The sequence below is a fragment of the Helianthus annuus genome, chromosome 5 (genome assembly GCF_002127325.2).
Source record: "Helianthus annuus cultivar XRQ/B chromosome 5, HanXRQr2.0-SUNRISE, whole genome shotgun sequence".
In the NCBI taxonomy this organism is placed as follows: domain Eukaryota; kingdom Viridiplantae; phylum Streptophyta; class Magnoliopsida; order Asterales; family Asteraceae; genus Helianthus; species Helianthus annuus.
In genome coordinates, this window is record NC_035437.2 from 171,596,586 (window position 1) to 171,661,197 (window position 64,612).

A 64,612-nucleotide genomic window follows, 5' to 3' on the forward strand; every position below is an offset into this window, starting at 1 on the left:
CTATTTGAAATAGCTTCTTAAAAACTTGAAATAATTTGACTTGAGTTAATCGATTGAATACATGAGCTCGCCCGAGTAATAGAACATACCAAAATTATATACAATAAGATTAGACAAAGTAATAAGATCGAAAGCCTAAAACCTGATTCCTCATCCTGCTGTTGAACCTAGGAAAGACAATTCTTGACACAACCTAAATATAACCGGCTGACATAATTGTTTTATAATAAAAATGTCATCCCAAGCATAACATGTTTAAAAATGGGTTTACACGAACTCGACCGTTTAATAAAATGGGTTGTGTTGTTAACTTGTTTAAGGATTTTTGAAAAATTTATTTTTTGTTTTTAGAAAAGATTAATTAAAAAAGTGTTAGAATTTTCGTTTGATTTTCCCCCTTTTATTGAACCGCCAGCGAATACGATACAAGTCTGGCCACCCGGGCAAACCCATTGGCGAAAGGCCACCCACGCCCTACGTACGTAGACAACACTAGTGACCGGACCCGCCCACCATTCCAGGGGAAACCCACCGCCCGAATGCTAACTGTGGTAAAACCCCTGACCCACCTAATACAAATTGCAAGCAAATTGTAGCAAGTGGGACTCGAACCTATGACATCCACAACATTAACTTTCAAAAGTGAAACTAATTTTCCGTCTTCAATTTTTTTAACACTTTTTAACTTCCAAAAACCTAATTTATTAGTTCTAACTATCTTTTCTTTGACCCTTTCAATTCACGTCTAATTCTTCTTCTTATTTTTTATTTGAAGGTGTACCATTAACGTCTATTATCTCAGGTTAAACATATAAAACCAAGTTTGTTAATTGGGAATGAGAGATAAAGAAACCAAAAAGAGTTAAATGTACCGTTAACGTCTATTATCTCAAGTTAAACATACAAAACCAAATTTGTTAATTGGGAATGAAAGATGAAACCAAAAAGAGTTAATTGTCATTTTAGTCCCTATAGTTTGAACCATTCTGTCAATTTAGATCAACGGTTTTATTTTTCGTCTGTGGGTCCAAAAATGTTTCATCGTTGCCATTTTAGCAACTTCATCCCTTTTTTCTGTTAACAAGAAAGGCAATTCAGTAAGTTTACATGTAAAACTGTGAACAAGAAAGAAAATTCAGCCATATAAAATGACCAAATTGTCTTTTTCGTTAACAAAATAATGGATGAAGTTAACCTAGTGGACTAAAATGGCAACGATGAAACCTTTTTGGATATATGAGCGAAAAATGAAACATTTGGATTAAACTGGCAAAATAACCAAAACCTATTATCAGTTCGAAAAGCTATTATCCGATTTTAGAACTCAACAATCCAAACAACCTAAATCCACTTCAGTTGAATTTAAACATGCATGCATGCATATGGAAGTCATGACAATAAATGTAGAAAAATAGTCAACAAAACTCAAACCTAACTAACAAAAGTCAACAAAATCCGAGTCCTGTCATTCCTCAAAAATAAATAAAAGAAATACAACTCTATTATTAGGAAACATGATTTTAAGCAGCAGCACCCTTCCCTTTCTTCTTCTGGAGCTTCTTCATGTAGAATTCAAGCTCTTTCCCTTCCAATATGTATCTGAATTGAAATTCGGCATTTATATGTTAAAATTCCAACACATAATAAAACATATAAAATAAACTAAAATTTGAAAACAAAGTCATGTACCCGTCAGCACGACCACACTGGCCAGGACGTGAGGAGATGGCAGCTAAAAGACGACCACTAGAGAATTGTTCTTCGACATGAGGGTCCAGTTTGCGCTCCTCTTGACGTTTTTCCAGTTTCCTCACAACATGGTTACTCTTTTTGGCCTCTTCTGTTGCACCTTCCGCTTCCTGTTACATGATCAAAATAAAAATAAATAAACAAAATAAGCGACATCAAGCATCCTCTATTACGTATAATGATGGTAACAAAACATGGAGGATCTAACTAATTAAAATATACTAAAATATTAATTTCATATATACCCAACCAAAACTAAAAATATTATATAAACCCTTACAAGTTGCAAAGTAGTTAAAATATCAAATATACCCAATTTATTAAAAACAATCTACAAAGTAGTTAACATATCAAATATACCCAATTTATTGAAAATAATCTAATGAAAGATCATTTTACACTTGTTTTTTTAACTTCATATTTTTATATAAAACATTTCTAGCTTAAATTTATTTTTTACCCATAAACAATAGTATACACCATATATTATATTTAAGCTATATAAATTAAGCTAGAAATGAGTAAATACAATAATTGAAGTTAATTATCATATATGAGATTTCAAAGTTTTAGAAAAATAAGGGTAGAATTGTCATTTATTAAATAGTTTTTAATGAGTTGATTATATAAATAGGTAGAGGATCCTGTAAAAAGTGCTCAAAGTGTGAGAAGTGTATTATAACACTATATATAATACTATATAACACCATATAAACACCGTATAACAATATGTAACACCATATAATACCATATAACACTATGTAACACTATATATCATTATATAACAAATATAACACTATAGGTTGTCTGATAGCATGTCTATGATAGATGTATAGTGTTATATTTGTTATATAATGTTATATAGTGTTACATAGTGTTATATGGTATTATATGGTGTTACATATTGTTATACGGTGTTTATATGGTGTTATATAGTGTTATAATACACTTCTCATACTTTAGGCCCTTTTTACACTATCCTTACCCTATATAAATATACGATATTTATAATTGTGCATGAGTATATATGATATTGCCCCTATGTTAAAAACAACATACCTCTCCCTCTTTTTTGGTTGTAGCAGCAACTGTTTTCTTCTTGCGGCCGATCTCAACACCGTAGTGTTGAAGATACCATTGCTTGAAAGGTGCGGCGTCAACCTGAACGATTGCACTCTTGACAAGTGTCTGAGTTCTGACCAACTCATTGTTCGATGCATTGTAAACCACATCCAAAATACGGGTCTTGCGTGTTACAGCCTCACTTCCCCATGAGTAGTTACCGGTATCCAACCTTAAAGCCCGCCACTTGACATTACCACCACGAACCCTTACCCTCCTAACAGTCTTGTTGCTGGAGATCTTAGTGTTTGCTGGCTGCCTTCCAAGCTCATACCTTAAATAGTCAAAATATGTAACTATTAATACTGTAGTCTAAAAAATCATTATACGTGTATTAAAAAGAATTACAAATTAATAGAAATCAACCAACCAAATCCTCAGTAAAAATCGTACACTGTCTGCGTTAACAATGCAAGATCACCGTAAAGACAAAAAAAAAAGCTTGAGCCTTTTTATGACTGATATATAACTTTAATACATGTAATGCTAAATTCTCACGCTAAGTAGTTAATCCGGTAAAATATCGGATATCGGTCAAAGACCGATATTTGAGATATCGGTTATCGGGGTGGGATATCGGTAATTTTAATATCATGCTAAATTTATATATATAGCAATTTAACACTAACAATTGTAACAAGTAAGAACTGACTAAGACTTAATACACTAATAGCAACGATAAGAAGAAAAATGAACGGTAGAAATAAGAAAAATGGTACTGATATCGGGAAAATCAGTGATTTATCGATCGAATATCGGTCCTATATTGGACAATATCGCTGATATTATCGATACCGATATTCTGACCAATATTTTGTACCGCTATGGCGCGATCTCGGCAGGGGACCAATAACCGATATATCACTGATAATATCGGTTGATATATCGGGATATTAACTACACAGTTCTCACAACTAACCTTATTACTTATCCATGCTCCTAATTTCATGACAATAAGAAAAGCAGGCTACCAAAATCAATGAATTTCTCTATATCTAAAATTTATCATTTAATTCCTTACATGCTTGCCAATGAAACAATTTTAACATGATGTCAAAACATCATGTAAAACAAGTATTGTTAAGTAAAACATTATACCATAATATTTTTAAAAGTATGGTCTAATTCACTTCAACAGGCTGAAAACATCATGTAAAATGTTGTAACAGCTATAAACAAAGAGTTAAGTTCACGTACAAAGTGTCTTATCGTACAAAACATACGAAAGGCATGAAAAAGCCAAAAAAACGCGGTGGCATTTTCGTAATTATTTACTCGTAGAGTAATTATCAAAATTACTCTACAAATGATCTTATAGGGTAATTTTGATCGTGCAGAGTAATTTTGTAAAATGTTCTTGTAGAGTAATTTTGATCTTGTAGAGTAATTTTGTAGAGTATCATAATTACTCTACAATTGATCTTGTTTGGTAATTTTGATCTTGTAAGGTAATTTTGTAGAGTATCATAATTACTATACAAATGATTTTGTAGAGTAATTTTGAATTGTATGTGTTTGATAAACTTGCAGAGTAATTTCGATACACTTGTAGAGTAATTTTGATAATTACGCTACAAGATCAAAATTACTCTACAAGAACATATTACAAAATTACTCTACAATATCAAAATTCACCTACAAGATCATTTGTAGGGTAATTTTGATAATTACTCTACGAGTAAATAATTACGAAAATGACACCGCGTTTTTTCAGCAAAACCTTCAGTTCGTACGTTTTGTACGTTAAAGTTATTTGTATTTGATCTTTTGTCATAAACAAATTGTACACAAGAGAGTCAAAAGTGAAGCTACTAAACTAAAAGTGAACTAAATGAATTTTATGCACAAACTATCTGATAACTGATGTCAAATTTACATACTGTCATACTCTAGGTTTTCAATACAGATGGAAAACAAACAATAAAAAAGATCTAACAAGCCACTAAAACTGAAAACAGATGAACAAATTATAAAAAACTAAAAGAGCAAATAAACAAAACTAGAAAGCAGATCAAACAATCAAAATGTTTAAACAAACAACAAGAAGCATAGAATCAATAATGAATTGAAAGTGAGAATTATAATTACTTTCGCTTCTTTCTCCAGGCCTTCTTCTTGCCACCAGTGGCACGCCTCTTGTGCATACTGTCACGACTAATCCCTGCATTGAATCAATCATCATCATATCATCACCGTTACATTTGGAATACAAATCTATGAATGAATGTATGAACGAAAGGAGTAATCGTACCCATGGTTGCAGATGTTACGCCGCTCCTCTAAACTCTAACTTCGGAGATGAAATTAGGGTTTCGAAATGGCTTAAAAGGTGATGCGGATTGATTGCTACAGGTTAAAGAACCTGGGCCTCTATCAGCCCATAACATAATATTATGGCTCCACTAATTGCCCACATGTTTCATGTCCAAAGTAATGGGGCCTAACTAGGGTCTAGGGATGTAATAGGCTCAGACTCGGCTCGTTTATGTTTTTATGAAGGTTGAACTCGAGCTTGGCTCGATTTGAACATACTTATTTGAGCTCGAGCTCAGCCCGTGAGTACAATCTAAAGCTCGAGCTATTTTGAGAACAACCTCAAATGAGCTAAAAGCTCGGATTAAGCTCGCTTCAATATCTCGTAAATGAGCCCAAGCTCGGCTCAAGCTCGGTTCTCCAATGTTATCATCATTATTATTATATTATAAAAGCTAAAATTTTGTTTGGGGTCATTTAGGCTCGTGAGCCTTTACGAGTTTTTTATTGCAGACTCGATAACTAAACGAGCTCTATTTCAGGCTCGGCTTGTTCGAGCTTTTAACCGAGCCGATCACGAGTAGCTCTTAAGCATTTAGGCTTGTTTACACCTGTGGACCTAACTAGTGGGTGGATCGTGCGTGTTTTGCTGGGTGTGTAGATGCGGCGAAAAAAAGTAAGGCTCAACTTCGACCACTTATACATTAGTAATCTTCTCGTGAAAAAAACAATACATTGAAACGACGTAAAAAATAAGCAAGTCACATGGTTAAATAAGCATGTTTAAATGTAAACTTATGTTCAATTATAATAAGTAAAAAGAAAAAAAGAAAAGGGGGAAAAGGAAATTAAAAAAGACCTAAACATACTTAAAAGAATTGATTGATTTCAGAACAAAAAATTCAGTACAAAAAATATAGCATAAAAAATCTAGTATAAAAAATTCAGCACAAAAAAAAAATTCAGAAAAAAAGATTTAAGACAAAAAAAAATTCAGCACAAAAATGTAGTAAAAAAATCTAACAAAAAAATGTCATACAATATAGAAATACAACACATTTTTGTCGGTTTTTTTAGTCGTCATATTTTATATAACAATATGGTACTCAAATTAAAGATAAAAAGACACTCGGTGAAATGTTTAGGAAAAAATAATGTTGTATAAAAAAGTTATGAACATTTAAAAAATGTGGGCGAAATATGTATGTGACTTGCATGTGTAGAGGGAAAGTCTCAATAAATAGGATTTTTCTAAGATACCCTTACACTTCTATTTTTTCATACATTTTCATTGTAAGACTCCTCTCAATTTAATTATATTTATATGCAAAAATACGCATTTTTATAGATAAAAATGCTACCATTCAAAACTTTGAAGTGTTAACGTTAAAACAAACTAAGTTGTCTAGTTACATCACCATAGTAGTTTTAAACAACAACTAAACAGTCATTATTCGCGGAAGCTTCAAAAATATCGTGTTCGGTTCATAACTTATGCTTGATCGCCATCCGGAATGCCACCTACATCACCTAATATCAAAACCAACAATAAGGTTAGTTTTGATGAACAATTAATCAGTTTAAACAAGTCCGAATTGCAAAAACGAACAAAATAAACAAAAATCCCAACTCTGCAGTCTATCGCGGGGAGCGACAGACTTAGTATAAGCCCTCGCGGGCCGCCAGAAGTCGTGGCGGGGCGCGACAGATTAAAAGGATTTCGTCGCGGGGCGCGACAGCCCCTTTTTCACAGAATGTTTCAAGCTTTTTGAACTGCAATCGCCCAGCTCCAATTTTTATCAAATCCTAACTTAAAACCGCCATAACTTTTGTTTCGCAACTCCGTTTTACATGATTCTTTTTCCTACGCGTCCGTAATAAAAATACGGATCCATTTATCCTATTTACTCGCATCGAAACCCGGTTTATGAACGAATAGTTCATAATTCCATATTTCGATTATTCGACCCGTTTGTTACATGGCATATTTTACACCATTCAATCTTATTGATTTCTAAACTTAATTACCCATCCCCCGGGCTTGTCAACTTTGGCGTATCATTACCATTCCTTCTGATCTTCAGACAACTCTTCCGCAGCAATGAGATCCATGGTTTTACGCACGCAATAGAAATCATGCTTGTTTTCAATATTTCAAGCATGCCACTTTATGCAAAATTTTACAAGTTAATTTCTAATTGTTTGACCCAACATCAAGGGTTCCTTAAATCAAACTTAGTGTATCCATTACTTGGCTTACACACTCTATCACTAGCACATTATGTGACTTTCAAGTCTCTACATACATCATCGTTTTAAAAACATAGTTTTGATCTGTTTGGTTGTCGAGTGAGGACCTTCACTTCATTGACAACCAAGCTTGTTCCAAACATTGTTTTATCCCATTTTCTATGATATACCAAACGATTCTAACCGTTCTTTTAAAACCCGTATTACTTAATCCAGTCATACTTTAACCATCTAATTTGATTCGTTTGGTTTGCCGAGTGAACTTCGTCACTTCTCTGGCTTATCAACATACACTAATTATTCAAATTGACCCGTTTGATATATCGAGTGGACTTCGTCACTTCAATGACACGTCAAACGCTCTTATTACACTACGATATTATTAACAAGCTATAACTAAACATTTTGTACAAATTGACGAAACTAATAGTTACGTACCTTCAAAGCGCTCCTTTCAAACGTGTATAGCCACCGGCTTGTCCGCTTGACGACCCGGTTTCCTTGCCTAAAGAGTTCAATTCACAAACCGTTTTAGAACCCTTTTTATAAGTCTTAACGCATAATTTGCCATATAAATCAAACATGCGTTTTTGTCCGATTTTCAACATTTATTTTTCACTTAGGCATTTTAACAAACACCTAATGGGTATAATTTTACATAGAGTAAACTGCAATTTTAGCCCCTGGGGTTTAGGCCAATTGACACTCTTACCCCCTCTAACGAAATATTTGCAATTTTACCCCCCGACGTTTGGTGTTATGTCGCAAGTTTACCCCCCGGCGTCAATTTTGTTCATAGATCTGTTAGCTATAACTTGAAATGACTATAATGCCCTTTCATATTACCCCATGTGTTTTGTTCTACTCTGTAATATTACCCCCTGCCACCATTGCCACCACCATTCACCACCACAACCACCACTGCCACCTCCAGCCACCACCCTCACCCACCTCCAGAACTGCAATTATTTCGTTAGGGGGTAAAATTGCAATTATTTCGTTGGGGGGGTAAGAGTGCCAATTAGTTCGTAACTTGTTATTTTTGCCAAATATGAACATACATTTTAATTCCATTATGTCAAGCATGCATACTATCATCCGAATCATCTCATAGAAATCAAGTAACACCACTTTTGGTAGTCATAATGTTTGTGTTCATTCTATTTCTACAAAACCCATATAACCTATAAATGGATTATCATGAACTTCATAATTTAAACACAATTTCAGCAAGTTATTGACTAGGATTTACTTCTAGACATGTTTTCATTACTAATCTCATCTAAACATCAATTAATCAAGCTCAGATTTCGATTTGGGTTAGATTTACCACTTCAATTTGTTGATTTTATGCTTGTTAGGGTTTGAGCTAGAGAGCTTCTTGGCTCCTATGATTATGTCGATCAGAACACACACTCAAGGTGTGTGTTTTGTGTTTGGAGTTTTATTAAATTAAAACTTGTTTCAAAATTGTCTCCTTTGGTCCCTATACTTTCCAAGTTGCATAGAGTGTTATACCAACCAATTCTTTATTACTACAAGACAACTAACTAGGTTATCTATTCCTAATTAGTTTATTTTGTTTATTACTAACAATAAATTTTTAAATATCAAAATTTGTATTTTCAGGGTATTACATTCATCTTAACCAATGATTTGAAAAATGAATGGTTAAGATTAGTTTTCATCTTACTTAGGCAAAATAAACTTTTTATGATGATAACTATCACATGTTAAATCCCAGTGATGGGGAAGTGGTAACCAGGTGAGGATATCCATAGGTTGTAAAACACATCAGTTTTATGGTTCGCGGGTTAAATCGATAAACCTAAACACAATTTATATACTTATTTGTGTTTTCGGACATTTAACTCTAACTCCCTAGATCGTGTAGGCCAAACACATGTTATCTAAACAGGTTTGTAGTCTTAAATGTATTAAACAAGTCATAAAATGAGCTAACGAATGGATTAAACGGTCATAAACAGGTTTGCCGGTTGACCTCATCAATATAGTTATATTTGATTATTTTCAGACTTTCAGTTATAGGGCTGTTCACGAGCCGAGCCGAACCGAGCGGACCTTTGCTCATGCTTGGCTCGTTTACAAACCAAACCGAGCGGAGCGGCTCATTTAAAACCGAGCCTCAAATCAAGCGAGCGTGTTTCGAGCAGTAAATATTCCGAGCGAGCGTCGAGCGAAGTTCGAGCAATTTGGACAACCATGTTACCCGATTTAAATTTGCTAAAAGAGATAGTGACAATGTTTGGTCTCAAGTTTTTATGTCTTTAAAAACATACACATTTCATGGTATAATATTTTTCTTATGAATAACAATGTTGTGGCCGACGAGGCGATGATCATATTGCACGAACAATTACGTTGAGAGCAGGAGACGATCGACTTATGGTAACGACAGGAAACATTGAGGCGATAAGCAGTCTGTCGTTTATCGGTTTAGGGTTTAACTTTTAGAGTTGATATTAATTTTTTTATTGGCATGGTTGGTCTAGTACGTATAGACGTAGTTGTAAATTTGTATATAGTGAACTAATATTTGTATATAGTGAACCAAAATCTAATATAGTGGTATATATAAAACTATAAATTTAATTTATATTTAAGTATATCTGTATGTGTAATGTGTGTATATATACAGGTGTGTGTGTGTATATGTATAATTTATATTTGTGTATATGTATGTGTATATACATGTTTATATATGTATGTGTATATGTATATGTATATGTATATGTATATGTATATGTATATGTATATGTATACTAATTAAAATAAATAATTCGAGCCGAACCGAGCCGAGCGGACCTTTGCTCATGCTTGGCTCGTTTACAAACCGAACCGAGCAGAGCGGCTCGTTTACAACCGAGCGTCAAATCGAACGAGCATTTTCCGAGCAATTTTCGAACGAGCGTCGAGCGAGCGACGAGCGGCGAGCGATTTGAACAGCCCTATTCAGTTATAGTTTTAAACGTCTACCCAACCCAACAATGCTAGTTAATTAAACATGTTAAACGTGTCAAATATGACCCGTTCATTATATCCCGCACTCCGAGGAACACAAACAAACTTGCAAAGCCCTACAGAAAGTGTTGACAGAAGAGAACATGATTCACCTTTAAAAACAAAAGCTTGTTATGCCATTCATAATAAGTATTTTAATTTTTCAACAAGAAAATCATAAAAACGAGCCTCATAACCAACGTGTCACTGCAGATTTACAAGAGACAGTGCACGCAGAAACTTCTCGAAAGTTCCGAAACGAAGAGCTATAACCTCAGTCGTTAATTAAGAGCGACGGCTGACTTTTTTGCAGCTTTGGTCAATGGTTTTGCAGAAAAAAGAAAATGAGTCCTTGAGTTCACTTGGAAGAGGAAAGCTCAATGGAGGAAGTATTCCATGGTCTTGTTGGCCTCTTCTGGGCCTGGAAGAAAACGAATGGGCCATTGCGGGCTGCCGCTTGTTAAGACCTTCGATTATGAACGAAAACGCACCAAATGTCACACAGCTCTGCAGAAGAGCTTGCGGTGTACCTGGTGAGAAAAAAGTAAATAGTTATTAAAATAAAATATTAGTAAGAAATAAATAAATACGACAGATTAAAACGATGGACTTCAAGAGAATGATTACATTGTGAACATGTTAAACGGGTTGGCGTGTTGTAATAAATGGGTTTGACGGGTTCACAGCTTAACTGGTCGACAGTTTTATTAGTGGTTAGATATGACAAGTTGACAACCCAAAACGGGTTGTAAACTTGTAACAAATGGGTTAAACGGGTTGACGGTCCGCGGTCGACTTGCTTAGTTAAACATGGTCAAACTAGTCAACTATATATTTACAGGTTGAATATTACAACCCAAAACCAAATACTTCTCCTGCAACCTGTTTTCTTACATCTGATTATCTGATTCTGATTATTCGATATCACATAATCACTTACAAATCTGTGCCAAACAACCCCAACTAGCGGTGTTCAGGATTCGTTTCGAATTCGAAAAAAAATCGATTATCAAGAATTTGATTCAGTTCAAGTCCAGTAAATCGAATACGCATTGTATACGAATTTATGATTTTAAATTCGATTCGATTCGAAAATCAAATTAAAGTTATACATGTTTATTTATTATTCTTATATAATACAAATATAACTTTTATTGGGCTATAGTATAAATTAATCTCTAAATTTATTCTAAGTATTAAAATAGCCCATTACCAAACTCATTACCAAGCCCATAAGTTAAACGAATTTATCCGAATTCGATTCTGGATTTTAATTCGAATGCAAATTCGACTGGAATTGGCTGGTTCTTAATCGAATTCGAATTCAAGCAAAAAAAAAAAAAAAAAATTCAAAAAATTCGATTCAAGCAATTCGAAAATTCGCTATTCGATTCAATTAACACCCCTAACCCCACCCACCCACGCACACTAACATGTCATATCTATATTATTCTGAACTACAAACTTCAAAAGATGAAACTTGTAGGCTACGTAGTTAATATCCCGATATATCAGTGACATATCGGTTATCGGTCCCCTGCCGAGATAGCGGTACATAATATTGGTCAGAATATAGATACCGATAATATCAGCGATATTGACCGATATTTGATCGATAAATCACCGATTTTCCCGATATCAGTACCATTCTTCTTATTTCTACCGTTCATTTTTCTCCTTATTGCTGCTATTAGTGTTTTAAGTCTTAATTGTTAGTTGTTATTGTTAAATGTTAGTCTTTTAAGTCTTAGTCAGTTCTTACTTGTTACAATTGTTAGTGTTAAATTGCTATATATATATATATTTAGCATGTTATTAAAATTACCGATATCCCACCGCGATAACCGATATCTCAAATATCGGTCTTTGACCGATATCCGATATTTTACCGATATCCGATATTTTACCGCATTAACTACTTAGCTTGTAGGTACCTGGAAAACTTAAAGCAAGACCAGTACAGCATCCAGCTACACCTGCATTAATGACTGTAGAAACAAAGTTAAATTAGTACGATTCATCTTGTCGTGATTCAGGGTCTGAGATTAAAAAGGTTGTACCATCATCTTTCCCTCGAATGCTCTTTAAGAAACATACAACCAGACTATGGACTCCAGATAGAATTGCAAAAGTCTGATCATAATTAAAAAAAAGAATCAATACTAAATAGCAATAAAAAAAACTTTAATTGATAATTTTATAATTTGTGAATCAATACCTTAGCAGATGATGCTGCCTCTCCAAATGATCCTTTAAACCCTTGTTTCTTAACAAGTCCAGAACCTTAAAATTCCGTAAAAAATGCCAAGATGAGAACCTTAACATATCTCAAATGGTACCCAAAATCTTTAGTTCAAACTTCAAATATAAACATAGCAGAAAAAAAAATAGTTAACAAGCTCTCAAAAAACAATAACTCACTTGAACACCAAAGAAAAAACGTTAACGCAGGTGAACAATGAGTTTACAGACCATTAAGAAAAAATTTAATTAAGGTGTAGTTCTCAGATGGTTGAATCCCGGCAACTTCAATCAGCCCACTCCAAACCAACTAAGGGGTTGTTTGTTTACCTCTTAATAGGGCTCTTAATGGTTCAGACCTCTTACTGGCCTCTTACTGCCTGCTGGTTCAGTACTTAATGGTTCAGACTGTTTGTTTCGCGTGCAAATGTCTGAATGGTTCAGACATTGGCCTCTGAATGGTTAAGACCTCTAATCTGAATTGGTCAGACATTTGCCTCTGAACGGTTAAGCATTATATTGGCTCTTCTTACTGGTTCAGCACTTAGGGGCTGTTTGTTTACATATTAATGAGGCTCTTAATGGTTCAAACCTGTTACTGGTTCAGCACTTAATGGTTCAGATTGTTTGTTTCACGAGCAGATGTCTGAATGGTTCAGACATTTGCCTCTGAATGGTTAAGCATTATACAGAGTCTGAATGGTTAAGACGTCTAAACTGAATTGGTCGGACATTTGTCTCTGAACGGTTAAGCATTATACAGGCTCTTAATGGTTCAGACCTCTTACTGGTTCAGCACTTAATGGTTCAGACCTCCTCTTACTGGTTCAGCACTTAACCATTCAGAAGTTGCCAAACAGCCCCTAAGGCCCGTCACACAAAAAAGCAGTTAACAATTAAGAGGTCTTTGTTAAACACCAAAGGCAGTTAACAATAATGTAGGTGACATTACTCCATTCACACAAAAAACGGATTAAAAAAACATCATTAAACTCAAACAGGTGTAGTTATCAAAAACAATTCAAATTCGAAAGTTCTTTTTACACATATCGTTATTATTATTCGAATACAATATTAGACATTAAATTTACATGTATTCGTAAATAAGGAAAATTTACACATGTGTAAGTTTGTCATTTACACATGTGTAAAAAACTTATTAAGAGTGATTTTGAAAGAAGAGATGAATTATTTAAAGAGTAAATTCTTTTTTTTAATGTTGTATTTTAATTACAATGAGGCTTGTATAAAAAAAAATTGATTATGATTGGTTTTCTCATTCGTTCTCATGCCAAACCAACCCAGGCCCATCACGTGAAAGGTGAAATAAACTCGTCCAGCTCCCGACACATAATTTTTCTGATAAAACACGTTCCAGAACCCATGTCACTTCACGTCTCAACGCAACCAGGGGGCACAGCTTTGTAGGGGCCCGAAGGCGAACTTTTCGCTCAACAGTGTCCGGTATGTAGTTTTTGTATAGAATCTTTTCGGTATATACGTTTTCGACCCCCCGGTTTTATAATTTTATTAGGTATATACTTTTTCGGTCCCCAGTCGGAAATCTCAAGCTTCGCCACTGAACGCAACTAATTACTAAGGGTGAAGGGAGTTGTTACCTAATGGTATTAGGTAAACTCCCAATTCACCCAATCACATAGTGCCATGTCAATTCACTTAGATAAGTTACCTAATTCTCAAAAACGTTGGCGGTGGTTTACCTAATGGGGTTTAGTAAACTATTTAAAAAAAAAGAGTTAATTACTGTTTTCGTCCCCGTGGTTTGTCAAAAATCACTATTTCAGTCCATTAGTTTAAAATTTGCGATTTCAGTCCCTGTGGTTTCACTTTTGTAACCATTTCAGTCCTTGTGGTTTCACTTTCGTAACCATTTCAATCCATTTATTTTGTTAGTACAGGGACTGAAATGGTTACGAGGTGGACTGAAATGGTTACGAAAGTGAAACCACAAGGACTGAAATCGCAATTTTTAAACTAATGGACTGAAATAGTGATTTTTGACAAACCACAGGGACGAAAACAGTAATTAACTCTAAAAAAAAAGAGAGAAAAATGTGTGAGTGGTTGAGAAAGAATGGACCCCACCACACACCCTTCCCTCCCTCCCTCTCTTTCCCATCGGTGAACCTTCACCGAAATGCCCATCTAATCGGTAACATCCTTTTCGGTAAAGTGGTTGGCGGTGGTCTTGACTATCGGTAAAGGTGTACACCGACACTTTACCGCTCCCCAATCCCTTCACCCTAACAAGTGTAGTTAACAGCCTTGGCATAACAAGATAAAAACAACCTAAACACCAACACAATAATAATTTAGGTGAACTTACTGACCATTCACACAACATACTGGCAGGCAATTTAACCAAGATGTTATCACTAATTATTCAAAACTAGTATAATAAAAACTATTTGGGTTGGGTAATTATTATTACAATCAATAAATAAATAAATATACATTTAAATTTAAAACACAAATAATAATCTAACAAATATTAACCATAACTCCATAAGTTTAAGTGTGAAAAGAAATTACCGTAACCAAAAACGGAACCCATTAGTCCACCAGCAGCGGCGTCTCCGGCAAACCGGAAAAGGCAAACCAACGGTGGACTGGCCTGAGTGGTGGTTGTTAGGGCATCGGAAGTAACGGTGGGTTCAGAAGTAGGTGTTGTAACGGTAACGGTGGTGGTGTTGGTAATGACGGTTTCTTTGCCGGAATCGGAAGCGGTGGGATCGGCCGGCGGCGTTATCGATGACATATTTTTTTTGAGTTATCCGGAAAGTAAAGTAAACCCTAGGAAAAGGTTTTCTGGTATTTGTAGTTGTAGTTGAGGTTGTTGTGTTATGTTGAGTTTTGTCATGTGCGTCAGCGAAACGATGTGGTTCTATTACTAGTTAAAAAATAAAAAAATAAAAAAAAATCTTGCAACTAAAATTACTTAGTGAAAAAGAAAATTAAAAATAAATTTAAGTTTCTGGTAACTAAAATTACTTAGTGAAAAAGAAAATTAAAAAATAAAGAGTTAAATGCTTGGTTGGTCCCTATGGTTTGCAAAAATTGCAGACTTGATCCTAGTGGTTTACTAATTACACGCGTGATCCCAAAAGTTGTCAAAAATGCACTCGGTTGGTCCCCTGACCTAACCTCTATTAAATTTCTCAGTTAACTATGTGTGAAATGATTGTATTATCCCTAAACAATTAAAAGAAACAAAAAATATATATATATAAAGAAGACTCATCTTCTTCAACCTCTAACATCACCGCCTCCTCCACCTTCACAACCCACCACAACCTGCAACTACTACCACCACCACCACTGTATTCTTCTTCCTCCTCTTTTTCAGTCCAGTCTTCTCTCTCTACCTCCCAGCTGATCTCGTTGAAAATGAGAAGAAAATTAAACATACCGCTGTTAGGGGGTCGATCCTTGAAAACTTTCCAACAAAAACACCAAATCAATGAAATTGACGTATCGATCCTTGAAAACTTTCCAACAAAACACCAAATCAATGAAATTGACGTTAGGGGGTCGGTTTCGCGAAGAAAACGTTCAGGTTTGAAGATTGAAGAAGATTAAAGATACCGGTGTTACTTCCTATGTTTTGCGGTTAATCGGAGTTCTATCAGAAACCCGATTCATTGCCGGAGCTTCGTATCTCGAGTGTGACGTGAAACATAGGTGTCTCAGCCGTCAGTCACGGCCCATCCGATCACCGGTATTGACGGCGCCGCCATCTGCCATCATCGCTGTCTCTCATCTCTCTGTTACTCTCTCCTTCTTTCTCGGGTTCAGGTGTGTATGCGTATATGGTGCTACAAGAGAGCTGTGTTTGGGGTGTGGTTTGCTTGCCGGAGAACGTCGTCGGCACTGCCGGAGTGCCGGCTCCGGTCGTTGTCGGAGGAGAGGGGTACAGGGGGTGCGGCCGCACATTAGGGAAGTGTGGGTTTGGGGTTTTCTTAGAGAAAAGAGAGAAGAAGGTTTATATATTTTTTTATTTCTTTTAATTTTTCAGGGATAATATAGTCATTTCACACATAGTTAACTAATTTAACAGAGGTTAGGTTAGGGGACCAACCGAGTGCATTTTTTACAACTTTTTGGACCACGCGTGTAATTAGTAAACCACTAGGACTAAGCCTGCAATTTTTGCAAACCACAGGGACCAACCAAGCATTTAACTCAAAAATAAATTATAAGGGATATGGTTCTGGAGCTCTTGCGGGTCGCCTCCAAAGCCCCTGCAGTCCTAGGACCATACTCATATCCAATACGGAAAACAACCAACTAGTCATTACAATCAACCAGCGGGCAACTTCTATGGGCGGAATACTACGCCAACATAGAGGAGACAAATAGTAAAAGGTGAAAGCAATGTGTGGCCATTCACAGGACGCCGGTCTGCCTATCTTTAACCTCCATTAACGACTGATGGCAGACGAGACAAGAATTACATCCAGAAAGTGACGCGTGGCCAATTAGGGCGCACGAAGTACTCCAACCTCTACATGCATTATCTGTCACGCCAGAGGGGACCAAATGATTGTTCTTTGGCAACAACACCTCGTCTAATCATTCCTCATTCTTCTCCAACCTATCGGCTATAAAAAACTTACAATCTACACTGTCACTTTATACTTTGATATATCTCTCTGTAAAGAACAATATTTATTCTCACACCGGATGATGGTTACGAGAATAACCCCCACCTCTACTTTTCGTAACAAGCTCACAGTTTTTGGTAGTTTTGCAGATTCATTACGTGGATTTGAGCTTATGAAGATAAGAGGATACTACTCCCTCAATTGAACATTTGGATAATCCATCGCGGATTAGACTCGTGTTTCTTTAAAATTATTCAAGGTATGTGCTATCTAAGTAGGTAGGTTGGTTATTATTTAATACCAAACTCGTTCCACACAATCACAATTTTCTAATAGTAATCTTATACCCACTCCCATGTTTATATATCCCGTTGTCCATCTCGAATTATTTAGGTTTTCGGGTTTGACAATTAGACTTAGCCTAAAAATTATAAGTAATGTTCAAGGTTCAGCTTCTAAAAAGTTTTAGAGGCTGTAATTTTAGATAATACGTTTTAAATTGAGGTTAAGCCACCAAAAGAGCAGTGCTCTAGCAATACCCTGGTGATTTTTTAGGGGAGGTTGTCGGTTGGATCAAATCACCTTTGACTTTGCCGACAAAAAGATCAAGGCATACCCATTTCAAAAGTATTAAAACTTTCAAAGTTGAAGTCATATTACAGGTCTTTTTAGTCAAAAGTTGATCTTTTTAACTCGTTTGATATGTTCTTGGCTGACCGGAGGGTGATAGAACTATTGCCGGAGATATTGGGGAAGGTGTTTTATAACAAGAGGAAAAAGATTTCGGTGCAGGTGTATAGTGGTGGTACGCGACGGTGGTTAGGTGGTGTAAAGATGTGATTTTTGGTTACATTGAACACAGGATTGGATTTTTTGCGACATTGAGACCATGTGTAGTGGTGGAACAAAATAATGCCCCCACCATGGGGCATTATTCGACACGTGTTATCCCAGTCAGCATGGGGCATTATTGCAAAAATGGTGTAGTGGGGCATTATTTCAATAACGCCCATATTATTTTTAATGAAAAAAAAAACCACACGAAATACAACCATTTTCAAAAGTTGTGAGAGACATGTGGGTAAGTGATTGGTGGGTCAACAATTCCACAAACCAATTCAGCGTTTTAATTATAATGCCAACAACAAATTTTTCAAAAAAAAAAAAAACGCCGGACAACGCCGGGTGTAATGGGGTGAGGGGCGTTTTGGGGCGTTTTTTTCAATTTCTTTTAAAAATACCGCCACGGGTGGTCTGATTATGTGGTATAAAGATGTGATTTTTCTTGAGTTTTGCTTTGTCTAAAAAATCATGTTTTGAATTGAAGGGTTTCATGTTCGGTTGCAACCATTTGTGGTGGTTGACTTCCATAATTTTCCAAATTTAATGTATTGTTATCATGTGTGGTTATCTCTCACCATAGGAAACTCAATTGGTTGCTCTGAAACATGTTCAAAGTTCACGTTTTCTTTAGAGACATCTGGCCCAACTTCCAACTGGTGAACGGTGGTCGGAGTGGTGGGGTGACGAGATTTGAGGTGGTGGCGGCGACAGGATGAGGTGGCGGTGGCAAGGTGTGGTAGTTAAGGTTTTAGGGTTAGGCAATTGGGGAAGATGAAATGCATATGCAATTTTAAGTAAAACATGAATTGACCATAAAAGATTGTGACTGTAATTATTAAAGTTAAAGGCTATCCGTTGCAATCCAGTACAAACATAAAGGACGAAAAGTGTAATTTACCCCAAATAAAATCTTTGTACTTGAAACGTATATACACCACGTAAATCTGTGTTCGTTTATTGCTTTTGCGTTTTGTCTTTGTATTAAAATCTGCCATGTATGCTTGATCCTAACAATACACATAGCGTCCGGTTCGGTTTACAAAAATATAAAACGTTTTGTTCAGTTTACATGTCCTGTTTCCGAACCATTAAAATTTAAAAGCATCAAAAACATTTCATTGGATCTCCAAACAACCAATTTGTTTTGGTTTGGACGGTTCGATTCATTTCAACGGTTTATCTGTCTCATCCCATTATTAAAAAAGCTAAATATTGAATTGAATGAGGATGTTATAACATTGGTATATTTAAAAGGTTACATACAATAGAAACTTTAAAAAAAAACACACACACACACACAACCTGTTGTCATCAACAAACCACTATGGGTGGTTAACCAAATTCAAAAATTCTGAAAATGATGATCTAGTAATGGTTTTGATATATGGCTCCAAATTCAGCCCTCCAGGCCTCATCATCAACGTCGTCATTGACTTTAACATCTGAGTCTTCCCTGTACAACGGTCTCAATGCAGATTCGGGCAATCGGCTTTCAGCAAGATACTGTTTCATTGTAATGATCTCCATCTTGTGCTTTCTTTTTTGTTTTTCTATTTGCTTCTTTAGCTTATTGTTCTCTTCCTCAACATTTGCAAACTTCTCCTGCACATAAGAAAAAACACAACAAAATTGGTAACTGTATTTTTGACAAGTTTTACGAGCCACACACAGCAAACCAAAGGGCTGGTACAAAAAACACAAGGCAAAATGAACAAAAAAGTATAGTACAATTAAAAGGTTGATCCACCAGCTCGTTTAATCCATTTGACTTTCTTTTGTTGCATAAGACGATGTGGGATGACCCATATCGTGTTCTGTCTTACCAATTTGACTCATTTGACCCATTCGACCAATATGCAACAAAAAAATACAATCCAAGTGACTTTCGTGTTCTGTCTTACTAATTTGACTCGTTTGACCAAGTCGGACAGGGAAAAGGGTCATAACCAAAACGGGTCGGAATGACCCATAACCTTTCCCCTTATTTTTTTAATAAAAACAAGTAAAATCTTTAGCTTTAATGACACGTAAAGGTCAGAACCAAAACAGGTTGGGCCGACCCGTAACAACTACCCTATTGTTTAATAATGACACATAACGTAAAGGTCAGAACCAAAACAGGTTGGGCCGACCCGTAACAACTACCTTAATTGGGCTAGATGGTGCAAATTTAATATCCGGGATGTAATTGTTTAACTTGGGGTTCCAGTTTCTTGCTGGCGTTTTTTCTATATTATATACAGAAGTTTCGCCGTTAAAAAAAAAAAAAAAGCATAAAGGTCAGAACCAAAACGGGTCAGGTTGACCCATAATATTTCCACCTTTTTTTATAAAAAAATAGGTCTGTGGCTCTATGAAAGCTGAACCAAGTCAGGGGCAGATAAGTCGAACAGGAAAACGGGCCAGAACCATAATGGGTTGGGTTGACCCTTAACATTTTCACCTCCTTTTTTTAAATAAAAAAATGAAGCATGTGATTCTATGTAGGGCTGTAAACGAACCGAACGTTCATCGAACAGTTCGTGAACCGTTCGGCGGGAAGTTCGTTTATGTTCGTTCGATAAGCTTAACGAACGAACATGAACAAAAAATTTCGTTCGATAAGCTTAACGAACGAACACGGACAAAGGTCTCGTTCGTTCGAATGCGTTCGTGAACGTTCGGTAATATGTTCGTTCGTGTTCGGTTTTTTATGTTTATTTTTCTAAAAGTTTTAATGTTTTATTAATTTTTTACTTCCCCCATAAGTATTATTTTCCCCTCTTTTTGTTTACCTTCCCACCTTTTTTTTACTTTCCCGCCTAACTCATACACTTCAGTACACTAATTACATTAAAAAAATAGTAAAAACTAATAACCCATGTGGCCTTAACGGTGCCTTTTTTTTTATTTTCAAAATTAATGTTCATTTGTGTTCGTTTGCGTTCGTGATTAGTGTTCACGAGCTGTTCGCGAACAACCAAAATTCCTTAACGAACGAACACGAACACACTTCTGTTCGTCATGTGTTCGCGAACAGTTCACGAACATCCAAATTTCCTTAACGAACGAACACGAACATAGCCTTGTTCGTGTTCGTTCGGTTCGTTTACAGCCCTAATTCTATGAAATCCAAACCAAGTCAGGGGCAGATAAGTCGAACAGGAAAACGGGTCAGAACCAAAACGGGTCGGGTTTAAAAAAACTGAAAAAAAAATGAGTAACCAGAGTAGTTTAAAAAGTACCTGTGCAGCCGCTGCTGCTTCCTCAGTTTCTCTCAACCTAACAAGAACTTCACCAGCTGCATGAACAGCTTCAGCAGTATCCCTGAGTTGACTTTTCAAACTTCTATTCTCCTTCTTCAACAACTCTCTTTCCTTCTCTCTCTCAACTCGCAACACCGACAGCTCAGCAGCCAACGACTTCGAAAACCGCTTCCCATGACCTTTCGCTCCGGCTTTAGCCGCAGCCCGTTTCACCTCCGCTATCCCTTCAAGAATCAACCGGTGTTTCTCCGCCAGTTCATTATACTTCTCCTGCAAATCAGCATAATGTTCCACCATTCTACCATGACCGTTAATCGACCTCATGAGTGCGTCATCTAACTCCTCTGTGCATTTCTTCTCCAATCTTAATTCCATTTCCATCTTCTCAGAACGACGTCGTGTGGCTTCCAGGTCAACTCTTAACTCGTCGGTCAAACAGATCCATTCACTCTCCATTTCCATCCATCTTTCTCGTTCCTTTTGAAGGTCTTCTAGTGTTTCGTTTCCTTTAAGGTCTGTGCCGCTTTTTCTTAAGGTTAGTGATTGGGATATTAGTGAGGTTGACGATCTTCTTAATCTGTCGAGTGATTTGTTTGTAGGTGATTGGAGTTGGAGTTTGGATCTTAATGATTTGATTTCTTCGAGAAGTGATTCTTTTTCGTTTGCATCGAAACTTTGTTTTATGATTTCTGGCTCGTCGTTCCATCTTAGAAGCTGAACAAATATCATAAACGAAAGGTTAAAAAGTGTCAAAATTTTGTATTTTTTGACGATTTGATGAGGTGGACTAACTTACTAACTAACTAACTAACTAACTAACCTTTGTTTGGCTGTTACGTGAAATGCTGCTATTTTTTAGCTCATTAAGAGGTGATGTTACATCTTTCTCTTGTTTGTATTGCAATACCTGGAGGATGAAAATAGTTAAAGAATTAAATTGCATTGTTTAATGAAGGTAACAAAAACAAGTACTTATAATGGGTTGGGTCACGGGTCAAAAGATGTTTAAATCAGAGAACGGTAGTTTTCATTCGAGTAGATTTGTGTCCAAGTTGTTTCTCATGATTTTTATATAAAAAAAATACATCAAAGATCTGAAAATATTTAATAAACTGATTTAAGAGACATAAACAATGCAAAGAGGCTAGTTAACGTACAAGACCACCTTATCGTGCAATGCGTACGCAAACATCTCAACCGCACATCTGATCTAATCTAGGCCTTCAATTGAACGCGGTGGCACAATAGTAATTAATCTTGCATAATTACGCATGGGTTGGGTTAACCCTAGGTGGGCGCGTATTGTCGCACGTTAAGAGCCTTTTGTATTTAAACCTTTCACCAATAAAAAATAGATAGTTTTTTCTTCAATTGCATGTATGACAACTTCGACCCGTTTGACCCGTTATAGGTTTTTTCTTCAATTGCATGTATGACCATTTGGAGATTAAACGTAACATATTTGTGAAGATAAATCTTACCAGATTATTTAATTTCTCAATCTCTGCTGCTTGTTCCATGCAAACATTTTCAAGATCTTTCACTTTCTTCATGGCAGCAACCTGACAAAACAAATGATATATAAGCTAAATAAAACAACATGTGACAAATTAATCAAAAATCCGAATCAGAATTATCCTTACTTCATTAGAATCATTAGATCCTCTTTGCTGGCAATTCGAACAGACATATTTCTTATCAAAAGACCCATCTGTTTGAACAGATGCATCATTCATGTTTGTAGCCAAATGATCAAAAGACAATGCAACCAAGGACTTGTTCAAAACCGAATTCCGTTGGTGATTGTCTATAATTTCTAGCCCTCTTTGAAGACTAGCTGCGAGTGACTCAGTGGCCCCCCCAAACATCATACTCGATCTTAAAGATGCTCTAATTTGATCGCTAATCTTTGAAGATGATTTACGGGTTTCATTATCTTGAACGAAAGCAACACTCTTTCTCATGGAATTACCGATTTTCGGGGATTCTGATAACATAGGACCGTTAAACGCATCAGAAGGCCTGCCAGCAGTAATGGAAATGCTATGAATGTTTTGAATTTTACGATCAATTTCACCGTCTTCTTGACAGCTAATTTGGTCACTATTCTTTGACGATTCACGGGTTACATTATCTTGAACAAAAGCCACACTCTTTCTCATGACATTACCGATTTTCGGCGATTCTGATAGCATAGGACCGTTAAACGCATCAGAAGGCCTGCCAGCAGTAATCGAAATGCTATCGATATTCTGAACTTTAAGATCGATTTCAGGTTCTTCGGGATTCATTTCTTCATCGTCAGTGTCGTCTTGACAGCTGGCATACTGTTCACTTGCTACGTCACCCTCGGAACCTCCCATAGAGAAGAACCGTGTGCCTCTGCTGCTTTCAGAGGCTTCTTGGAACTCATCATCACTATGTAACATATCGAGCTGACGTTGTAAATCTTTAACGTCATGTTCATCAATATCTACGTCTTCTTTCACATCAGTTTCAATACCTACTACTTCTTCTTTCATCATCAATGAACGGTTAAGACTAACTCTTAACTGATTCAAGCTTTGGCGTGCACTTCCGTTTTTATAGATCGTGTTAGATCCGAACGAGTAACTTGCATCTGTTTTTGCTCTAATTAGCTCTTCCTGGAATCAAATAAATTTGACCCGTGTTTAGTCATTAGCTAATGAAGCGGAAAGTAACTATCTTTTTTAAAGAGAAAGGAATGATTAGTAGTTAATACCTTCAGTTCACGAATTTGATCACTGAGATCATTAACATCATCTTCTGTTATTTCATTTACTACAGGATTATTGTGTATAAGTTTTGCACGACGTCCAAATCTAAGTGTGCTAATTGTTTCAGCAGAAGACCTACATTCAAGAAATGAGATTTAAGTTCTATAGTGATGAATAAAGTGATTATGTTACATTTTGGGCTACTTTCCACATATTGAAATAAAACATAACTCAAAAACACCAAAACACGACCCGAGATAAACCATGAATTTCTGACACGACCTGAAAACACTAAACAAATTCACGGGTTTGGGTTTAGTCTAAACGAGTTTGGTCAGTTTCAAGTTGAATCCGCGAACCTGTTTAACCCATTTATATTGAATTATATTTTTTTACAATATGTTTTGTCATAAATTAAATTGGGTGTGAATTTTATGCCATAATTATAACTTGAAAAAATAAATTGACATAAGATTTTATAATTTAAATGTAATTGTATTATATAAATTTATGTTGTTTAATAAATTTTAATTTTAATATATTAATTCACGGAAAAAATAAAAAAATAAAAAAATCGGGTTGAACAGGTGGTGAATATTCGCGAATATTTGGGTTGTGTTCGGGTTCATATGTATGACACGATTTTCGGATACGGGTCATGTTTGGGTTTGGGTTCGGGTTCGGGTCGGGTTGAACCCGCGAACACGACCCGTTTAGCACCCCTACTCTGATTAGCTAACTTACTTGTCATCTGGGGAGATAGCACATATAACAGTAAGTTTTGAGTTGCCTCCAAGTGATTCTTTCAGCAAATGAGTCAAACAAGAATTGTTGTACGGAATGTCTTTTGATTCTCCAGATCGGTTTGTGTCAGCAAGGATATTAACCAAGTTTCTGCAAAAAGTAATCATCATTATTTTATATGCTAAGTTTGTGTCACATTTGGTATATTTTATATGCCAAACATACAACATATATGCGAGTTGACCATAACTGACATACCCAAGTTGTGAAATTGATTTTCTGACAAATTCTCCTTCTTTGACACACTCTCTGCCAGTGTCATTGGTTTTGTTCTTCTCAAGTCCAGCAAGATCGACAAGTGTAATCCGGCTTGTTTTTGAACTACCAAAATTCATTGAAGCTGTACCCTGATTATTCAAAATTTGATTACAAAGTTTCAGAGATTGTACAAAGATAGATATCAAATAGCAAAATCATAAGACAAAACATGTTTCGGAAGTGAACAGATTGTTCCTTCAGATAATAAGAATGCAAAAATTGTATAGAACTAGTAGATGCGCCGCCCGCGTTGCGGGGCGATGGCCGAATAATTCTCAATCAATTAAAAAAAGACTCTATAATTTTGCTATGAGAAAAAAAAAACGATGATAAGACGGTAATTTTGGGCTCATGGCAAAACTGTAATTTTTCAGGACTAATGAGCCAGTGTTAGGCAGCTAGAGTTATGTGCCGCCCGCGTTGCGGGGCGCTAAACCGAGTATTTCTTAGGTTAATAACATGTACGCCTTTATGTCGGTTAGTTATACATGCTACCTATAACACGATATGAAAAAAGATACATCAAGTTAACCAATTAAAGAAAAACAGTACCATAGTTATGAAAAAAATTAACTAAAACGATGACAAGCGTGTAATTTAGTAGTATTTTAGCTGCGGGCGAAATCGTAATTTTTAGCTGGGGGCAAAATCGTAATTTTAAACTGGGAACCAAATCGTAATTTGGCAGGACTCTAGCTGAGGGCAAAACCATATTTTTTTTTGAACTGAGGGCAAAAGTGTATTTTTTAACTGAGGGCAAAATCGTAAATTTAAGCTAGGACAAAAGCAAAATTTTATTTTGAATCGAGGGCGAAATTGTAATTTTACATCTGGGATAAAATTGTAATTTAGCATCACCTATAAATAACTATTATATGAAAAAAAAAAAAAAAAAAGTCAAGTGCCGCAAAAGCGGCCAATCATTTCATACAACTATTGCCTGACGTCATCTCAACTTGAGATTGTATATGTTGAGAACTAGATATTTCAGAAGTGATAAGATGAATTAAATCATGAATGACAATTTGATTACGAAATCGCAAGGATTCAAAAACTGAAGACAATTAAGTATTAAATAGCAAGATTATAAGAAAAAAGCTTGTTTCAAAAGTGATACAGTTAAAACTCAGTTAATTATCTTCTAAGTGAGAAGAAGATGGATATTTTCATTTATCTGAATATCTGAAAACACACAGTTAAAAGTTTCTTAATACTATAGTGTCTTAGTTGAATATACTATTAAATATTCATAATCACTTCATGTTTCAAACAACAAAGCAGTAATGATCTTGAAAATTCACAATACCTTGCACCAAGACTCAATAACACATGTAAACACAATATGAGATCTTGAACTTTTGGAGTTTACGCTTGTTGCTCCAATTTTCCTATTGGAGAGGCCCTGCAACATTAACAAGCAACTTATATGATGCAACAGTTTCCTTATCAAATATGTTTAAGGAAAAAATTACACACACAAACTATATCAAAGATATCATTTTGCTGCTTACCTTGATCAAAATTTGAGTAACGTCTTCATAGCCCGTCACATATTCCTCGGTCAGATTCTCAACATAAAACCCATGTTTAGCATCATCTTTAATCTGAATTAATTAACACTAATTGTTTCAACACAAATTAAGTTGTATAACTTTAATCAAAACTACAATAAATAAGGAAGTAATATCCACCTCTAGGTTTCTCTGGGTTGGATCAAGCAAATCTCCAATTTGCTCATTGTATATCTGCGAATAAAAGAAAATGACAACTTGATCACCTATATTCAAAATTTAAGAACAGGGCAGATGAAAGCAGCTAGAAAGCACCTACCTCAAGGAAGGAACAGCGGCACTGATAATTTATCTGTTTACCTTCTGCTTGATCTTGTTCCTGAATCGAAAATCATAACGTCAATCACAATTGCTACTAAGAGCATAATAGCATACATACCTCTTTTTGTGTAAATCAAGAACGAACACACTATTGCTTACTTGTTGGATTTCTGCAAACAGCCTCTGGAAGACGCGTGGAACAATTCCTTGATTACCACTAGTCGATTGATCTTCAAGCATCGCGCTCGGTGGACCCCATAATGTGTAAGTTTTTCCACTTCCAGTCTGCATTAGGACATTAACAACCATTGAAGATATTCCCACCAAATAGTTTCCATGGATTTTTTTTTTAACTAAATAATGAAATAAGTACCTGTCCATAAGCCAATGTCAACGTGTTGTAACCCGCCATTGCACTCTTAACCATTGAGACGCCAACTGACTGAAATGCATCCTCCTATTACAACATCGATTAACTTAAAAATCAGTAATAATTCCTTAAGTTCACATCAATCTTCCAATTAAGAAACAAACACACTCAAACTGTTCTCTAGCCTAGAATTTTTGATGTGTAATGTTATAAATAAACGCTTTTTTCTCGATAATTCAATATACAAGGGTCCTATATATACACATCTAGATTACACATTGACACCCTCTGACCCTCTAGGATTTAATATTATAACACACACACATCAAAGTAGTTATTAAGAGATCTTTAATTCAGCAGGATAGATAATTACAAACATCAAGCACCTTTTTTATCAAATACATTGCACCCTCTAGTATTAATAAATACCATGACAAGTGTACACTAAATATATATATATATATATATATATATATATATATATATATATATATATATATATATATATATATAGGACAATGCTAGACAGAAAACCCTCATTTAGGTAGAAAACTCTGGAAACCCAAATCTCCACCCATTTTTACCCAACCTCCCGACATTTTTTTTTTTTTTGAAAAAAATAACACATGTAATATACATGTTTTAGAGTGTTTTGGGCAAAAAAAAAACAAAAAAGCGCCGAAGGGATTTTTTAAAAAAAAATAAACAAATTTCAGTGCCTAACATGTGTTAGGCAAAAAGTCAGAAATTGCTGAATTTTTTTTTTTTTAAATTATCCCTTCGGCGCTTTTTTGATTTTTTTGGCCCAAAAGTCTTAAAAACATGTATATTACATGTGTTATTTTTTTTCCAAAAAAAAATGTCGGGAGGTTGGGTTTTCTAGGGTTTTTTATATAGATAGGGTTTTCTATATAGCCCAACCCTATATATATATATATATATATATAGGGTAAGGATAGTGTAAAAAGTGCTCAAAGTGTGAGAAGTGTAAGAAGTGTATTATAACATTATATATAATACTATATAACACCATATAAACATTGTATAAAAATATGTAACACCATATAATACCATATAACGCTATGTAACACTATATATCATTGTATAACAAATATAACACTATACATCTATCATAGACATGCTATCAGGCAACCTATAGTGTTATATTTGTTATATAATGATATATAGTGTTACATAGTGTTATATGGAATTATATGGTGTTACATATTGTTATACGGTGTTTATATGGTGTTATATAGTATTATATATAGTGTTATAATACACTTCTCACACTTCTTACACTTTGAGCATATATATAGATATATATATATAGCATAACAAAAATGCATCAAAGTAATATAGGTAAATCTCTAATTACAAACACCAAGCACTATTTATCCAACAAAATTAGCAAAAACTTATAGGAGATTCAATTCAACAAACCTGGCTAGATTTCGAATTGAGTACGGCATCCAAAGTAAACTTCCGATCCCCTACGGCCACCGAATCATCCGAAACTTTCCTAACCGTATAATCCCCCTTCTCATGAGAATTAGGAGGTCTAATCCTCGCAACAACCTAACAAATTTCCGAATAATCAACTCATGTTCCAAATACACTATCTAAAAACCATAAACACACAAATCAATCACTTAACTCATACCTTAACATGCGGATCTACAGAGCTTTCCAATCCTCTAACTTCCTTGCACGAAACCGATCCATTCGTCACGTTTGCGGTCGATTCCTTCACAATCGAAGGCAGTTCCTCGGCCGTAACATTCGGATCGACAGGAGGAACGTTTTCGGACTGGAACCGAGATAACCTAGGGTTTGAAAATGAACTCATCTTGTGCTTTACCGATCCAGATCTCGGAAGTAGGTTTCGAATCGACGAAATCGAAATGCTTCCGGATGATCTGTGTCGTGAGATCTCTGAATTAGACATGATAATAGTAAGATTGAGTTGATGAAATTGAATTTGATTTCAGTGTGTGTGATTGTGAGTGAAGAAGGATTTGATTTTGGGAGCGTTTAAATTTGAAAACGTAGAAAGGGGGGAGAAAGGAAATATGGAAGATGACCGTTGTGTGAGGGGTTTTTATACAAACATTATGTGAAGTTACGATTCTACCCTTGTTATAGCCGTTATGTTGTAGCCCGGCCCATTAGTCGAGTAAGGCCAGATCTGTGAAATCAGTACGTAATAGATTTGGAATCATTAGATGGACTACTTTTGTTGTCTTGGAGAATATATTGAATTTTAAATTTAATTAGTAAATGTATTGAGCTGATCATTGAGCCATATGTTAGTCTAATCTTGTGTAAGTTCGGGTAAAAAGTGACCGACTTACAAAGCTCGGGTAAAAAGTGACCGAGTCATAAACTTAGGGGTTTTTTTGAGTTAGTTTTTTAATCCTAATTTGAGTCAAAATAGGTTTCTTGTTTAGGTTATATATAATGGAATTTATGTAACCAGTTGTAACCAATTATCAATAAAGGAGTTTTGATTCAATACGTTCTTTGGTATCAATTCTAACAAATTGGTATCAGAGCTCTAAAGAATTCGATCTAGAGGGAGACGAGTCCGGCAAGAAGAGATCAATCAGCGAAGGTTAGCGATTGAAGTATCTTGCGACGGGTTCCACGATCACAGAAGGCGGCGACAGACGAGACTTGGCGCACAAGTCTGTGAAGAAATCGAAAAGGTCAGAATCGGTTTCTTTAGATTGGTACGTTTTCCGGGTTGCTTTCAAAGGAGGAGCAGGTGTGTTTTTATCAAGAAAACAGTTGCGGCAGGTTTCGCGATTGAAACAAAACTGTCGAATTAATTCAAAGGAGTGGAATTAATTGGAGCAGGTTGTTAATTAAAAGAAGGCTTCGAAGAGGTGAAGTATTTTCTTTCTTTGGTCAAAGGGATTGACTAAATAATTTTATTTCTCTTCTTTGAGAGGTACAGATAACAAGAAACACAAAATTCAATAAAGGGTTATTTTGTGAAAAAAAAAAAGGATAAAGGCAAAATAACAAATTTGTTTTTTAGTTGCAAAATTAAAAGAAAAATACAAAAGCATTTGTTTTCTTTTAACTTGTGATTAAAAAAAGGATAGAGCAAGAGGTTGTTTTGTTCGAAGGAATCAATTTGAGGTTAGAAAATTGATTCAAGTCCAAGCACTCCGTTAAAGTACAGTAGAAGAAACCGAAGGATGGGTGATAACGCGAACCGGGTTCCTCCAACGAAGGAACCGATGCCTAGTCTTCCATGTCCAATGCTTACGGATACAAACTACACCGTTTGGGCTATGAAGATGAAGGTAATTTTCAAGGTTTACAAGGTATGGGATGTGATTGACCCAGGAACGACCATCGATACTCACAAAGATTCTATAGCAATCGCTTTGCTATTCCAAGGGTTACCCGAAGAGCTAGTGTTGCAGATTGGGAACAATGATTCAGCAAAAGAGATGTGGGAAGCGGTGAAATCTCGCAATCAAGGTGCTGAACGTGTGAAAGAAGCAAGACTTCAAACCTTAATGTCGGAATTTGAGGGTTTGAAGATGAAGGAACCAAGTACGATCGCTGAGTTCGCAGGAAAAATTTCAGGGATTGCTTCTAGATCTGCTTCTCTTGGAACAGTGATTAAAGAAGAGAAACTGGTTAAAAGGTTTCTACATGGTTTGCCGAAAAGGTTTATTCATATGGTTGCTTCTCTCGAGCAATCTCTTAACCTTAAGACAGTTGGATTTGATGATGTCGTAGGTCGTCTTATAGCCTATGAGGAACGCGTCAACCTTGAAGATAAGGAGCAACCGGTTAGAAGTGATCAGTTACTGTTGACTTATGAGGAGTGGGAAGCTAGAAAAAAGGAAGGGTACGATCGAGGCAAAGGAACGGCCGAGTCTAGTCAAAGAGGTCGGGGTCGCGGTCGAGGAAAAATCGGGGGTCAAGACAAAGACAAGGAACCGAATCAAAAACCAAAGAAGGACCGTTCTAAGATAAGGTGTTTTCGATGTGATGAATTAGGGCATTTTTCTTCGGATTGTCCTACACGTAAAAAGGACGAGGACGAGGACGAGGAAAACAATCTTATTCAAAGGGTTGAACCGGTTCTTTACTTGCAAACACACTTTGAAGAAACTAATGATGTGTTTCTAGACGAGGAAAGTATTATTCCAAGGATGTATGCTTCGTGCCCAAGTGAACTCAATACATGGTTTCTTGACAACGGGGCGAGTAACCACATGACGGGTAAAAAAGAGTGGTTCACTAATCTCGATCACAATATCAAGGGAAAAGTGAAGTTTGGAGACGGGTCATACGTAGAGATTAAAGGACAAGGGATGGTCATCTTGGAAGGAAAATATGGGGAACAAAGGGTGTTGCACGATGTTTACTATATTCCAGCACTTGAAAGTAATATAATAAGCATTGGTCAGTTGGACGAGACAGGGTACAAGATCGCAATCCAAGACGGTATACTTTGGATGTTTGAGCAAGACGGAACTTTGCTAATGAAGGTACCTCGTTCACCTAATCGCATTTACAAGATTAATATTGAGGTTGTATCTCCAGTTTGCATACCGACTAAAGATGACAAGGCTGAAAATAGCGACCAGCCAGTCTCTATTTTGACAGAAGTTAGCGACCAAACAGATCAGTCAGCAACAGGAATTAGCGACCAATCTGGGCAGTCAGCGACACAGCAGACATATAGCGACCAGACTGACCAGTTAGCAACGAAATCTGACCAGTCAGCGACAGAATCTGATCAGCCAGTGACAGCTTTTAGCGACGAGTCTGCGACAGATCAGTTTTTCAGCAATTCAATAGGTAAATGGATGCTCGGTTTATCAAATGAAGAGACAAGTTTGAAAGTCGAGAACTTATTGCGGGAGCAAATTAAAGTGGAACACGTGAGCGGAGATTTACAACGGGCCGACATCCTTACTAAAGTCTTGGCATGGTTGAAGTTCATCGAGATGAGAGGACTCATTGGTGTCACAAGATTAGGGGGGTGATTGTTAGTCTAATCTTGTGTAAGTTCGGGTAAAAAGTGACCGACTTACAAAGCTCGGGTAAAAAGTGACCGAGTCATAAACTTAGGGGTTTTTTTGAGTTAGTTTTTTAATCCTAATTTGAGTCAAAATAGGTTTCTTGTTTAGGTTATATATAATGGAATTTATGTAACCAGTTGTAACCAATTATCAATAAAGGAGTTTTGATTCAATACGTTCTTTGGTATCAATTCTAACACCATATTCGTTTTATCGGTAATTGATGGTGAATTCGGGTTATTCTCAATTTCTCAGAGTACTCCGTTTAGTCTAGTGGATGTTTCAAAAGTGGCCGAGATTGATTCTGTTGGTAACTATAATCATGTAACTTAAAACCAGAGTCGGCCCTGAAGGAGGGCGGGGAGGACAACCGAACAGGGCCCGTGATTTCGTAGGGCACGTAATTTTAAAAAAAAAAATCGATATTATATATGTAAAAAAAATTTAATAGGGTATAACCAAAAAAATATTAACATAGGCCCACTTAAAAAAAATCATATTGTTTAAACTATTTAGCCCATTAGGTTAGTAAGCCCAAGACCCAAATATTTTCTAAAAACTAATAAAAAAAACAATTCTGGGCGGCAACTCTTTCATCCGGGACTGGGTAATGAAACGTCGCACAGGAACAGACCTTCGTTAAGGGCACGTTTTTTCGAGCTCGAACAGGGTACATGAATTCTCAGGGTCAGCCCTGCTTAAAACTAGGGATGAGATCGGTACGATACCGATACCGTAAATACCGTTACCGAAATTAAGGAAACGTGGATACCGATTACCGTACCGTATTTATAGATTTGGTACCGGTACGGTACCGATATCGGTACCAGTATTTCGGTACTTTACCACATTGGTACCGCTTTGGTGTCATTCATTATTTTACCTAAAAAAATATCATGTGCAACCCATCCATCCATTATTAACTGAACTAGAGTAATATATAGAGGAATGTAAAAAAAAAAGGTAAACATATTAAACATCCGTGGGTTCGACTTTTACCCAATTTCGAGTCACCATCAAGTTCGACAAAAGGTGTTTCTTCAACAATAGTATGGTTTCCTTACACAACCAAACACAAAAATATTAAAAATCTAAAAATAAGAAAATATATGTTGATAATTTATCACCAAACCATTAAGAAATTAACTTACTTCAATGGATTCCATGCTTTTTACCGATGATTATTAAATTCGGTATTAATACCGGTATTTACCGAAAAATACCGGTACCGATACCGTTTTTTACCGATACCGAATTTCAAAAAATCTATTACCGATACCGGTACCGTTTATGATCGGTACGGTACGGCATCGGTACGGTACCGGTATGGTACCGGTACAGTACCGGTATTTCGGTAAAAAATCTCATCCCTACTTAAAACTCTTGTCTAAAATAATATTAATTTGGTTTATTACATAAGGAAGCTGATTTTTAATAATTTTAAAATTAACTTATTCACCAATAATAATTTATATCGGTAATATGATTAATGAGACTTGTAATCTTTTTTACGACCAACAAAGCTCGGACACGCGGGTACACTCATTGACAAAAGGTCACCACACTCGTGACTTAGCACTGAGGCCCGTCACCAATTCCAAAAAAAAAAAAAAAAACACATCGTCTGAAGGCACACTATGATAAAACCTTTGGCTTACGCATAACATTTTGTCACGGACAATATTCTAACCGGTGACCTCCCCTAGAGAAAATCCTCGGGATTATTGTTAAAGCATTGCCCATTTGGTATAAGACTTGTAACCTTTACTTTCATTATCACGGATAATTTTACCACAATAGATTAGTAACTTTGTTTGCCCTAACTTTCATTTATGTACTTGTAAAGCAACTTTTTTTAGAATATTATTATTCCACTATAAATAAGCAACTACATCTTGTTTTGATGAGTTGTACCATGTGTTTGGGGAGTATTTCAAAAAAAAAAAAAACTTTAATTTTTTACTTTTAATCCAAACATTTTATATTTTATATTTTGACCCATTTTTTTACTTTTAACCCAAAGTTTTCCATCTTTTATAATTTAACACAACACTTTATTATTTACAACTTTGGTCCCCCGTACTTTTTATCTTTCACAAGTTTTTCGTTTTACGTTTCGTTCTAAATTTTGCGAGTTAACATGTCGTAGCGTGCATGTGAGGTTTAACGTTTTTTGCTCTATTTTTTCATATTTGTGTCACACCCCAATTTCCACGTGTCTCACCGGTGGGCCCGGTGGGGGATTACCGTGACGATGTTGGCAACAATATAGTCAAACCACACAATTATATAATGCACAGCGGAAGCAATAAGATAAATATATAAACTTCAACCTCTGGTTATAATATCAAATGTATTACAGGGGTTGAATATATCCACAGTGGATCGCAATAAACATAAAGTATTGTTCCATCAGATACTGCAATCAAGCTTGCGAGACTTATCATGACGCTAGGGAGCTAATACCAGCCAATTTACGTTTAGGTACCTGCACTTAATCTTTTTGGGGAAAATACGTCAGTTTACACTGGTAAATACATTCAACTGACACATTTGAAAATGTTTATTAAAATTGATTTGAATGCACAAGGCACAAACTCTTTTATAACCTGGGAAAATTATAATAAAATCTTGTGAACGTTTTACATGTTCTTTTATGCGTTCAGTAGCCCGGGTCGTGCCGGGTTAAAGATTTATAGACACACCACGTTTGCGTAAAACCGTAGTATAAAAACCAACGGCTACGTCTTTTAATTTAATGCCGACACTTTATACCGGGTGTACGCCTACACCGGGATGTCGATGGTCGTGGCCATTTCGTAAAATGATGCCAAGGATATCCGGGACAACGGTCATTAAACCCCCCAAAGGCTTATAAGCAACAAAACTGTTTAAATGAGCCGATCATATTATTTAATTTGTCACAGCCCCCGATCCCTATCTCCCGGGAACGGGCAGCCGTGAACCAGTTTCGGTGGTATCACATTTATTTATTCAATTTGGCAGCGGAAATTTTCATCAGGACCGTAGTTAGGAAATGTTTTAATCAGAGTAAACCACCATATTTATAACATTAAACATATGGGTAAAAAACCCAAGTTTTTAATACACACGTTTCATAGGAATAAATCCTATTTATTTAATAAAACATCCATTTTATTCTTAGGTAACTTTATTGCCACTTTTCCAAGCCTTCAGTGCTGTCCAGCTGGCTTCTATTTGGCTTTCACATATTGTTACCTGAAACGCGTTTTAAAAACATTTTGTCAGTGGGAAATACTGGTGAGTGAATCCCAGTTTAATCAAGTTTAAATAAAAATTCACAGTGAACAGTATTGAGGGCGCATCCGCAATTACATTTGTTTCCAAGTTATATCAATTACCACCACACGGTAATGTCGTTCCGACTTATGGTCATGTTACTCCTTTACCAGGTGGTAACAAATTTTGTATACAAAACCCCAAATTTACCGACTGTAATTGTATTCTTACAAATACTCAATAACTGTTATTCGCATGGAAATTTAAGGTTTTGTAAAAACAGTTTTCAAAAAGAAGATTACTCACATTGCTGTTTTAGGTTTTTCGTAATGGTTTCCTGGAGATAATCTATAAATTACACAAATGCACGTGTGTTAGTATAATAACCCATTTTAACATTAGTAATACCCTCCCCGAGACGGCATTCCAACGACTACGTCGGGCAGAACCACGACAGCCGTTACGGAACCCTAGATCAATCGGGCAGCGTATCTAATACGTCTCCAGGGGTTATAATACTTACATCGTAGCAGAACCTCGCTATTTTAGGGGGTATAATGCCCGGCTATAGTAACACTACTACAGAAATTTAGAAAGAAAGAAAAGATTTGAGCGATCAGACTGAAGGCCCGATGCCCTCTATTTATAGTTGTGAAATCGCGTCCCCACGCGGCCCGCGTGGAGTTTGGGCCTGGTTCTACGCGGCCCGCCTGGCCTAGGGCCTAGGCTTAGCTGATCCGGGTCATCTAATAGGTTCGACACGACTTGGACACGTGGCCGCTCTGGGTCACGCCACAATTCCGGACACTCGCGGCCCGCATGGACTTAATCCATCATTTACGCGGCCCGCTTGGGCTTAAAGTTTTGGCAAATCCTGGTTACTACTCGCGCGGCCCGCGTTAGGTTGAGGTGAGGTCTATGCGGCCCGCCTCAACTTAACTATTATTGTTTTTTTATTTATTTTATATAATATACTCTATTTCGAGGGCTCGGTTTTCACATAAGGGGTACATATAAAAACACATAGATATATTTAGAGATATATTAGGGTATCAGAATTATTATGAGGACGTCGGTTTTACCGAGGGTTGTTATATCCTCCCCACCTTGTTTTAGAGCTCGTCCTCGAGATCTACTGGAACAAGTGTGGATATTTCTTTTGCATTTCGGATTCAAGTTCCCATGTGTACTCGGGTCCTCTTTTGGAATTCCATTTTACTTTGACCAGAACTAGTCTTTTATGCTTGAGATTCTTAATTTTCCTATCTTCAATTTGCAGTGGCTTTTCTACAAACTTGAGTTGCTCATTAACCTCTATATCCTTAAGAGGTACTATGAGTGATTCGTCGGCTAGACACTTTTTAAGATTAGATACATGAAAAACATCATGTATTCCTGCCATTTCTTCTGGTAGTTGTAGCTGATAGGCTACAGGTCCTATTTTTTTTAAGAATTTTGAAAGGTCCAATATACCTAGGACTAAGCTTTCCTCTTTTGATGAATCTTACCACTCCTTTCCAGGGAGAGACTTTCAATAATACTTTATCTCCCACTTGAAATTCTAAGGGTTTGCGTCTGTTATCAGCATAACTCTTTTGGCGATCACGTGCTGTTTTCAGTCGTTCCTTGACTTGAATGATTTTATCAGTTGTTTCTTGTACTATCTCAGGTCCAGATAATTGTTTTTCCCCAATTTCTGCCCAACAGACTGGGGTTCTGCACTTTCGTCCATAAAGTGCTTCGAATGGTGCAGCACTGATACTTGTGTGATAACTGTTATTATAAGAAAATTCTATTAAAGGTAAGTGTTCGTCCCAATTACCTCCAAAATCAATTACACAAGCTCTAAGCATGTCTTCCATTGTCTGAATTGTCCTTTCGCTTTGTCCGTCCGTTTGGGGATGATAAGCCGTGCTTAGATTTACCCTGGTTCCCATTGCTCTTTGGAAACTTGACCAAAAATGAGAAGTAAAACGGCTATCTCTATCGGAAACAATTGATAAAGGAATGCCATGTAATGAAACAATTTCATTTACATATAATTTGGCTAATTGTTCCATACTAAAGGTTTCCTTCATTGGTAAGAAATGAGCTGACTTGGTTAATCTATCCACAATCACCCAGATTGTATCATTACCTTTCCTTGTTTTAGGCAATTTGGTAACAAAATCCATTGTTATCCATTCCCATTTCCAAACTGGTATTTCTAATTGTTGTAACAATCCTGAGGGTTTCTGATGTTCAGCTTTAACTTGTAAGCAAGTTAAACATTTAGAAACATAAGCTGCTACATCCTTTTTCATTCCTATCCACCAGAAATTTTTCCTTAAATCCTGGTACATCTTATCACTTCCTGGGTGCATCGTATATTTAGACTTATGGGCTTCTTCTAATATACGGTGACGTAAATTTCCTAATTTAGGTATCCACATTCTCTTTTTATGGAATCTCCAAATTTCATCTGTTCCTTGTTCTAATTCCTTAATCATTCCCTTTAACTTTTCAGTATCTTCTTTGATTACTAATTCTTGTGCTTTTCTAATCTGATTGTTTAAATCTACTTGTAGATTTAATTTAAGAGAACGTACCCTTTTTGGCTTTTCGTGATATTTTCGACTTAAAGCATCAGCCACCACATTAGCTTTTCCTGCATGATACTGGATATTACAATCATAATCACTAAGTAATTCCATCCAGCGTCTCTGTCTCATATTCAACTCTTTTTGCCCGAAGACATATCTTAAACTCTTATGATCTGTGAATATGGTAAACTTACTACCATAAAGATAATGTCTCCATATCTTAAGGGCAAAAATTATAGCTCCTAATTCCAAATCATGGGTTGAATAATTTCCTTCATGACTCTTAAGCTGTCTAGATGCATAGGCTATAACCTTTTGACGTTGCATTAATACGCATCCATAACCTAATTTAGAAGCGTCACAAAAGACTACAAAGTCTTCAGTTCCTTCTGGTAATGCTAGTATGGGTGCATGGGTTAATCTTTGCTTAAGGATTCTAAAGGCTTCTTCTTGTTTTGATCCCCATTTAAACTTAACAGATTTACAGGTTAACTTAGTTAAAGGAATGGCTATTCTAGAAAAATCTCGAATAAATCTTCTATAATAACCGGCCAATCCTAAGAAACTTCTAACCTCGGTTGGTGATTCTGGGGTTTTCCATTTGGTAATTGCTTCGATTTTTGTTGGATCTACATGAATTCCTTCATGATTCACCAAATGTCCGAGAAATTGCACTTGTTCTAACCAAAATTCACATTTTGAAAACTTAGCATAAAGCTTCTCTTTTCTCAATAAACTTAAAAGTAAATGCAAGTGCTTTGCATGCTCTTCTTTGCTTTTAGAGTAAATTAGAATATCATCTATGAAGACAATTATGAATTTATCCAAATATGGCTTACATATTCGGTTCATCATGTCCATAAATGCGGCTGGGGCATTGGTTAAACCAAATGGCATGACAGTAAATTCATAATGACCATACCTTGTTCTAAATGCGGTTTTAGGAATATCCTCTTCCTGTACCTTTAATTGATGATATCCTGATCTTAAATCGATTTTAGAGAAAAATCGAGCTCCTTGAAGTTGATCAAACAAATCATCGATCCTCGGTAATGGGTACCGATTCTTAATCGTGACTTTGTTCAATTCGCGGTAGTCAATGCACATACGCATTGATCCGTCCTTCTTTTTAACAAATAAAATCGGCGCTCCCCATGGCGATGAGCTTGGCTGTATGAATCCTTTTTCCAACAATTCGTCTAATTGTTTCCTCAGTTCTTGCATTTCAGCGGGTGCTAAACGGTAAGGTGCTTTGGCAATCGGTGCTGTTCCTGGTAACAGATGAATTCTGAATTCAACTTCCCTGTCTGGCGGTAGTCCTGGCAATTCTTCTGGGAAGACATCTGAAAATTGGGATACCACTGGGATATCTTTTACTTCTTTTCCTTTAGTGTTAGTGATTATAGAAATCAAATACACAATAGATCCTTTTCTTATACAACTTGCAGTTTTCATCACAGAGATGAATTTAGTGGATCTAAAAGGTTTATCTCCTTTAATTGAGATCTTTTCACCTCTTGGTGATTTTAATTGAATTGTCTTTTGATCACATAAAATACTGGCTTTATTGGCTATTAACCAATCCATTCCTAATACTACATCAAATCCAACCAGATTCATTGGGTAAAGATTTGCCCTAAATTTTTGATTTAAAATTTCTATTCTTGCCCCTTGCAAGATTTCAGAAATCCTAACAGTTTCTCCATTTGCGGTTTCCACTAGACATTCTTGTGGTAGTTTAGTTAATGATTGATTTAGGAGTTTGCAAAACGAAGTATTAATAAAACTTTGGTTGGCACCAGAGTCAAATAATACTTTAGCAAAAATATCATTAACTAAAAACGTACCAGCAATGACGTCTGGGATCATCTTGGCTTCGTCTGCAGTCAAAACAAATGCTCTAGCATTTCTAGGGTTCTTGTTAATTGCAGCTGGGGTCACTTTTGGGCAGTTTGGCTTGATATGACCTTTTTCTCCACAATTGAAGCACATCCCATTAGTTGGTTTTCTTCTGCATGTCTCCTCTTTATGTCCTGGTGCTTTGCAGAAATTACAGTAAGTAGAGCATTTTCCAGAATGCTTCTTTTTGCAGGCTTTGCAGTATGGTGTAGAGGTAGAACCTACATTCCTACGATTGGAATTCCCAGAACGGAATTCTTGAGTAAGCCTTTGGGTTAGGTTTCTCCTCTGGTCTTCTTCTCTAGTACGGATTAACTCATCTGTCAAGGTATTGGCTAGTTCTACAACTTCCTCTATGGTTTGGGGTCTAGCAGCCTTGACTACATGTCTAATTTCTCCAATTAATCCCCAGATGTAACGGGAGATTAATACCGGTTCAGGTGATGCAAGGGTAGGTACTATCCTAGCATATTCAAAGAATGTGGTAGTGTAACCCTTACTGTCTACCCCGGTCATTCTTAGATTCAGAAACTTATTTGCTATTTGCTCTTTTTCATTGGGAGGGCAGAATTTCCTTTCTACCATGTTCTTGAATTCTTCCCATTCCATATTATAAATCCTATCACTTCCTCTGGATTGGAGGATAGTGTTCCACCATTCTAAGGCTGCATTTTTAAACAGATTTGAAGCAAACATTATTTTATCTTCTTCAGCACACTTGCTTATTTTCAGAACTGCCTCAGTTTTCTCTATCCAGCGTAAAGCTGCAATGGGTCCTTCATTGCCCGAGAATTCTATTGGTTTGCAGGACCAGAATTCTTTGTAAGAACAACCATGTGGCATGGTTCTTCTTCTTTTGGGAATGGGCGCTTGAAGTATGGGTCCATTGTTTACGCTGTTTTCTGGTTCAGTTGGTCGCTTACTGCTATGCTTACTTTTATTATTCGCTTCCTGGACTGTTTGAATAATAAATGGCATTGCATCTATAATTCCCTGTGCCACAATATGCTGAACGGCACTATTATCCATTTGGTTTCCGTTATTATTATTGTCCGAATTCTCATTAACCACGTTAATGTTACTCTGGTTATCGTTGTTCAGATTTTCTTGATTTCCCGCGTCGGCCATCTGAATTTTAAACATTTACCAAATATTAATATCACAATTAATATTTGAATATATCCAATCTCATAACACGCACGTTTATCCAAAAACGTCGAGCATTGCGACTTTTACTCTATTTATATAGTATGCATCAATACACACCAGTACGGAAATAAAATTTACAGTACCGACTGAAATGTAAAACTACAATACTAATAGTATGCATCCGTAGTTTTTTTTTTTTTTTTTTTTTCTAACACATACACACATATATTATTTTATTATTATTATTATTACTGTTTCTACCATCACCTTCACTGATATGGATTCATCCAAAAATCCATATTACGCTCATCGTATTTCCATACGAGGCGTTCTCCCACCTGTCGCATACGATCACTGCTTTCTAAAATTTCCTCCCCGAAAGTCCTAAGTTCCTGGACATTTTCTGCACTCATTGGGGGTGCAGGTTCTAGGACTGGGTTTGGAATTTGTGGTGCGGGTGCTTGATACGGGAACTGGTAAGGGTATGGATTTTCTAGGATTTCCCTAACATAAGCATCAGTAATATTATAGGGATCTTGTGGATCTAACCCTGGGTAAGCTCCTAGATTTGGCATTGGCACATTTTCCTGAATTGGGTTTTGTTGCACATAATCCCTAACATCGTCCCACCAGGGGTCGTAATTGTTTGGGTCTAGAGGATCAGGTGCAGGTACCCTAGGTATCTCCTCCGGGTTGAAATCAGGCATTTCTATCTGGTTTTCTATTTCCATGGGTTGATCAGGATTTTGTGGTTGTGGTGCTAGCATTTGTTCCAGGTTTGGGTCAGCAGCAGTGGTTGCTAAAATATGGATATTAGCGATACCCCTATTGAGCATATCCTGATTATAAGCATCAGTTTCTCTTTTTGCTGCGGCTAACACTCGCTGTTCCTGCAACTTTTTCATTCTTTTCCTACGTTCATGCGCTCCCCTACTGAACCATCCCCTCTTTTTCTGAGGAAATGGCTCTTCAGACTGAGCCTTAAACACAAAGATCCCTTCTTCTGTGTCAGCAGAATACCCTGAGAGGGCAGGCTGAGAAGAGGAGGTGCCTTCGCTCCTAGGCGAACCAGACAGTTGACGATAGGCGTCAGAAGGTCCTTGGTCACTCATACTGTAAACTAACAAATAGTCAGATAACACATAGCAAGAAATACAATTATACACGTATTTCCATAATTTATTTCCTAACACTTTGAATTTTGATGTCAGCAGAACACTTCTGTGGCTGAATCAGTGGCATAGCTCTGATACCACCTTCTGTCACAGCCCCCGATCCCTATCTCCCGGGAACGGGCAGCCGTGAACCAGTTTCGGTGGTATCACATTTATTTATTCAATTTGGCAGCGGAAATTTTCATCAGGACCGTAGTTAGGAAATGTTTTAATCAGAGTAAACCACCATATTTATAACATTAAACATATGGGTAAAAAACCCAAGTTTTTAATACACACGTTTCATAGGAATAAATCCTATTTATTTAATAAAACATCCATTTTATTCTTAGGTAACTTTATTGCCACTTTTCCAAGCCTTCAGTGCTGTCCAGCTGGCTTCTATTTGGCTTTCACATATTGTTACCTGAAACGCGTTTTAAAAACATTTTGTCAGTGGGAAATACTGGTGAGTGAATCCCAGTTTAATCAAGTTTAAATAAAAATTCACAGTGAACAGTATTGAGGGCGCATCCGCAATTACATTTGTTTCCAAGTTATATCAATTACCACCACACGGTAATGTCGTTCCGACTTATGGTCATGTTACTCCTTTACCAGGTGGTAACAAATTTTGTATACAAAACCCCAAATTTACCGACTGTAATTGTATTCTTACAAATACTCAATAACTGTTATTCGCATGGAAATTTAAGGTTTTGTAAAAACAGTTTTCAAAAAGAAGATTACTCACATTGCTGTTTTAGGTTTTTCGTAATGGTTTCCTGGAGATAATCTATAAATTACACAAATGCACGTGTGTTAGTATAATAACCCATTTTAACATTAGTAATACCCTCCCCGAGACGGCATTCCAACGACTACGTCGGGCAGAACCACGACAGCCGTTACGGAACCCTAGATCAATCGGGCAGCGTATCTAATACGTCTCCAGGGGTTATAATACTTACATCGTAGCAGAACCTCGCTATTTTAGGGGGTATAATGCCCGGCTATAGTAACACTACTACAGAAATTTAGAAAGAAAGAAAAGATTTGAGCGATCAGACTGAAGGCCCGATGCCCTCTATTTATAGTTGTGAAATCGCGTCCCCACGCGGCCCGCGTGGAGTTTGGGCCTGGTTCTACGCGGCCCGCCTGGCCTAGGGCCTAGGCTTAGCTGATCCGGGTCATCTAATAGGTTCGACACGACTTGGACACGTGGCCGCTCTGGGTCACGCCACAATTCCGGACACTCGCGGCCCGCATGGACTTAATCCATCATTTACGCGGCCCGCTTGGGCTTAAAGTTTTGGCAAATCCTGGTTACTACTCGCGCGGCCCGCGTTAGGTTGAGGTGAGGTCTATGCGGCCCGCCTCAACTTAACTATTATTGTTTTTTTATTTATTTTATATAATATACTCTATTTCGAGGGCTCGGTTTTCACCTAAGGGGTACATATAAAAACACATAGATATATTTAGAGATATATTAGGGTATCAGAATTATTATGAGGACGTCGGTTTTACCGAGGGTTGTTATATAATTAACCACCTAAGCGATGGAAGAATATAATGCTCAATCAAGCGGTATTAATATACCGTAACCCAAGCCCATATAGGGGAAATAAGTTAAAGTATTTACCTTTGCAAGTATATTTCCTTAATTGGATTAAATCACCGATAGCTTTTACTGGGGCTCCTAATCTGGAACGAAGGTTTTAATTAACCTCTTAGAACCCTAACGAGTCGTTATAATGGCCGTAGCCTAGACCGGTTGGTTCCGATATATATAGATATGGTTTAATCGCGTGAAAGGCGAAAACCGAGAATGGAGTGTGATTCTGTCCCAACAAGTTCAGAGACTTGTTTTATATGGGTTAATGGTTCACACTCTGGATTTTGGGGTTCAAATAATATAATTTGACCCGTATCGGCTAATTTATGAAAACTAGTTTCATAAGCCGAACCGTGCGCGCAATAGGCGAAACGGTTAACCATGGGAGTCGTACGCTTATTTCCTAAGTCAATATGCCTTAAATTAGTTGTGGTATCAGTAGGATACCTTCCGTGATGCCCGTAACGAGTCTAAGTTAATATTATGCCCCGTAGGGGCTTTTCGGTCATTTTAAAGACTTTTAAAGGGATTTTCGAGTTCTACAGGAAATCTGAGTTTCCCGAACAGCTTATAAAGCTTAAAATACTTTATTTATTATTTAGAACCAGTAGCAACTGGAATCGGGTCAAAAGACCTTGTAGAACTCATGTTTTGGCCGAAAAGGGTATATTCGGTATTTACCGAACCGTAGCCATAACCGCAGGTTATGAGCGAGGTAAAAATTATTAAAAATCTTTAAAATTCCCAAAATATTAATTTATAACAGTGGGTAAAAGATTTGGTGACGAAATCTTGGTTTAGATAGGTGTTATGCTAATTGCGCCGTTAATTACTAAAGTTTACTTAAAACGCGCTATTTAGCATAACTCTCATTCTAGACCTCGGATTGACGTGAAACTTTAAGGACATGCTTATAATTTAGTAAGCAAGGTTATGGTCCGTTCACGTGTCCGAAACACTCATTTTAATTTTAAAAGGCCGTTACGGTCAACTTTTAGGCGAATGACGGAAATGCGCAAAAGACTCGGATAACTCATGAACCGATCACAGAGGTTTATACCGACATGTGACCTGGTCCTAAGAGAGTCCTAAGGTATATTTATACCTCACTAAAACGGGTCAGAACTGAAGTCAAAACAAAAGTCAAACTTTTGCGACATTCGGCTCCGAACCGGGTCAATATAGCAAATGATCGATTCAAACGAGCGCAAACAAGTTTATATACTTATTATCATGTTTTATAAGTGTTAAAACAGGTTTCATAACATATACATTACAGATTATGCATAAATCGCTAAAATAGCTTTCTGTTGACTTTTTAACCGCACGTTTGACTCGATATTTGACATAGTTAGAGTGGTGATCAGGGGGAACCTTTTTAGAGGTTTATTACCCACATAATTACCTACTCAAAACTTGATCCGTCATAAGACTGAACCATTTGCAAGATATTGTAATGACAACCGTTAGTTACGACGGTTGTGTTTATAGGCTAAAACTATGGAAATGCATGACCAAAATGGTTATGAACGACTTACAGAAGTGTGTTCTTGCTTATGGAACAGAAGAGAATGCTAGGGAGCTCTTGGAATGATCAGAAGGAAGTGTTTGAGTTGTGTGAATGTTGTAACCTCAACATTGCTATTTATAGTGCTCAAAGGACCTCAAGATCATCACAACTCAGCCTACATTTGATCATGGATCATGGGCAGGTGTCCCTAAGGTGCATGGGTCGAGTAGGGGGCGCCCATGCTTCATTAATTGAAGTTTTGATCGTTCAAATGCTCCAAAAGGCAAGTAGTTACAACTTTCTGCATCTGGGCGTCTAATGCGGCCCGCATGGGAGTTCCATGCGTTTACAATGCGGGCCGCCTGGGATCTAAATATCAGACGAGTAAAAGAGAAGGCGCGCGGCCCGCCTCAACTTAACCAACATGCAATGCGGGTCGCGTGAGGCCTGTTTTTCAGATTTTTAAAATCTTTTGAAATGATTACGAAATCCTGGTAATTAATAACGAAATCTTTCGTAATGATTTACCTGACCCTTCGGGTTTGAAGGGGTAACTTTGCGGTTTGGCCCTCGGTTATTTACCGATAGGGGCCTCGTGTTATTTATCCGCGCTATTAAGTCCCCGGTTTATTTATTAATTATTTGGAAAGCCTTAACTTTCACTGTTGACGCTTTTAACCCTTCTCATACGAATTTGAGTATAACTCTTTCGTTTTAAGACGGAACTTCGCGGAATTTATACAGTATATTCTAGTGAGCGTATAATACTGTTACGAAGCCTTGGGAACGTTAAAGGGTCACTCAGAGGTATAATTAAACATGTTGACACAGTTAACCCCTGTAGCTCGTAATCTCTCACTTTCTTCCGCGTTTCGTTTCCGTACGATCTATGATTTATTCGTTTGAAGGTTCAAGCATTATTTAGGGTTACTATACAGTATATTTACCCTTGTTGACGTTTATAACCCTCGAATTGATATACTTTCAAGATTTGTCAAAATTGGTCCTTTATTTAATATCAATGCCACGTGTAAACAAAAGACACGTGTTAACACATTATTGGACACAAAAATTCGAGGTGTTACAATTTGACATACCCGTCGCAACCCGTCGCAACCCGTCCATTTTTTCCCTTTTGAAAAGTTCGCCGCAACGGGAAAGTCCTAGATCGACTAAGTTATTATTTTCTACGTTTTATGTTTCTGGTTAATTTCTTCACTAACATGTCGTAGCGTGCATGTGAGGTTTAACATTTTTTGCTCTATTTTTTCATATTTGACAGATCCGTCGCAACGCGTCCATTTTTTCCCTTTTGAAAAGTTCGCCGCAACGGGCAAGTCCTAGAGCGACTAAGTTATTATTTTCTACGTTTTACGTTTCTGGTTAATTTCTTCGTATTAACACACTATAACGGGTGTACGTGGTTCAACGATTTTAGTCTGTTTTTCGTTCAGTGCAATTTTTACCATTTTATCTATTTTATTTTACGATGTTGAGAGTCGATGTCGTTGTGGCATTGCTACTACTTGGCACGGTTTTACGAACGTTTTTAACCTACTAAATTTTTTACTCATATTTTGTTTCTGCTTACCCATGTACTTCCTTTACTTAAAAACTATTTTTTACGTGCGTATTTTATGTACGGGTATGTATAAATATGATTTGTTCTACATTCCGACGTAAACTTTTTTTATAGACGAGTCAGGTCAAATATAATACATTAATTTTCGTTTAAAGAAACCATTTTTACGTGCATATTTTTATGTACGTTTTGGTATAAATTCAAGTTGTTCTACGTTTTGACGTAAACTTTTTTGGGAAATGATTCAGGTCAAATATAATATGTTTTCATGTTTATTTATGTATGTTTCGTAAAGTTTGTTTCGAACCGAGTGGAGTCAAATTATGGTTTCTTTTTCTACCATTTTTCCGAAAGCTCTAATTAATCCCTTTTGATTACATGTGCATATTTTCCTTCATACCCGTTACTTTTTTATGTTTGAGTTGGGTAACATATAATACGTTATGATTGTTCGATATGAATTTGATCTACTTTACGTTTGATCCAATCACAATGCTTATACATGTTACATTGAGTTTACTTGGATACATCGAAATATGTGTTTTCATATGGTTAATGCATCATATAACGTCTGGACTAATCCATTCAATATTTATATTGTACCCGCGCCGCAACGCGGGCGGTTCTTAACCCTAGTTAACATATAAATAAGCAAGTTGAATATGCATACATGTGTTGTAACATGTGCTTAGGGAGTTTTTCAAAAAAAAAAAAACTAGAATTTTTCTTTTTAACCCTCAAGTTTTTATCTTTAACAATTTAAGTTTAAAGTTTAATCTTTGTTTCCTTTTAACGCTAAAGTTTTAATATTTGACAATTTAAGTTTAAAGTTTTTTAAACCCTAAAGTTTTTATCTTTAACAATTTAAGTTTAAAGTTTAATCTTTTTTTCCTTTTAACCCTAAAGTTTTAATATTTGACAATTTAAGTTTAAAGTTTTAATCTTTGATAATTTAACCCTTTTGATTAATTTGATTTTTCACTTCTAATTCAAAAGTATCTATCTTATACGATTTAACCACTTTGATTAATTTGATTTTTCACTTCTAATTCAAAAGTTTCAATCTTTTGCAATTTAACCACTTTGATTTTTTTTACTTATGTGTGGTAATCTTGGCTTTGGGGGTTTTTTAAACAAAAAATGGTTATGCATATTGTTGTTAAAACCTTGGCTTTTGGGGGTTTTTAAAAAATTATTTTTTTTACTTTTCACCCAAAAGTATTTCATAAATTACTTTTAACCCAAAACTTTTTTTTTTTTTTGCTTTTAACACAAAACTTTTTATCTTTTGCAATCTATCCTCACAACTTTTTTTTTTAATTTTCAGCTTTGGTCCTTTATAGTTTTTGTTTTCCGCAAATTTTTCGCTTTATACTTCGTTCTAAATTTTGTGACTTAATACATCGGAACGTGCGTCTTTGATTTAACGTTTTTATGTTTCGTTCTAAATTTTACGAGTTAACACGACGCAACGTGCGTGTGTGGGTGAACGTTTTTACATCGTCTATTTTTTCCCGTTTGACAGGTTCAACATAACGTGCGCGTCTTAAATCGACTTAGTTATAACTAAAGAATCCTCACCGCATTGCGGCGGGTCATAATTCTAGTTAGGATAAAATATCAATCAATTGCTAATTAGATGTAGACAAGTTTTTCATTATACTAGGTTTATTAAAATTCAAGAAACCTATTTTATATAATAAATAAGCTATACATCTAATCTTAAATTTATTTTACTACATTGTTTTAGTTAATTTATAGCAAAATAGTGACATTTCCTAATTTTACTCTTTCCATTAAAATTTGTTTTGATCATAATATCGTAGACTTGAAAAGTTTTACTTACTATTACACAATCAAAAGACGTGATAAAATAGAAGCAGAAGCGGAAAGTAGAAGTCTCACGTTACAAGAGATTGAGACTTGGCAAGGTTACAAAAGAACAATAAAGGAGTGGCATAAGGCGAGATCTAAAGACTTAATTCAAAAATCACGATTAAAATGGGTTGCGATGGGGGATGAGAACACCAGTTTTTTCCACGCAGTTGTGAATAGTCATAAAGCACGTAATCGGATAAATGGTTTGTGGATAGAAGGCAGCTGGATATCAGATGCAAATGTCATCAAAGAAAAGTTTATGTTGGCTTTCAAAGAAAAATTCAAGGAACCGATTAATTCAAGACCAAGAATGGGGATGGACGGATTTAAAAGGCTAAATGAAAGAGAAAGTTCTAGCCTCATCGAGCACTTCAAAGAAGACGAAGTCAGGAATGCAATATGGGAATGTGGGGGAGATAAAGCACCCGGACCTGACGGTATTACCTTCTCACTCATCAAGATGTACTGGGAGGAGCTAAAACCAGGAATTATGGATGTGATGCAACAATTTTTCATCCATGGATCATTACACCATTCATGTAGCTCATCATTCATAGCATTAATACCAAAGGTAACTGATCCGATGGTTTTCTCCGACTTTCGTCCCATCTCATTAGTTGGGGTAATAAACAAAATCATATCTAAAGTATTAGCGATTAGAATGAAAAATGTTTTGAATAGTGTGGTGTCTTGTTCCCAATCAGCTTTTATTTCGGGAAGGAATATAATAGATGGACCCTTGATAATAAACGAAATTGTGGGTTGGGCGAAAAAAGCTAAAAAGGAGATGTTTATTTTTAAGGCGGACATCGAAAAGGCCTACGATACGCTAAATTGGAAATTTTTGATTTCTATCTTAGCGCATATGGGCTTTCCACCCAAATGGAGAAACTGGGTAATGGGAATTTTATTTACCGGGAGAGGGTCTATTCTTGTAAACGGAGCACCAACGGGAGAATTTCAATACAAAAGAGGGTTACGACAGGGAGATCCCCTATCTCCCTTCCTTTTTATTGTAGCGATGGAAGCCCTTCATGTAATGATGACAAAGGCTAAGGAAGAGGGTATCTTTTCGGGGGTGAAACTGCCAGGGGAGAACTTGATGATAACTCATTTACTGTATGCGGATGACTCAATTTTCGTGGGGGAATGGGAAGAGAATAATATGAAGAATCTGAAAAGAATTCTAAGATGCTTCAACCTTATATCCGGCCTAAAAATTAATCCGTCTAAAAGTCAATTATTCGGGGTTGGGTTAGAAGAAGAAGAGATTACCATGATGGCGGAGACACTTGGGTTCAAACCTGGTAAGTTTCCGTTTACTTACTTGGGGTTGAAAGTTGGTGCAAACATGAATCGTGTAAATAGTTGGAAGGAAGTCATTGATACTTTCAATAGAAGATTATCGAGTTGGAAAGCAAAGCTACTATCTTTTGCAGGGCGTGTTATTCTATTAAAAGCAGTCCTAGGAAGCTTACCGAATTATTATTTGTCTTTGTACAAATGTCCGATTACCGTTATAAAAGTGTTAGAGGGTATTAGAAGGAAATTTTTATGGGGAGGGTGCAATTCGAATAAAAAGATGAGATGGGTGAAGTGGGAAAAGATCGTGGCAGCCAAGAAGTTCGGTGGTCTCGGCGTAGGCTGCATTCGAGACCTTAATCTAGCTCTACTCGTAAAATGGTGGTGGCGTTTAAAAACGGAACCACAGCAGTTATGGGCAAAGGTTATAAATGCAATCCACAAAAACAAGAGGAGAATCTCTATGGTTCCGTTGAGGAAAGATCAAACAGGGATATGGAAAACGATTGTAGAAACAAGGAAAGATTTGCTTAAAAGAGGTGTGGAAATTGAAAAACATCTTATCAGTAAAATAGGTTCAGGAGACAAAACTCTATTTTGGATAGATATTTGGGTTGGAGAAATACCGTTAAGAGACAAATTCCCTCTACTTTACCAACTAGCAAAGGATAAAAGGGTAAATGTGAAGGATTGTTACAAACAAATAAACGGAGGTATTCTGTGGGATTGGGCATGGCTGAAAACACCTAGTACTGACACCGAAAAGCTTCAAATGGAACTTATGCAGGGTATACTGAACCAAGCGAGAGTATCAACGGCAAGTGACAGGTGGATATGGAAAGGTGAAGATAATTTGGATTTTTCGGTGAAGAACGTAAGAAGTACACTGTCAAGAAGCATAGACCTGAACGAACCAGCAGATGATTTTTTCTGGAATAACTGGGCAGCACAAAAGTGTAGCATGTTCGTATGGAGAGCAATAAAAGGCAAGATACCGACGGCAACAAAACTGAAAGAGAGAGGTGTCCCGATTCTGACTGAAATATGTAAAGTATGCAACATGGAAGAGGAAACACCAGATCACGTTCTTGTTAACTGCAGGGTTGCGGAAATAGTTTGGGAGCAAGTCAATACATGGGTCAAAGCAACATTGGCGAGGAAACCAGTAACACTCGAGGAAGTCTTCAAAACGCTGAATAATGCAAATTGGCCAAAGGTGAGGAAAAAAGCTGTGCATGCCATTTATTTATTAACTTCTTGGGTAATATGGAGGAACCGGAATGAAATACTATTTAGAGCAAGAGATGGTGAAGTTTATAAGATGATCGAAGAGATCAAAGAAGAATCGTATCAATGGATGAAACAAAAGGCAAAGTTGCGGCTGGATTCGTGGGAAAAGTGGATGTATTTTACATGGTGAATGGTAGTTAATTATAGCTCTAGTTTACTCTCTGTGTTTTTTATTATGGCTGTAGACATTTGGTATCATAGTACCTTGCTATGATTCCTGTTGGTTTGTTGAGAAATAAAAGTTTCGTGTTGCTATTCAAAAAAAAAAAAAAGACGTGATAATATATTCATTCATTCAATATCTACAAAACCAAAAGTCGGCGGCAATAGGTCTTGGATTCCACCGGTGGAAAAAGGCGGTTGAGCTTTCTATTTTTATTTTTATTTTTTATTTATTTATTTATTTATTTTTTTTTTTGCTATTTGCCTTCTGTTCAAAGTTACGATATTGTCCCTGCTAAAAAAATACAGTTTTGCCATCGCTTTAGCTTTTGGCAAATTACGATTTTCTAGCCAAAAAATACAATTTTACCACAGTTCAAAATTACAGAATTGCCATCGTTTTAGTTATTTTTTTAAATCCCCATTGGCCCGTGTATGATACGATTTTACCCCAGTTAAAATTTATGAATTTGCCCATGTTCAAAGTTACGATTTTGCCCCTGCTTAAAATATAACAGTATCGACATCACTTTAGCTTTTGATAAATTACGATTTTAGCCCAGCCAAAAATTACAATTTCTCCCCTACCTCAAAATTACGGTATTGTCATTGTTTTAGTTTTTTTAGCAAAACTATAGAAGTGTTTTGTTTTAATTGGTTGACTCGATTTAATATTTTTTCATGCTAAGCGGCTGCCTAACACTCGCTCATTAGTCCAGAGAAATTACAGTTTTGCCCCGACCTCAAAATTACAGTCTTGTCATCGATTTCGTTTTTTTTTCTAGCAAAGCTATGGTATTGTTTTTTTAATTGTTTTAGAAATATTCGGCCTAACGCCCCGCAACGCGGGCGGGGCATCAAATAGTTGTAAACAAAATAAATTTTTATGTGAACAGTAAATTATGAAAGTAATATGTATGTATTTAAATAAAAGGATGTAGCTTATATGCAAATGGACCAAACAAATGTGGTTTTAACGATATACTTTACATCTAAAATTAGATATGTGACAATATCATGTACTCATGTTCACTACATCCACTCTTAAATAAAAATTATTATATATATTAGGATTGAAACCTTGCCTCCTTCATTCACAATGAATCGTATATATACATGTATACATGATATCCTATTCTAATCAATAGATTGACACAATCCCATAGGATATTTACATTCCAAATATATATCTATATTCTGTTACACCCCCGCAGTCGAAGCTAGAGGAGGCCGAATGCTGAGACTAGACCGAAAATCATCAAATAGTATCCGAGGCAAGCCTTTGGTGAAGATGTCAGCAATCTGAAATCTGGAGGGAACATGTAAGACACGGACCTGACCACGCTTAACAAGTTCACGAACAAAATGTATGTCTAGCTCAATATGCTTAGTACGCTGATGCTGAACTGGATTCCCCGAAAGATACACAGCGCTGATGTTGTCACAAAAAACAATACCTGCCTTACGCATGGGTTTGTGAAGATCCAGAAGAAGATTGCGAAGCCAAGATAATTCAGCAACTACATTTGCAACACCCCTATATTCAGCTTCAGCGCTAGATCGAGAAACAACCGCTTGACGTTTGGATGACCACGACAATAAATTAGAACCAAGATAAACACAGTACCCGGATGTAGATCTGCGTGTGTCAGGACACCCGGCCCAGTCAGCATCTGTGTATGCACGAAGAGAAAAATCACCAATGGAGCCCAAAGTAAGACCAAAGGAGGCCGTGCCCTTTAAGTAGCGGATGATACGTTTGAGTGCATTCGAGTGATCAATACGAGGTGAATGCGTGTACATACACACTTGCTGAACCGCATAACTAATGTCAGGTCTGGTGAATGTCAAATATTGAAGTGCACCTGCCAAACTACGATACTGAGTTGGATTATCAAACTCTGGACTAGACGTGGCACTCAGTTTCGGATTGCAATCAACTGGCGTGGCAACCGGGTTACAAGAAGACATACCGGCCCGTTCAATAATGTCAGTTGCATATTGTTGTTGCGAGAGGAACATAGTATTGGCCTTTCTAGTGACTTGAACCCCAAGAAAATGACTAAGACGGCCAAGATCTTTCATGGCAAATTCGTCACCTAAACGACGCATAAGATGATCCCGAAGCTGATCTGTAGACGTCGTAAGAATAATGTCGTCAACATATATAAGAAGATAAGCAACAGTAGTACCATGATGATAAACGAACAGAGAGTGATCAGAACGAGTCTGTCGAAACCCAATAGAGAGAACAAAATCAGTAAACCGTTGGTACCATGCTCGTGGTGCTTGTTTCAAGCCATAAAGAGACTTGTTGAGACGACAGACATAATCCGGAAAGTGTTGATGCCGAAAACCCATAGTGTCACGGCCCCCGACCAGGTTTTACCCGTTTCAGGAGCCGCGGGACAGAAATCCCGTGATATTTATTTATGTGATTTTAGCAGCGGAATTTTATCATCAGGATCGTTTTAAAGCTAAAAACTTTTCCCGATTATTTTATTTCACAATTGGGGATAAAACCCCGATAATTTACAATAACAAGATTTTACTGAGAAATCTTTATTTTTACAAAACATATTTCTTTATTTTATAATGAGCCACTATCTTAAGCTTGAAATGCTCCCCAGCACTTTTCCTGAATTACAATAGATCACCTGAAACATGTTTGAAAAAGGTTTTGTCAGCGGGAAATACTGAGTGAATCATTCAGTTTATTGAAATGACTCGTTTATTATAATTTACAGTATTAAGAGTTTTTACATATGTTTCTGATATCTACCAACTACCCACAGTATTTGTCACTCGACCGGATCTGTGACTGTGGTCATATCACCATTGGCTGCCCCAATGAATGACGTATATCACTTAATTTTAGGTTCGCCCACCTAATGTGATTAAAACAGTAGTAATGTGCACAATACCCCACATACTGGCTGTAATTTGGTGATTACATAAACTTAATCACTGTAATTTATAATTCTGAAAATAATTTGGAGTATTATAAAACAGTTGATAAAAAGAGAATGACTCACATTGTAGATTTAATACGGACAGAATATGGATTAGCCTTGTTAACCTAATTTAAATAACAGTGCACACAAAACCGGGTTAGTAATCAATACAGCATTTACGATAACTCACGAGATCAAATTCTCACAACGAACGACAAAGTGCGATACTTAAACATCCATCGATTTAACGACGAACGACAAAGTATCACCCTAATGTGGGCGGCACTTAAACATCCATTGGATATATTGATCAGTCGGAAAATGAATCGTAATAGCGATCGAGTTATTACCCTGTTTTGCGGCAGCACTTCGTGATCGTGTGTGTATTTATAGTATTTCGACTATATCTCAGCGAACATTTAGAATTTTAACGTCGAAGTAAGCAATCTGATTCAATCCCAGACCCCCCTATATATACCCGAATTTGGTACCTCCCGCGTGTCCCGGGAGATGTCTCTGGTCCTGTCGCGACTCGCCTGGGGTAGCAATCTACCCTAGGGTAGCCTTGTGTCCCAGTTAGGCTTGCTGACTTTACAATTTTCTCAATTTCTACCGTGACAACGAAAATTGTTGATAATTATCAACTAGGGTTTATCCCCCCTGAGTTTTAGGGGCCCTGATCCTAATTCCAATTGTTCTGAAATTTTTAGGGTTAGTGTAGAATTACTTGGGTTTCTCAATTAGGGTTTCCCGTATTGAGTAATTATCATTCTAATTACGGATTTTAATGAGAGTTGTTACACATAGGCTGATACATATAAACTGTCTCATGTAAATTACCGTGCAAAAATGCATTTGTAATATCCAACTGATGAATCTTCCATGATTGAGACAATGCAATCGATAACACAGTACGAATAGTGGCCGGTTTAACAACCGGGCTAAAAGTTTCCCCAAAATCCACCCCAATTTGTTGATTACTCCCATCACAAACCAAACGTGCTTTGTACCGTTCTAATGTACCATCGGACTTATATTTATGACGAAATAACCACAAACTGCGTAGCACATTCATGTTAGGTTGGCGGGGGACAAGTTCCCACGTCTTATTTTTAATAAGGGCATTAAACTCAAGGTCATGGCATTAAACCATTCCGGAACGGACAAGGCATCTTTTGGAGTTTTGGTTAAAGAGACAACGGGCGTAGCAAGGAGATTAAGGAAGCGATGTGGTTTGGATATACCATCCATGGCGCGAGTACGCATAGTGCGGGTAGAAGATTGAGGTGGATCATGAGTAGTTTGAGATGAGACGGGTATGTTGGAAGGGTGGGTAGAGGAGGTTGAGTGAACAGTACGAACCGGTTGGATGGTGGGATCAGAATGGGCCGATTGGGGTGAATGAGTGGGCTGAGGGGATTGAACGGGTGAAGGTTGGTTAAGATGTTGTGGGCCGATAGGTAAGCTGGTAGAAATAGGTGAAGTTGGGCTGAGAGTATTAGGTGAAGATTGTGGGCCGATGGGTGAGCTGGTAGGAATGGGTAACAGTGGGCCTGTATTGTTATGTGAAGGTGAAGAGGAATGTGAGGTTAGTGGGCCGAGAGGAGAAATAGTTGGGCTAGTGGGGCCGATAGGTTGTAAGTGGGGTGGGCTAGAAGGTGGGTTTAGTGTAGGTAATGTGGTGGTGGAAGGAACAGTGGACCAAACGAGGGGGTGAACCGAGGACTCAAGGAAATTATAAGAACGAAGGTCGGTAGGCGAACGATCGGTAAACGGGAATGTAGTTTCATCAAAAATCACATGGCGACTAATGATGATTTTGTGTGTGGCTAAGTCAAGGCATTTGTAACCACGATGGTTTGATGGATACCCGAGAAAAACACATGGCATAGATCGATACTCCAATTTATGAATAGTCGTGGAGGGTATAAGGGGGAAGTACAAACACCCAAAAATGCGTAGGTGATCATACGTTGGACGAGTGAGATAAAGACGTTGAGTGGGAGATTGATAATGTAAAAGTTTGCTAGGAAGGATATTGAGAAGGTATGTGGCAACTTCCAAGGCATGATGCCAATAGGTATTAGGAAGAGATGCTTGAGCTAAAATAGTACGAATAAGGTTATTAATGGTGCGGATCTTGCGTTCCGCTTTACCATTTTGAGATGACGTGTGCGGGCACGAGAAATGAAATTTCATGCCATGTTGATTACAAAATTGGTGAAAGGAAGAATTGGCATATTCGCGGCCATTATCACATTGAAATTGTTTAATTTTAAGGTTAAATTGGGTATTGATGAGATTTGCAAAAGTGGTGAATGTAGAAAAAACTTGGGATTTGTTAGCAAGCGGGTAAGTCCATAAAAAATTACTATAATCATCAATGAACAAAATATAATATCGATGACCCCCACAACTGAGAATTGGAGACGTCCAAAGATCACTATGAATAATATCAAATGGCATAAACGTAGTATTATACGAATCAATAAAAGGTAATCGAATTTGTTTCCCAAAAACACATGACTGACAAAATTTGGGTTTCATAGTACTACAATGAATAAATTGAGATTGTTTTAAAGACTGAAGTAAATTTGATCCTGGGTGACCGAGACGTTGATGTCATATGTCTTGAGAGATAGTTGCAAAAGTGGATGGTGTGGTAAACTTGGTAATATGTGTAGGATCAAGGGTGTAGAGATCCCCCGGACTATTGCATCGTAGGATAGGGGTCCGGGTCTTGAGGTCCTTCACAATAAAACCAAACGGATCAAATTCAATGGAAACATGATTATCAGTAGTAAATCGACGGACATAAATCAAGTTTTTAATAAGTGAGGGAGCATATAAGACGTGATTTAATTTAAACGGTGGAAAAGGTGGTTTAAGAGTTTGATTGCCCTGTCCAAGAACCGGAATAGTGTTACCATTACCCACAAGTATATTTTTAAAAATGCCATTATTAAAAAAAGAGGAGAAATTGTCAGGGAGAGATGTCATGTTCGAGGTCGCACCTGTATCCATAGTGTAAATTGGTTGGTCTACTTCAGTGGGTGGATAACTCGCTGCGTATGATTGTGCCAGGCGTGGACCAAGAATACCTGCACTGTTGTTGTTAGACCGTGATGGAGTCGTAGGATAGGGACATGGCGGCACATGTGCCCAAGGAGCGAAGTTTTGAGATGGGCCGGCCCATGGATTAAAACCGAACGGCCATTGTGGGTAATCGGGTGGGACCTGAGCCTGCTGAGAAGAGTTACCACGACCCCGACCGGCGGAGCCACCACGTCCGCGGCCACGGCCGCGACCGCATCCACGAGTAGAATTATCACGGCCCGAATCATTCCGATTGTCATAGCGAGTAGCAGCGGTCCTATTTTCATACGTGTCCGATGAAGAAGAAGCACGAGTATCCGGGGTTGCGACAAGGGCAGTACCGGCGGCATGAGCCGCGCTACGAACTTGATTAACCTTGCGTGTCTCCGCCATGCACAGCCTAGAGCGTGTTTCATAGAAATCTGGCAAGGGAGAGGTTTGTTGGATAATTGTGGCGGTACTCTCATATTGCTCCGAAAACCCCATAAGGAGTTGCAAGACCAATTGTTCTTCGGTAATGGAGAACCAACATTAGTAAGTTGGTCGTATATGACCTTAAGAGCTTGGCAGTAAGCCGTCATGGAAGAAAATTGCTCGAGACGGGTATTAGCAAACTTGTTGTTGAGGTAGATAGTACGTGTGGCCTTGTTGTCTTGAAAAATATTCGCGAGAGCTGTCCAAGCCGCATGAGCATTAGTATTGGGCTTCAAGATAGTGTGAAGAAGGTCGGTGGAAATCGTGCCATAAATCCACTGTAAGACAATGGAGTCAAGGCGTTCCCACGATGGAGAGGCAGTGACCTTGTCCTTTGCTTGATCCTTGTCGGCTGAGGAAGAAGCATCAGGAGCTTTCTTGGGCTGAAGGTGATCATAGACATCATAGGAGATGCAATGTATTTTGAATAATTCGGACCAAGCCGTGTAATGCCCGGTTTCAATATCAAGGGTTATGGGGATAAGAGCTTTGATGTTAGATACTGTAACAGCAGGGTGAAGGGGAGTCGACATGATGAGGTCGATGAAGGAGGGCAAGAAAAGCAGCGTTGCGCAGAGAAAGAAGAAGGGAGGCCGATTAGGGTTAGGATCGATTAGGGTTGCTAATGGTTTGATACCATATTAGGATTGAAACCTTGCCTCCTTCATTCACAATGAATCGTATATATACATGCATACATGATATCCTATTCTAATCAATAGATTGACACAATCCCATAGGATATTTACATTCCAAATATATATCTATATTCTGTTAATATATACTATGGAGTTAAAATAGAAAATAAAAGAATTGAAATGATAAATTAGCTTTTGTTATTATTTAGTGATTTTACCAAGGACAAGACCAAGATGAGTTAACTGAATAGACTCGGCCCTACAAGCTATATATTGGGGCGGTTAAATCTACCTTTAAAAATAAGACCATTCCCATACCGTCCCTTTTGGGCTGCGTCGCATCTCCAGTGTCACACCCCAACCGATGGCGGAAACATCGGGATGAGACGAAGTGTGTATAGATTGCTAGAGACGTCATAACACTATGCGACAATATTTAATTAAATTCAAATTTCATTTCAAAACTAAATTGTCATACAAGATTCAAATAAAGATAACAACATAGTTTCAAATTGTAACATAACAACAAAAGATAGATTAATCTAGGTGTGTATCTAGTCCACCCTAAATCTTGTTTCGTCTTGCATATCATCTCAATAATTAACCTGCAACATGTATTAAAATAGAGTTCAATGCAAAAGCAAAGGCGAGTATACAAGTTTGACTACATAGCATAATAGAATAAAACTCATATCCAACATGTTACTTAGTGAATAAATTTATAGCAATGCAATTTTTGGCGTACAATATGATCAAACCCATGAATACAACGCATAAAAATAGCCTAATCCCAATCGTTCAGCGGGGTGGTAATGTTTAACTTAACAATACCCAATTAGAATAGCGGGCGGGGCGTTAATCCTATAGCGCTATAATTGTTAAGGTGGGCTAGCAAAGTTAATGAGCATATAACGTTCCAAATCGTTCATAGAGCATACAAGCATAGCAAATATTCATAATAGTTTCATGTCACGTTCATAGATAGAGTATGTTTTGTTTAAGCATAAAAGTTGTTTTGAATAGGTATACATGTTGCATCCCAAAGTGTAAAGGGGAAAAAGGGATCGAGTATACTCACGGTTTACAAGTCTTGACTTGGAAGTTCCGAGAGTAAGTTTGGTGGATGATTTAGCTTGGAGCACCTAGTCCTTCTACACGAGGAAACGTAGGTGTGTGAGTTTGGCGTTTACGGAAGATTAAGAATATGGAAATAACTTAGTATAACGAAAGTATATGTGTATGTGAAAATAATCATCTAAAAGACTTTATAACCATCATATGACACTAGGTAACCAATATGGTTATTTAATGTTTTTCATGGGTAGTGAACCCATTAGAATCATATTAAGGTTTAGGTCTTGGATGATATTCTACTTCTTTAACATGTAAACACAAGTTTAACGTCAAAGGTTCGAATGAGTATATGCTTATACTTAGGCTAAATATTACATATTATTTAGGTCCAATATGTCAAGTAGGAGGTAGAAGATTAAATCTCCATTTAGGCACCTCTTAGTTACAAGGATGTCATGTATGGGGTAGAAAGTCTAAGCTTCCATTTAGGCACCCCTTTGAAGTTCACCACTTCTCTTGATGTAAAGACAACCAAGGAGGGTCACGAACTAAGGTTTATACGAGTATGTAAGATAAGCTAACTTAATAGAAATCATCAAATCATGTGAGGATTGTATGTTTGGACAATCCAAGTTGTTCCATAATCACTCATGTATCAAAGTCTAAGTTTGACATGACTTGTGGGTTAAAACCCTAATCAAAACACCAAGTTTATGAGGTTTAATCCTCTGATTTTGAGTGTCTCAACCATGTTTTTAAGCTTACCCAACCATAGGAGAGGTTGTAAGCATTAGGACATTGGTGTGAGATGTGTTAGACACAAGTTGGATAAGAAATAACAAGTTGTTGATTAATAATAAACAAAACAGAAAGTTTCAGTCCATTTTAGGGCAAATCCAAACATGATTCTTCCAAGGAAAAACCAAGGATTCAAACCCAAGGACATAACAAAGCAATAGGAAGAAGAACCAAGTGGTTTGGTTGAGAAATGAGCAAGTTACACTCACTTTTGTGAAGATACAAGAATCTGTCCAAAACTCAGATTTACTGCAGATTAGAGAGTAGTTTAGTGAAGATTTAGGAGTTGTGAAAGTGTCAAATGGGTTGGAGAAGGTGGGTATTTATAATGGAGGAGTTATAAGATGATTGGAGGTGATTAGAGGTGGATTAAAGGTGATTGGGTGGGTTAGATTATTGGGATTTCGTGCACAAAGCTGGAGGAAACACACATTCTGCCGAAACAAGGGGCTCGCGTGACGCCTAGCACCCTCGCGTCACGCGGCGGGTGTGTTTGTCTGACTTTCGTTTTATTACACTTAGGCCCCTGAAGTTTATATTTAATCCCTTTTGGTGCTAACTTGAGAGTTTAGGGACTTGTTTTGATATGAAAGCATAGTATAAGGTGAAATCAAGTAAGACGATCAAAATCAAAGTATAATTAGGCGTATAAATGTCATAACCAAGTATCGTTCTCGTTCAAAACACGTTCAATGCATAAGTTTAGTTTAATTACAAGTTTAGCACATAGTTTCCAAGAATAACGTTCAAGCACAAATTGATTCACTAATCGAACATACGAGCATAATTAGAGTGCGTACAACAATAATGTAACAAAATACAAGCTTCATCAATGATCCAAGTCTCGGTTTGATAATGATTACAATGAAAGGAAACGATTACAAGAATACAAGGTTTCCAAAAATAGAAATACGAACAGAACTTTCTATAAATGGAAAGTACAAAAGAGCCGGGCGTTACAGTCTCCCCTCCTTTAGGAAATTTCGTCCCGAAATTTAGGAAGACGTAGGGAAAAGATGAGGATACTTTGACTTCATATCCTTTTTGAGTTCCCAAGTAAATTCGACGCCACGTTTTCCTTCCCATCTAACCTTGACGATAGGAATCTTACTGCGCCTTAGTAACTTGACTTGCTGGTCCACGATTTCAACCAGTTTTTCCACGAAATACATAGTATCGTTGATTTGAAGATCTTCGAGAGGAACTTGAAGTCCTTCATCAGCGAGACATTTCTTTAGGTTAGAGACGTGGAACGTTGGATGAACATTGCTGAGCTCTTGAGGTAAGTCGAGTCGATAAGCCACCTTACCAATCCTTTCGAGTATCTTGAAAGGACCAACATAGCGAGGGGCAAGTTTTCCCTTTTTACCAAAACGAACCACTCCTTTCCAAGGAGACACCTTGAGTAGGACATGGTCCCCAACGTCGAATTCCATAGGTTTGCGTCCCTTGTCTGCGTAGCTCTTTTGACGATTTCGAGCTTTGAGTAGATTGTCACGGATTTGGAGAATCTTATCCGTTGCTTCTTGTATGATCTCAGGGCCAGTAAAATGTTTGTCACCAATCTCGTGCCAGCTTAAAGGAGATCGGCATTTGCGACCATACAATGCCTCGAAAGGAGCCATTTGAATACTGGAGTGATAGCTATTGTTGTACGAGAACTCGATCAAAGGTAAATGCACATCCCAACTACCACCAAAGTCGATGACACAAGAACGGAGCATGTCCTCTAGGGTTTGGATAGTACGTTCAGTCTGTCCATCCGTTTGAGGATGAAAAGCCGTACTAAGATTCAAATGAGTACCCATAGCGGACTGAAAAGTTTGCCAGAGACGCGAAGTGAATCGACCATCACGATCAGAAATGATGTCGAGAGGAACACCATGATAGCGTATGACTTCATTGGTATAGACACGAGCAAGTCGTTCAACCTTGAAATCCTCGCGAATGGGAATGAATTGTGCGGACTTAGTCAAACGATCAATGACTACCCAAATGCTATCGTAACCAGAAGGCGTACGTGGGAGTTTAGTTATGAAGTCCATAGCAATGCTATCCCATTTCCACACGGGGATTTCAGGTTGTTCGAGTAGACCAGAAGGTCGTTGGTGCTCGGCTTTGACTTTCGAACAGGTAAGACACTTGGAAACGTACACAGCAATGTCTCTCTTCATACCAGGCCACCAATAGGATGTACGTAGGTTATGGTACATCTTGTCAGCGCCAGGGTGAATTGAGTACCTAGATTTGTGTGCTTCGTTCATGATAAGGTCACGAAGATTGTCACGATCTGGTATCCAAACGCGATCGCAACAATAGAGGAGACCATCAGGTTTTGAAACGAGTTGACTTTCAGATGCTCCACGTATTTCTACAGCTATGGAACCTTCATTGATAGAGGAGTACTGCGCTTCACGAATGCGATTGTGAAGATCGCTTGAGATATGAAAACAACGAATGACATCTACATGAGCCTTACGACTAAGTGCATCGGCCACGACATTCGCCTTACCAGGATGGTAGCGAATCTCGCAGTCGTAGTCGTTGAGTAATTCCACCCAACGTCGCTGTCGCATGTTGAGTTCTTTTTGGTCAAAGATGTGTTGTAGGCTCTTATGGTCAGTGAAAACCACACACTTAGTACCATATAGGTAGTGTCGCCAAATCTTTAACGCAAAAACAACTGCGCCAAGCTCGAGGTCGTGGGTAGTATAATTTTTCTCATGTATTTTGAGTTGACGAGAGGCGTAAGCGATGACTTTGTCTCGTTGCATGAGCACACAACCAAGACCACGATTTGAGGCATCACAATACACCACGAAATCATCATTCCCATCAGGAAGAGCGAGGATAGGTGTGTTGCAAAGCAAGTCCTTGAGAGTTTGAAAAGATTCCTCTTGCTCAGGACCCCAAGCAAAAGGTTTCTCTTTTTGAGTCAACGAAGTGAGAGGAACGGCGATCTTCGAAAAGTTCGAGATGAATCGGCGGTAATAACCCGCCAATCCTAGGAAAGAACGGATTTCAGAAGGAGATTTAGGCGCGGTCCAATTCTTCACGGCTTCGATTTTTGAAGGGTCGACATGGATTCCCTTTTTCACTAACAACATGCCTAAGGAATTGAACTTCTTTGATCCAAAACTCGCATTTAGAAAACTTAGCATATAAACGTTCAGTACGTGTAACAACTGTCACAAAAATCAATAATTAGGATGATAATTAGGTAATAAGAAAACCCTAATTGAAACACCCAAGTAATTCCGCATAAACCCTAAAATTTTCGTAACAATCGGAATCAGGATCAGGGCCCCTAAAACTCAGGGGGGTTAAACCCTAGTGGACGTTTATCCTCTAAACTTGCTGTAGAAGTAAAAAACGTTTAACATACTGACTCACCAAGGCTAATTGGGACACGAAACAACCTAGGCTAGTAAATAGACCCGTCGCGCCACGCGACGGGTACACATGTCTTCTTCGCGTGGCGCGAGGGAGGACATTTTTCAGCTATAAATAGGGGGCAGTGGCACTTGAAGTTTACCGTTAATTCGACGTAAAAACTCAAAATATACACAGAGATATCGTTCGTTTACCACACAACACACACTAATCACGAAGTGCTGCCGCAATCAGGGTAATAACTCGATCGCTATTACGATTCAACGTCCGATCGATTATAACTATCCAACGATAGTCCAGGTGCTGCTCAATTGAGCTTGTACTTTGATTATTTGTCGTGATTTCGACTTGAATATTAGAGTGCTGTTCGAATTCGGACTATGCTCTGTTATT

At 37.3% G+C, this 64,612-nt stretch overlaps 4 protein-coding genes across 4 annotated transcripts; all 4 read right to left on the bottom strand.

Moving 5' to 3' along the window:
* Positions 1-1,337: 1,337 nt before the first annotated feature.
* LOC110942113 (40S ribosomal protein S8) lies at positions 1,338-5,275 on the bottom strand. Its single transcript, XM_022183833.2, has 5 exons — positions 5,123-5,275; positions 4,960-5,032; positions 2,809-3,145; positions 1,690-1,859; positions 1,338-1,599 (listed from the first exon to the last, which is right to left on the bottom strand). Exons 1-5 carry the CDS (start codon positions 5,124-5,126, stop codon positions 1,521-1,523), a joined length of 663 nt encoding a protein of 220 aa, XP_022039525.1. The 5' UTR covers positions 5,127-5,275; the 3' UTR covers positions 1,338-1,520.
* Positions 5,276-10,490: 5,215 nt separating this feature from the next.
* On the bottom strand, positions 10,491-15,505 carry LOC110942125 (chloroplastic import inner membrane translocase subunit TIM22-2). Its single transcript, XM_022183848.2, has 5 exons — positions 15,190-15,505; positions 12,614-12,678; positions 12,456-12,528; positions 12,330-12,383; positions 10,491-10,925 (listed from the first exon to the last, which is right to left on the bottom strand). Exons 1-5 carry the CDS (start codon positions 15,413-15,415, stop codon positions 10,681-10,683), a joined length of 663 nt encoding a protein of 220 aa, XP_022039540.1. The 5' UTR covers positions 15,416-15,505; the 3' UTR covers positions 10,491-10,680.
* A 3,792-nt stretch (positions 15,506-19,297) lies between these two features.
* On the bottom strand, positions 19,298-29,422 carry LOC110942123 (kinesin-like protein KIN-12F). Its single transcript, XM_022183847.1, has 16 exons — positions 29,015-29,422; positions 28,795-28,929; positions 27,355-27,438; positions 27,141-27,266; positions 26,980-27,039; positions 26,841-26,894; positions 26,661-26,753; positions 26,456-26,551; positions 25,090-25,238; positions 24,832-24,981; positions 24,093-24,222; positions 22,993-23,994; positions 22,831-22,911; positions 22,170-22,256; positions 21,329-22,063; positions 19,298-19,706 (listed from the first exon to the last, which is right to left on the bottom strand). The coding sequence occupies exons 1-16, from the start codon at positions 29,297-29,299 to the stop codon at positions 19,470-19,472; spliced, it is 3,504 nt and encodes a 1,167-aa protein (XP_022039539.1). The 5' UTR covers positions 29,300-29,422; the 3' UTR covers positions 19,298-19,469.
* Positions 29,423-52,992: 23,570 nt separating this feature from the next.
* Positions 52,993-54,153, bottom strand: LOC110944096 (uncharacterized mitochondrial protein AtMg00810-like). Its single transcript, XM_022185811.1, has one exon. It carries the CDS (start codon positions 54,151-54,153, stop codon positions 52,993-52,995), a length of 1,161 nt encoding a protein of 386 aa, XP_022041503.1.
* Between the last annotated feature and the right edge of the window lie 10,459 nt (positions 54,154-64,612).

Excerpts from the sequence above, each read along its gene's own strand:
- LOC110942113 (XM_022183833.2), bottom strand. Across the intron at positions 3,146-4,959 it reads GCCTGGAGAAAGAAGCGAAA|GTATGAGCTTGGAAGGCAGC; the intron begins GTAATTATAATT and ends TGACTATTTAAG. Across the intron at positions 1,600-1,689 it reads CAGTGTGGTCGTGCTGACGG|ATACATATTGGAAGGGAAAG; the intron begins GTACATGACTTT and ends ATTTCAATTCAG.
- LOC110942125 (XM_022183848.2), bottom strand. The coding sequence starts at position 15,415 with ATGTCATCGATAACGCCGCCGGCCGATCCCACCGCTTCCGATTCCGGC. Across the intron at positions 12,679-15,189 it reads GGGTTCCGTTTTTGGTTACG|GTTCTGGACTTGTTAAGAAA; the intron begins GTAATTTCTTTT and ends CGGAATTTTAAG. Across the intron at positions 12,384-12,455 it reads CATTCGAGGGAAAGATGATG|TCATTAATGCAGGTGTAGCT; the intron begins GTACAACCTTTT and ends TTGTTTCTACAG.
- LOC110942123 (XM_022183847.1), bottom strand. The coding sequence starts at position 29,299 with ATGTCTAATTCAGAGATCTCACGACACAGATCATCCGGAAGCATTTCG. Across the intron at positions 26,754-26,840 it reads CAACCCAGAGAAACCTAGAG|ATTAAAGATGATGCTAAACA; the intron begins GTGGATATTACT and ends TAATTAATTCAG. Across the intron at positions 25,239-26,455 it reads TTATTGAGTCTTGGTGCAAG|GGTACAGCTTCAATGAATTT; the intron begins GTATTGTGAATT and ends TTGAATAATCAG.
- LOC110944096 (XM_022185811.1), bottom strand. The coding sequence starts at position 54,153 with ATGGGTTTTCGGCATCAACACTTTCCGGATTATGTCTGTCGTCTCAAC.